The 72089-nt window shown below is 37.6% G+C and overlaps 2 protein-coding genes and 1 pseudogene across 4 annotated transcripts in view; 1 reads left to right on the top strand and 2 right to left on the bottom strand.

The window, feature by feature from the left end:
* MEPE (matrix extracellular phosphoglycoprotein) overlaps nt 1–13818 on the bottom strand; it is a 13857-nt gene extending 39 nt beyond the window's left edge. The window contains exons 1-5 of one of the 3 annotated variants that reach the window (XM_054484438.1): nt 13769–13818; nt 12006–12071; nt 8096–8149; nt 7002–7094; nt 1–1794 (exon numbers count right to left, since the gene is read on the bottom strand). The exon at nt 1–1794 is cut by the window's left edge and continues 39 nt beyond it. In XM_054484438.1, coding sequence (XP_054340413.1) covers nt 325–1794; nt 7002–7094; nt 8096–8149; nt 12006–12059 — 1671 coding nt within the window. In that variant the 5' untranslated portion in view covers nt 12060–12071; nt 13769–13818 and the 3' untranslated portion in view covers nt 1–324. Of the gene's footprint in view, nt 1795–6746; nt 6849–7001; nt 7095–8095; nt 8150–12005; nt 12072–13768 lie in introns of those variants that run through there. The other 2 variants (XM_054484439.1, XM_054484440.2) reach the window with 2 other exon arrangements.
* Nucleotides 13819–33851: 20033 nt separating this feature from the next.
* On the bottom strand, nt 33852–47125 carry IBSP (integrin binding sialoprotein). Its single transcript, XM_054485727.2, has 7 exons — nt 47046–47125; nt 44268–44335; nt 44125–44175; nt 43952–44029; nt 40498–40560; nt 35920–36078; nt 33852–35317 (listed from the first exon to the last, which is right to left on the bottom strand). The coding sequence occupies exons 2-7, from the start codon at nt 44319–44321 to the stop codon at nt 34769–34771; spliced, it is 954 nt and encodes a 317-aa protein (XP_054341702.1). The 5' UTR covers nt 44322–44335; nt 47046–47125; the 3' UTR covers nt 33852–34768.
* A 6749-nt stretch (nt 47126–53874) lies between these two features.
* Nucleotides 53875–57336, top strand: LOC129034569 (coiled-coil-helix-coiled-coil-helix domain-containing protein 2-like; annotated as a pseudogene).
* The last annotated feature ends 14753 nt before the right edge of the window (nt 57337–72089 follow it).

Here is a 72089-nt window from a genome sequence, read left to right as displayed (position 1 = left end):
TTATTTTCATGTCTACAGAGCAAACAACATAGAAGGCATTTGTGACATTCACCAACTATTTTTAAATGACACCTACTCAAATGTTACCTATTTCATAAATCTGTAATGATTTTTTTTGCTTAAAAACATTATAGCTTTAATAGAATTTTATACTGTGACTATTAAGATAGCAAAAATTCCCCCAAGGAGACCAGGATTCTTGGCTCACTCAGTTCTTCACTCTATCCTCTCTTCACCTGGTCAGCTGTCAGGTGGCTCTCCTCTATATCAACTCACAGGTGATGAGGTCTTCAGACCGTCACCCCGCTGGGAGCTCCTGGTGGACTAGTCACCATCGCTCTCACTTGAACTGCCACTGTCAGATGACTCACTACTGTCATCCCTTCTACGGGAACTAAACCTCCTGTTGGAATGGGATTGTCTACCCCAGGAGCCTTTCCCGTGTGGCATACCCTTATTCCTTGTAGAATTATTTTGTCTATGGGGTACATAATGATATTTTCTGCTGTGTGTTATTATATTCTCATGACTGGGGCCATTAAAGGAATCCATTTCCGTTTTGATTTCATTATCAAGACCACGAGAAGGAATGGGCAGGCCCTGACTTTTGCCCTTACTAGGAAACCTTTGTTTTTCATTTAAGGTTGCTTGGTTCCTATTAGAATGATCTACAACCTTTCTGGTACTGCCTTTGCCATTTCTAGGAATTTCATTATAGTTGGTACTTTCAGTTGCATCACTACTGCCTTCTTTTCTTTTCTCTTTTGAGGGTGCAGGAGGGTAATGAAACTCAACCTTCCCTTGGTGAGCATTTTGGCTGCCAGCATCCACTCTGTTTCCTTCTCTTCCAGGCAGCTCCTTAAAATTGGTACTACCCATGATATCGTTGCTGCCCTCTACAAGGCTGACATCAACAGCATCTGCCTCTTTCACAGTTTCATCCCTAGTTCCAATGGTATTTCCACCATTTTCTTCTCTCTTTGGGATCTCATTATAACCTGGCTTTTTTGTGTCAAGATGAGTGCTCTCAGCTTCACTTGGGCCTGCAAACCCTGTTTGAATATCTTTGCCTTCTAGGTCAGGACCAGTAGCTTCTCCTTTACCAGGAATGTCCTTAAAAGGTTGGCCATCCCCACTGAAAGGAGATATATCATTGTCCCCTCTCTCTTGAAGATCTGTATAACCACTGCCTTCAAAATCACTGGGGATTTTTTTGACTTTTGAGAGATGTTTTAGGTAGTCAATGTTGTGTTGAATACGATGGGTGCTTTTGCTTTTTACTGGACTTTTCTGGGCTTGGGAATCTCTTTGAGGCTTCTTTTTATCCTTCGAGTGTGCTTTAGCATAATTCATACTTGCTGGAATTTTGTTTAGAACATTCCTAGGTGTGTTCTCTTTGTTTTCTTCCTCCAGGAGTTTAATCGCAGTCACTGGCCCCATTATATGTTGCATGTTATTTCTGATGAGAGCTGCGCCATATTCTTCTTGGTCATGTAGTTTGCTGATAGCATCATCTCCATCCTCAAACCCTTTATTCCCAGTTGACTTAGTATAAATTGACATCCTCAGGCCATTGTGAGTATTCTCTTTGTTACTGATACTATATTCTTTATTCAGTCTCTGTCTATTTGTGAAATAATTTTGAGATTTACTACTTCCCTTATTCTCACTGGCTTCAGAAAGGGACAAATCTTTCTTTCTTTCCTGGACAATATTTTCTTTAGGTGATAGCTCTTGATTTATTCTCTTTCCCAAATGGTGAAAACCAGTATTGTCTTTGTTTTTTTCTTCCTGCTAAAATACAATTTTCAATACGAAGTGATTATTTTATGTAAAATTTTTAAAATATAATAATTCTTAGGCAATATAAAAACCATCCACCAGATATTTAATAAAAAGGATCTATTAACTCAATAGAGGTTTACTGGTAGAGGTCATTCTAGAATGGTCAAATCAGGTTTCATGGAGAAAGAAGAATGAACTAGGCTTGAAAAATGGGTACTATTCAAATATGCAGAAGGGAAATTGTGAGAATATTTTAAGAATAAGTGGCATATTCAATTGTTTGGAAACAGGACACAACTGAGACATAATATGAATAAACCTACATAGTGGGAATAGTGAGTCATTGCAAGTAAAATGGATTTCATATATTAAAATTAGTTCTCTCTCTCTCTCTCTTTCTCTTTTCTCTCCTTCATTCTGATCATCAGAGGTATTCATCTGCCTAAAGGAGTATTTTCTTTTTCTTTCCTTTCTTTCTTGCTTCTTTTTTAAATGGAAAATCTGCAAATAGAAGAGTCTTCTGACATTTAAAAGAAAAGTCCCTGGGAGAATAATGGGATGAAAAAGAGAAAGCAGAGGAGGAGAGTAAAGTATTTATATCTATATTTCAATTCATTCTTTTTTTTTGGTGGGGGAAGGGGCAGGATCTGTAAAGATGCTGCTTCATATCCTGGGTTTTATCACTCTTGGGTGCAGCCAACTTTCAGTAAGTTTGGCAGAACAATGTGGTCAGGAAGAAAGAGCTGAGATTGACTATACCCTATGCCACTTGCTATTTCTCTGTAGCATAGGCTAAATATAGAAGTGTCTGAGCATCTGGTCTGGAAGTTTCCAGAGAGTGTTGCCATAGAGGAAGTGAAGTGGCTCTAAAAGGAGCAGTGTAGATGGAGTACATACTAGGGACAAATGTGAGTCATACTCAAACAGAGAGAAGTCTAAATTGCCCATGGGAGCTAAGAGAGGCTGAGTCACCATGGCCCCAGTCAAGACTATACTAAGTGAATCCTAAGCTATGGTAGCCAACAACTTCATTTTAGAATGAAGCAGGGCAAGAAGCATTCAAGTGGTTAGGCAACATTATTCCGTGCATGTCTGAAGATTCCAAGTCTTCCTCTTCACTATGGTGTAAGCCATGTTTGTCCATTTGGTGCATGGTATGTAGTGGATGGTGTAAGCCACAGCTGGATGCCGTCTTAGAGGGAGAAGGAGGGGGAGTGAGGATCTGAGCATTTTTAACTAAAAGAGACTGATTTATTTAAATAACTATTTTAGCTATTAGATAACCTTAAGTTTAAACAGATTGAATTTAATTTCTGCACATTCCCTTGCCCCTCCATGAGGAGCTCTTGAGCAAGAGAACAATTACAGACAGACTAAATGTCATTTTTTCTTTTCATCCCCAAATTGCAGGATGAGCTGGAATATACAACATCCCTACATAGGCCTTTGAATTGATGAGTAATATGAAATCAACAGAAGAGATATTTATTGAGAGATTGGAACATGGAAGAAATTAGGGTGGGTGCTACATGTTCTAAGCAATATCTGGTGATATTTATTGGCAAAGGCAGTGATCCTGAGGGGTATGGAGGGTGGGGGTAGGTCTGTGAGGCAGAGACATCATATCCAATTAGGCCTGCACAGACAAACAGAGTGCCAGAGACTTGTAGAAAATGGAATGCCAGGGTGAAGAATTTGGTTTTATTTTGTGGAGTATGAAGAGCTAGTGAAAGTTCACAGGAGATTAACAAAATAAAAATTAAGGATTTAGGAGGAACAGTGGTAAGAAAGAACATGTAGGAGGCTTTTGCAGTATCCAGTAATGAGATGTAATCACTTGGATTAGGATTACGCCAAAGAAAAACATTACAAAGAAAAAAACCCCTTCTTCTGGTGCCCAAGCAGAAAAAGCCTTAATAACTAAAATGGACAGGAATGTTAACATGTAAAAATGAAGATAGGGTGAAAAAGACAAGGACTTTAATGTTAGACATATTGATGTTAAGGGAATATAGAACCTGAGCTCAAAAAGCAATATACAGTTAGAGATAGAGAATTGGGTATCACAGGCTCTTGGTGTGTCCCAATACAAGTCCTTCCCAGTTTTCATAGCTCATGGTCAACTCTTCTTTCCTTGAGCATCTTACACGCTAATTGTTTATTACTTTTCAGATCCTATTGTTTCACTTATACATAGTTGTAATTTTTTCAATAATTTTTAACCTGAAACTAGTATCCATTTTTGCTGATGCAACACCTAATAAGGTTATTTCCTCCTTCCTATGAAACCCTCCCAACATTTGAAAAAGTTTTGTTTTCCTTCGAACTCGCTGGCTGCTTTCTCTTCTCCAGGTTGACACTACAGTTCTCTTGTGTTAGGTGACTACGTTCAGACCCATCACCTGATTATGAATTCTCTTTTGTTTGTGGGGTCCCAAATCAGACCTTGACTCTGATGTGGCCTGATCAGCCCCAAGCACGGTGCATTCATCCACTTCCTTGCCTTGACCACAGCCCTATTTTTACTAATACAGCTCAATTTTGTGCTTTTTGACCACCACTTCAATTTGTTGGCCTTGTCAAGCATGTGGACGTCTTAGATGTGTTCATTAAAGATGTCAGAATACACGAGAGCTCCCTGATGGAGAGAAAAAGAGCATGCAGCCAGAAGCTCATAGTATTTGGTCAAGTGTGTAGGGAAGGTAGCAAAGAAAATAGAAAAACCAAACGCAGGGAAGCCAGGATCATAGGGAATATGTCGAGTGAAACAGTAGGCAGGAATTGCCAAATAGTCTTTCTTAATCCCTCAGTCCAGTGCTCACGAGAGTAGCTGTGCTATGGAAAGAGCACATGCGTTAGAATCAGTTGCCTCACTGCCGTTTATGGGCTGTGTGATCTTGGGAGCATTATTTTACTTCTCTGAGCCTTAGCTTTTTTAGCTGTAAAATAAAAATGATATCTACCTTTCAGTATTTTGGGGAGAATTAAATGATTTTTATTAAATAATGCATGTAAAGCATGCAGAACTGGGCATAGCCCTTTAATGAATGATAGTTTCTTTCCTAGGTAATGTTAATGATAGTCATGTAATTACTGGATGCACAACTCTTTTCCCAGTCTCTGTACTTCTCTAATATTGGTTGTAGAGGCAGATGAAGATGGACAAACTCTGGACCCCCCTGCTCTTGTATTGCCCAAGTGTCACCCTTGGGCTAGCTGTGTGTTCTGTAAGCTTGTAGCCATCGATGGGATGTTATCTGAAATAGATTTTGATTGGACTCTCTCTCTTTTTTCACTCCCAAACAGAAGTACTGTTCTGCTTAGAGGACTGTCTGCTTTTATACATGTATCTTATTAACTGTTGGAAGTAGTGGGGAAATTGTTGAATCAGCTCACATTTGAATCTCAAAATAAAAATGGCTTTTAGAAGTGCCCTCTACTTTTAAGAAGCTGGCTAATATATGGTCTGCAAAAGTGCCAATGTGTAATATTTGTAAAATATAATTTGAAATTACTTATTTGTAAAAGTTATGGCATTATTGTTCATTAATTTTTTAATATTGGTGGGTATATTCTGAAATAAGATTTTGCCATAAGAAAAAAATAGAAATAAACTTTGTAGTATATCACTAAATAAAAAGTATTTTAAATATTTGACTTGAGTAATTGAGTCTTGGAAAGTTTTACTTGGACATTTGTTTTCGTTTGCAATCAAGTTCATTGTTGTTTGTTTACTCATTACTAAGATAACCTTTTGAGTTAAACACTAAATCTAAACTCAGTAGATTATAATAATCTCTTCCTAATTTTTTCTCTCCCTTGTCTGAAGTGGGAAGTTATGTTTTATTTTTGGTGCTTCTCTGCTTTTAAAAAAGTAACATGTACACTAATGCATTGTGTGCATTTTATTAGAAGACTGAGTAGAATAATTTTATAAATGAAAACATGAAACAACTTTTAACCTGTGGTATATGATGGCTATTTTTGCATTGAAGAAAATATCAAAAAATAGAAAAAAACTTTTCTTACATTTGCTTGTGTTAAATGATTTCTGACTGTTCGATGGTCTATGTACAAGTTGGCTGGCTGCTTTCCTATGCTCTGCTTTTCTGTCTCCATGCTTTGGTTCCTATGAGTTTTTTCATGGAGAACGGCCTCACCCACTCACTTCTGTTTGCTCAAATCCTACTCATCCTCCATGGTCCAGCGCAGTTATTTCCATTATGAACACCAGAGGCCAGGAACTAATTTCTTTCTACTCCAAGCCCTTAAAGCATGATCTTTTTTTTCTTCTGGGTACTACTCACATAGTACCTCCCACATTCTGTCTTGTTTTACAATAATTTTTGTAAGTGCCTTTTGTTTCTTTTCTAACTCTAAGATCCTGGAGAGAAAGACTTTGTTTTCTCCATCATTTTATCTCGTATAGTGTCTTACACACCAGTTAAGAACTCCACATATATTTGTCAAATGGATATGTTTAACTTATTTACAGTTAGGTGTAATCTTAGAGATGTCATCTAAAGGATATCGATGACAGAAGAAAATAACATTCTGAAGGGAAACTGTTACTTCCACGGGAAATAAAACCAGATTTGGAAAAAGTAAATAGCCCTTTTGCTGATGGCATTTCAAGCTATTTCCAGCCCTTTGGCCGATGAATCTACAAGAAGGGACTGAGTGAAAAGAATTATTGTCATTGTAGTGACAAGGGCCTCATTCTTTTACTTCTGAGCAACCCAACACAGATGGAGTTATCCATGGAATGAATTTAAGAGACGGTAAAATGTGTCACTCATTAGGCCAAAATGGTTTCTCCTCTTAGCCGTCCCCTGCTGAGATCCCCACCATCAGAGCATATGGTAGAATATGTCAAGAAAACTTCCTTTAAAAACACCAAATGTTACTCAGAAGCAGTAACACAGCAGTCCATGGGCACCTGGGGTCCATGAGTATCACACCTGCAGCCACAGGTCCTGAAGCAGAGCGAGATGTGGGCCAAGGCATGGAACGGGGATCAGGAAGATTCTGGGACCCAGAGTTTTGTAGTAGAGAGGCTTGAGGAGCCTGGGGAGTGAGGGAAGGGACAAAAGTGCCAGCCATAAGACAGAAACCCCAGAGCAAGCAAAAGTAAACTTCGCCTCCCCTACATTTTCCTCTAGGGCTAGTCCAGGGTTTAGTCATGCTAAGAATGGTTATTCAGAGATTCAGCTTACCTTTACATCAGTTTGATTTTTCTTCCCAGGTGACATGTAAACACACTTAAAAACGTAATGCCCATGTTTCTCATGGTGACCCTTGTATGTTATCTACAAAAACACAACATTATATTGAGGCACGTTTTATCTCTTACAAAGAAGTTTTTGGGCTCTTTGTAATAATATAAGAAACTTTAAAACTTGGGTGAAGTTGAATTCCACCTCTGACAAATGGTAGTACTTCTTATAACCACAGGAGGGTGTGTGTTAGCCAGCTCCCGAAGACAGCAACTTGTTCCTTCTCTCTTTTCTACGTAACTCTCAATCTGTTTTCCCTAAGGGCCTGTCAACTGCTTTCTGTCCTAGGGTGGATCGATTTTATTACCAAATGTCTATGGAAATGGAGCATGTGGAAATATTTTCAGGTGGGAGGGGGTGAGAGGACCAGGAGAAAGGCAGGATTTACAATATTCATGTCTGATGTCTAATTGGCAAAACTCACAGCATGAACATTCAGGCTTTTAAGCTGGCAATGTTGGCCTTTGTAATTTTCAGCTGAGATGAAGTACAGAAGATTGTTAGTTCTTAGAACGTAATTTTCTGTGATAGGCAGAAGCAAGCTGCAATTTGGTGGCATGCAAAGCAGGGAGGATTCGTTTAACTGGATGCATATGGAAAGCTGACTCCATGGACATGGAATTCCCCATTCAGATCTGATAGCCACCTTCCCCTTTACTCCCTTATTTATCATTCTGAGAGCAAAGTGTTTGTCAGGTACATGTGTGGGAAAATATTGTTTGCTAGTAGCAATGTTCCCAAATTCTTACTCACTTAGCCCCATGAAGGTTGCCTGGCAAAGCATTGTTTCATTTGAAGGAAGAAATCATATTGGAGAGAAATAAATCTCTATTCACAATGGTTTCCTCTTTTCTGTCACACATGGTGTGTGAGTTACAATACCTGATTGACTAGAAAGTGCCAACATTATGTTGTATAATTTTTCACTTCCATTCAAAGTGCCCAAGACTATTTTGACAGTTACACTTTTCTCTTACTGACTTTTTCTTTACAGAGCTGAAATAGAGTTATTTGAAAAGACGAATTCTGTTTACCCTCTGCTCTTCCACACAGCTTTGCTTAGTTTTCTCAGTCTGTGGTTGAAATGTCTGAAAGGAAACAAGAAACAAAACTTCACCCACTAGAACATTCTATTTCATTAACTTCTTCAAATAAACGTTTCATTTATTTTTCCCTCACTGGGTTGTATTATTCAATGTGGAAAATCATTCTAACCAAAAGAAGATTGACACACTCATCGCGTTAATATTTGTTTCAATATTACAAAAGACAGTGCCGGCTTTCTGCCCCCAGAGGGAGACAGTGCCGTCTCCACTACAGAACTGGATTCAAGCTCAGACAACCGATAAGTGGGTGTGGTGGGGGAGTAGGGAGGGATGGCGCCCCAGATGAAGGGGCTTGGCTGCCATCAGAATCCACTGAAAAAGAAGTTTTCACTGGCAAACTGGGAGTTGTTAAATATAAGTGAACTAAAATCAGAGTTTGACGATTTAAATTACATGTGTGCATTAATTGTCTAAGTCGAGTAATTGTAATATTGAATTAAGATATGATGCTGCTGATGGCCCAGGGAGAGTCAAACCGTAGCCGTTCATGTGAACGGTAGGATCACAATTAAGGATAAAACCTTATTGCTGCCAGATGTTACATTCTGAGAAGGAAAAATGGAGGTGGCCAGCAGATTAGGATAAATTCTGTTTCTTGGTTTGACACAAAGTGTCAAAATTTCTTGAGGGTAGCGTAGCATGAGGGGTAGCTATTGAAGCGCAAAAAGGGCAGAAATGAAGAAAGAACAGACCCCGGCAGTTTGTCCCAGTCCTTTGGGCTGAAGTTTGCATACCACAGGAAAGCACATAGAACAGAGACCCTAAAATCTGAGAGCAACTGTTCTATTAAAGGAATAGATGTAACAGTTCTTTAATTCTCAGTATTTTTCATTTACCTCTTTCTTTCAGAAACTCCTAGCCTATCTCAGATGTGGCACTGGGAACCAATGGGCGGACTGGGCCGTGTTTGAATGAGCGTGCTACAGTGGAAGCAGGCATCATGGTGGATCAATCATATAAAAGAGAGAACCCCTTAAGGGAAAGATTGAATAAAGAGGTAAACAGAAAGAGGGCCACCTAGGCCAGCTGTCCTATTTACCTGGAAAGTGTTCTTCCTGAAGAAGCATTAAGCTTCTATATTTTGTTTAACACAGACAGGTTGTTGCTTGCGCTAAGATATTGGGAATGCCCCTGCTTGCTCTCAGCTCCTTTGTATCTCCAGCTCAGTCTGAACTGATTCCTTCATTTCCCAAGCTCATTTGCCCTCTGTATTCAGACTGGATTTGGGTGAAGGAGGCCTGGCATGAGACTGGAAGGTGGAAGGAGAGAGAAGCCAGGGTATGTCCTTCTCTGCTCTCTCTGTTTGGGGCTGCACCTCTAGAGTTAGGTACATCTCCTTTGTGGTCCTAGTTGCCCCACCCAGGGGCCTAGGAGCAGCATCTTTGTTTTTCCTTCCAGCCCTAAGGCTGGTAGTAGCTTCGATCCTTGGGTGGTCTCACCACCCCTGGTTGGCTTTTCTTTTCTTCCTTATACTTTATAGCTAGTTTCCCTTAGAAAGTCCCTCTACTGAGCTTCCTGTAGTGGATTTTGTTTTCTGGACTGGACTCTGGCAGATAAAATCATCTTCAAAATATAAAACTCAGAAGTTTAGAAAGCACCTCCATGGCTGGACTCCAAGGCATAGCTGCCTGATAATCCATTCCATTCTAGAAAATAACAATAGTTTATCAATAACACCTTCTATTTATAGGACACTTTATAGTTTGTAAACTGCTTTTGTACTTATAATCTCATATGAGTCCCAAAGTAACCCTTATAAGATGAGCAGTAGAAGAAACAGAAGTGCCTACACTCATAGTTGGTAGTTGCAGTAGAAGTAGAGAAGATATTTTAATTTAAATCTTCTGCCTCAAAGTCCCAGGGTTAAAATAATAAATTTTTAAATGATTAAATATGAAAAAGCATTTAGTAATAAGAGGAAATGTTCCTAAACTTTATATTAATTATCTTCAAGGCATATTTTATAGTTTTATCCTTTATTGTATTTCTTATGTTGATTCTTATATGATCGTGTGAATATAAATTTGGACCATTATATCACTCTTCAAAAATATAAAAACAGGGCAAACAGTTCTAGAAATTGGACTATAGGAAAAAGAAAGCATAAAAATGAGATGGGGAGATAGTAAGCAAAAGAAAGAAATGATAGTATGGGGTGTCAGGGATCTTCTTACAGAACACACACACACATATGGATTAGAAACATACTTAACAATATAGAGTACCTCGGTACAGTTTTGATTTATTGTGACTTATAACGGAGTCTTTCTAGTCTAACTGCATCTTGATGAATATTAACTGAATTGCATAGCCTAATAAACATTCATTTTCTTCCTTTTAAAAATCATTTAGAATTTGGCTTATAATTCTAAGACGTACGCAAGTGGCTGAGTATATACTAATTTCTTAAGCCACCAATCTATCATTTAAAAATTTAGGTAATTACTAAAATGGCATCTATATACCTGGAAAAAAAATCATATTTAATGATTCACAGTTACAAATGTTGCCTCTGCATCCTTGCTGAGCTGCTTTCATTTGAAATATGCATCCCTCCCTTCTCCCCCCTACACCCCCAGGCAGATGTCTTGGGCTTGAATGTGGCCCTGTAATGGAGATGGCATTGTCTGCCTCCGGGGAGGAAAGCTGGCATCCTCTTCTGATCAGTGGTCACTGAATCGATGTTGACATAGCACATTTACTGGAAAATGATGAGAAAGCCCCACTCCAGCTGTTTCTTGGAATACGTTGCTCAAAATAAAACCTTCAGCTGGCTGACTTGAGCCGGGTCAGCAAGACTCATTCTTCCACCGTGAGAGGTGGGAGAGGCACCTGAGCCTCCAGGCCTTCCTTGATTGAGTGAGGTCTGTGCATGGGGTCTCGCAAATGTGTGTTGTGAGCAGTACAGCCCCCACAGGACTGTACTGCACACCCTTGTTGCACAGAGTGTGTGCGGAGAAGGGAACACATTTCCCCAACTTCCACTGCCCTCCATGAAGCCCTCTGCTTCCCTGATCATCCTCATCAGCCTGGTTAACCTACCAGTCACCCACTCACTCAGGACCTATATATAAGTATGATTGGCAATGGGATGACTGTTTGTTTCCATGGTTCTCCAACCAAAAACGTTATTCTGATAAGTTAGGATGCTGCTCAGACATTATCTAATTAGCACTGTGTCTGCATTGCAGAAAATAACTAACACTCAGCATCTTCATGAGATAATTTGGTCACATCCTGAATATTCAACTGGGTGAGTCAGAGGGAAGAAAAGACACACAAGGAAGTAGGAGTTTGATTTGGGTTAAGCTTGGGGGTACTACGTTCCCCCTCTAGCCTCACTGATGAAGAGAAAATCACAAGTAGGATCCCACAGTATTGGGGTGTTGCAAGAAATACAGAAGAGTTCTTGTCTCTTTGCATTTTTATCTATGTACTAAATCTAGCTGGTTAGCTTTAAAACATTCATGTCAAATTCTTTAAGTTTTCAGGAAAATATTAAAAGATTATTTTGCCATGTTATAATTTGAGTCTTTGAGTATCACTCATTAGTATCAGCTGATCTGAAATGCTGTGGCTGCCTCTTGGTTTTCTCAAAAAAACTGTTTTTGGTGTTCCTTAGAAGGCAACATTGTGAGATCTCATAATTCAGCACATGTTTATTGAGAACCTCCTTGGTTAAGGGTGTTAAGTGCTGGATGCTTTCTGTTTGCTTGGTTCTTTTTAAAATAACTGAATTAGGTAGATGCTACTAATTTAAATAGACGTTGCTTGAAAGAAAAACAATTGAAGAGTGCAAGAGGTTATCTGAAATATAATTGAATTTGTAAATACTTACTGGTGCTGCCCAGGTCACACTGAAAAGGAGTAGTCCCACACAAAAAACTCGCATCTTTGAGAATCTCTGTGAAAAGACAGCAATATCTTACTGCAAAGCATTGCCAGTTATAAACTGCAGCCATAAGAAGAGATAAAACACATAGGAATATATAAACACCCTTCCCCTTGGCAGTTCATATCCCTTTGTTTATGTGTGTGTATAGACTATGTATAATTTACTTATACCTGAGTGTGGACATTTTAATCTAAGAGCTTTCATATGTCTAGTTATTCCAATGTGAAAATGAAAATTATTCAATATCATTAAAACAGTACATTCAGTCGGTAGAAATATATTTTATAGACACATGTATTTGCTCTATCATCAGCTCTTCTTCCTCTTGTCTTTAGAAAGAGATTGTTTAATTACTTGTGTAGTTCAAAATGACATTAAGTTGATGTAGCGGCTCGTAACACACTCTAAGTCTGTCAGGGTAGCAGACTGCACTGTGAGGAAAGATTATCTGCCTCCGGGCTGGTGCCCTAATCTGTGTCTCATGTTCATTAGCAATGTGTCTGAATTAGTAGCCATCCATGGGCTGGAGAGTGAACTAATTTTTGCAACACTGACATTAATAGCTAACATTTATTGAATACTAAAATGAGCCAAGCACTGGGCCGAAGAATTTTGCATGCATTCAATTATTTGAGCCTCACAACAACCCTACAAGTTAGGTGGCATTACTATGCCTGTTGTATAGATTAGGAAATAGACACAAAAAGATCAAATAACTTGTCTTAGAATTCACAAATATTAAGGGGCAGAACTGGGATTAGTATCCAGGCAATGTGGCTCTAGACCCAGTTTTCTTAATCAAGACTCTCTGCCACCTTAAATAACTTTCTATTCTTTTATCTTATTACAGAAAAATCCATGTGCAGTTGACTTCAAGGCAGATCATATTTTATATTGGGCTCAACAAAATGATGTTCAAAATACTAACATTTAGTTACAAATAAAGGTATTTGTTTATATTTTGGTAAATATACCAACAGGAATTAACTAGTGAGCTCACTTAAGTAGCCATTACATTGGAAAAAAAGTCAACATGTCTTTGGACTATTGATCTTATTATTATATTGTGAAAACAATATATTTATACCACTCTGAGATTTCTTGAAGAAAAACGTGTTTTTATGGGAAAAAATAATCGAAATATTCTTGCAATCTTTAAACATCTCAAGGAAAAGCCGGTATTTGGAGAAATAAATATAACTATTAAATATATTCTAAAATCCTAGGCTGTGTTTTTCTAAATTAATGCAATTAGAAGGATCTGAATTCTAACTATAGTTTACCCTTCCAAGCATTTTATAGATCAAGACAACGTAAGTAATTTATGAAATGATTTAATGCTCATCAGTAGAAATATCAACACAGATGAGGTTTCAAAGTATGAATAAGATCAGATTTTCCTGATTGTAGTTTGTTAAGTGAAGGGATAGAGGATAATTAAAGTCTGAGTTACTGTGGATCTTGATAGTGCTAATAACAAAAAAAAGAGAAAGTTGCTATCAAATCATCAATTTTAGTTGATGATTTCTAGAGCATGGTAACACATTTTCTATTTTATAAAACAAAGCACCAAATATTACACAGTTTTGCTCAGTAGAGAAGATTTTCAAAAGTAATAAAACCATACTTGGGTGGCAAGCATCTTAAAAACGTAAACAACTATGATATAAAGCTATTTGCTATCAAGAACATGAAAGCCAAATTACCTGGTATCTTTCACCTTCAGAGTACCTGGCTTCTTGTTGCAGGATTAGAAGTCTCTGGGCATTTTGCTGCAATTTAAAGTTTGTTAGAGTTCCCAATGGCCAATCAGCACTGGCTCACTCAGCGCTAGCAAACAATTTGTTACAAGTGCCCACAGATAACCATAGGGGGTGAAGTAATTTTAATCTAAAAATGTGTTTGTGGTAGAAAGCTGCTATCAAATGTTCCAGAAAGTGGGATAAACAGAAAATATAAATACCTCAGTTTGGACATCATGTTGTCAGATAATCAAAATTGATTTCAGAACTGCTAATTAGGACTGACTGAATACCTAACAAGTTTAGAAATGGAAAACATTTTTGCTATCCTTTTATGTAGAAAGTTTATGATGTCAATTTTATCTAAGTGGAATTCAGCAACATTTAACAAAAATGTTTTAGGTGCCTACTGTGTGACAGGCATTGGCAAAACTGCAGTGAACAAAACAAGACAGAAAAAAATCCCTGTCTTCCTGGAGCTTAGAATCCAATAAGGGAGACAGATAATAAGATAAATGAGTTAAATAGATTAGATAGTGACATAGACTAAGTCTAAGGAGAAAAAGTATTGTTGGGGAGTAACAAGCATTGGGGGTGGGGAAACTGGGTTGAAATTTTAGATAGGAAGTCCTGGGAAGGCCTCAATGAGAAGGCAGCTTTTGAGTAAAGACCTTATTATGGTTTCAATGTACGTGTCCCTCCAAAATTCCTATGTTAGAACTTAAACCCCAAGGTGACGTTATTGAGAGATGGGCGGGCTCTTTAGAAGGTGATTAAGTCATGAAGGCAGACCCTGGTATGAATGGGATTAGTGACCTTATAAAAGGGCAAAAAGAAACTAGCTAGTCCCTTTTTGCCCTTCCACTTGTCTGCAGTGTGAAGACACAGCATTTGTCCCCTCTGGAGATGCAGTAGCAAGGTGCCATCTTGGAAGAAGAGATAGACAGCCCTCGCCAGGCAATGAACATGCTGGCCTCTTGATTGTGGAATTCCCAGCCTCCAGAACTGTGTGAAATAAATTTCTGTTTTTTATAAATTACCCAGTCTGTGGTATTCTGTAGTAGCAGCATGAACAGACCCAGATAAACCTGCAGCCATATGACTGTCTATGGGAAGACTGTTCCGGGAAGAAGAAATAAGAAAAATAGTGCCCCAGAAATAAAAGCCTTGTGACTTGTTCCAGGAACACAGAAGAGGCCACTTTGGTTAGAGGGACTGAGCAAGGGGAATAGCAACAAATGAAGTCAGAAGGGTATTAGATGGAAGATGGTATAGGACCTGTAGGTCATTGCAATGCTTTTGGCATTGCTATGAGTAAGAAGAAAAGTCCTTGGAGGTTTTAAGCACAGGCATGATTGAGGAGTGACTGAAGTAGGAAAAAGGCAGAGAGAATGGCTAGGAAGCTCCTGCAATAATCCCAGCCAGAGATGATGGAGGCTTGAACCTGAGTGCGGCAGAAGGGATGATGAGACGTGGTCATATTCTGAAGAAGTTTGGGGAAAAAAGGCAATAGGATTCGCTGAGGTACCAGATGTGGCCTGTGAGAAAACAATCAAGAATCAGGATGACACCAAGGTTTTTGTCCTGAGCAACTGGAAGAGTAAAGTTGATTTTTTCTTCATATTGGAAAAAATGCAGAAGAAAATGGTTTTGAGGAAAATATTGTGAGTTTGGATTTAGACATGAATTTTATAAGATGGACAATTTAAGACACTCAATTTCTTTATTTTATTTTATTATTATTATACCTTAAGTTTTAGGGTACATGTGCACAATGTGCAGGTTAGTTACATATGTATACATGTGCCATGCTGGTGTGCTGCACCCATTAACTCGTCATTTAGCATTAGGTATATCTCCTAAGATACTCAATTTCTTAATGAAACAAGTAACAAACCTATATTAGAATAAGCCTTACCAGTGTGATTGCCTGCTCTCTTGTTTTGCCCAAACTGGCTACCAAAATAATTGTTGTAATAATTTGAGAGGTTCCACTTAATATAAAAATATTATAATACCTGTAAAGGTCATTGATATTACAACTACATATTAAAGCATCAATAAGAAATTATGTAAGAGTTATTTAACCTATACTTTGTGATAAGAACTACCTACAGTGAAACACACTTTTAACAGTTGTATATTATATATACAAATGATATATAATAAGATTTAAGTGTAAACTGTCAATTTCTCTCAACCCTCCAAATAGACAAAAACCAAAACATAAAACACAAACAAAACAGTCTTTCATCAGTTCTACCTGAGAAAATGGTGTCTTTTCTAGGTCAAGCTAACTCTCTCTCTCTTTTTTTTTTTGTCATATCTAAATTCTGCAGTTTCTCTTTTGAGTGTCCAGAGCTGCTTTTCCTCCTCTCCCTCACCTCATGTCTTCTTGTTAAAAAAATTTTTATTTAGGTTTGGAGGTACATGTGAAGGTTCATTACGTAGATAAACACATGTCACTGGGGTTTGTTGTACATATTACTACATCACCCAGGTATTAAGCTCAGTACCCAATAGTTATCTTTTCTGTTCCTCTCCTTCTTCCCACCCTCCACCCTCAAGTAGACCTCAATGTCTGTTGTTTCCTTCTTTGTGTTCATAAGTTCTTATCATTTAGCTCCCACTTATAAGTGAGAACATGTGGTATTTGGATTTCTGTTCCTGCGTTAGTTTGCTGAATATAATGGCCTCCAGCTCCAGCCATGTTCCCACAAAGGACAAGATCTCTTTCATTTTTATAGCTGCATAATATTCCAGGGTGTATATGTACCACATTTTCTTTATCCAGTCTGTCACTGATAGGCATTTAAGTTGATTCCATGTCTTTCCCATTGTGAACAGTGCTGCAATGAACATCCATGTGCATGTGTCTTTATGGAAGAATGTGTTATATTCCTCTGGGTATATACCCAGTAATGGGATTACTGGATCAAACGGTAGTTCTGCTTTTACAGAACTGCTTTTAAGAACATTTTCCAGGACTAGGTTTGAGCTATTGGGTGGGGCCACTGTTGACTTACAACCATTCAAGCATAGATTTTAGAATATTTGAATATTGTCATTGACAGTGGAAATATTGAATTCTAGAACTCTAGTAGCTTTGGGGACAAACAGACTTGAGTTCAAATCCTGACTCTACCACCTGTTTACTGTGGCAAGTTTCTGTACTTTTCTGTGCCTCAGTTTCTCCAACTGAACTTTTCTGTGCCTCAGTTTCTCCAACTTTTCTGTGCCTCAGTTTCTCCAACTGAAAATAAGGAGCACAGTATCCATGACCAGAATTTCAGTGAAGTCCAAAAAAAAAACAAAAAAAGGATTTGGGTGATATAGAAAGGAGCTAACAAGGGAATGGAAGTCAAGGAAGGAAAGAAGGCAACAAAGAGTGTTCAGCCAACTATGAGACCGAATGGAAATATAGAGCTTTCTAAATGGAAGACAAGTGAAATCCACAAAAATGCTCATTTTCAACTTTGGATATGCTATTGAAGCAATAAATAATTCAGGAATTTCTATAATAATGTGTATATAATGCAGTGTTTTAAGCTGTTACATGGTTTCATAACATTAACTTTATATTTTGAATGATCCAGTTAAAGAGCAAGCACTTGATATGTGCCTTAGGAAATATTCATTTTTTTATTGCTATAATTTTATAAATAATTTCAGATATTCCTCAAATGCATTTTTCTTAGTTTCAAATGAATTTCAGTGTACATGAAAAAGATTTCCCTTTCATTTGAGTGATGGAAAATTAATTATGATCTAGAAAAACCTGTGTTCTAGGATAAGAAAATTTAAAGAGTTTTAAGAGAAAACTGGCTGGTTTAGCTACTAGTCCTACCAAGGGGTGAACTGGCAGTAGCTAAATATACTGCTCTCAAAGCTAAAATGAATTCAAAGCTATATAAAAAAATTCAACTTGAGTTTTAAATTTAGAACCTACAATTGACAAAAGCAAAAAAAAAAAAAAAAATGAGAGCCTATTCTGGCTAGAAGCTTGCAGAGAAGAAATTCTGGGGAAAAAATTAGAAGAATGATCCTTTGCCTAAGTTCCGTGCAGTAGAGATTTTTACTTCTACCCTCTTAAAACTTGCCCTCTGTGTTGAAATTGAACTTCAAAAACTCAATATAAGTTTCCTAAAGGTTATTGTATAATAAAGAGTTTTGCCATGGCATTTCTAAGGAACCAATAACTAAAGTTAAAACCAGGAGTCTGTAAAAAAAGTATGTATCTTCACACCATCTCTATTTAACTGGAAAACAACACAAAACAAAAAAAATGGGAAACAACTGAGAAGGGAAAGAAGTGGACACTTGAACTTTTTTCTGGTTCCTGGTTCCTGGTTCAAAAATGGACACCTCCACCAATGATGCACCTAGCCTGACTTTGCTGGGTCAGACTGACACACAGAGTTGCTCCTCAAAGAGAATCTGGATGGAAGTACTCCATGGAACATGCTTCATCCTGTCATGGGTTTTTCATTTCTTATCGATCACTTGAGTGTGAACAATCATATAAAATGTTAGCTAACTAGGAACCTATACTATCAGTTCCAGCTATTAGACTCTCACCCAGGAATAAGGCTTTTTTGTTTGTTTGTTTTATTTTCTCATCTATTTCTAGGACCCATCTTCTCTGTATTTGTGCTCTGGGATTAATTGCTTTGGTATACATTTTTTTTTAAACTTAGTATTCTAGGAAGTCCTTTTTCCCCTGCTATCATGGTCCCCAATTTATTCTTGACTCTATTAAGGTAACACATTTCTCTGTCATCATTTGAGACAGACTTACACAATATACTTTTCCATATGTTCTAACCAAAATAAGTCTCTGTTTTACATATACAATATACTTTTCTGTATGTTCTAACTTGCCAAAATAACTCTCTATCTTCTAATTTACATACATTACAAATAAACAGTATTTCCCCTCCTGTATCAGTGGGGAAGTCTTTGAAGTGTTTTGAATAGAACAGAGGGGTCCATGTTGAGTAATCTCTTCTTTACCATACAGATGTTTAGATTGGTCAAGGCTTTAAGCATTTCATGGAAGTATTTACTTCCCACTGATATCCAAAATAGAGTCCAGAATGAGTGTGCTGGGAGTCTTGCCCTGTTTTTAGCAGAAGGAATGTTTTCATTTTAAACATGTTCATTCATGACTATCAATAATCATCCTAAGCTCAAAAAGGTCACCTTTTCTAAAGCATCACTTACAACCAACTTTCTCCTTTACCCTCAAATTAATTTTATTTTTAGTTATTATTTTTTCTGTCAGCATTTGGGAATTTCAACAGAAGCCATAAAAATTTCAGCCAGATGCAGAATCATGGAGGGTCACAGCAGAGCATGAAGTTAGCTGTGTTCATTCCTCTAGGCTTTTTGTTTACCCATTCCTCTATTACAAGCAAAGAGAAGACATGTCAATATAATTTGCTTTTATTTTTATATTAGAGAGATGTCTTATTCCACCTTAAAATGTAACTCAGAGGATGTAGTTAAAATATAATTATAATGATGCTAGCCCTTTCCTTCAGGACATGGTGACATTGCTGGAAGTGGCTGCAAAACTTTGTTGTGTGACCTCAAGAGGAAAATATCTCTTACCCTCATAATAGTCTTTTTCAGAGGTTGCTGTTTTGTTTTTCAAGACCAAGAATCTTCTTCTCAGGATACAGAACATGAAGACTTTTACGAGCTAGCTATTCATTGTATTGAACATGTATTAATATTTTCTTACCAAATTAGGGTGTATATCGTCTTTTCAGCTTATTTTTAACTTCATGTTTATCTGCATTGTGTTATCATTTTATTTTATCTCTTTTTTCATGAATTCCTTAATTCTCACCAACCCAGATTTTCTCTATGCTTGTCAGTTCCTGTTCCAGTTATCTGTTGCTGTAAACATACCACCTTAAAACTTTTAGCAGTTTGAAATACAAATTCACTGTTTTCTCTCAAGGTTCTGTGTGTTGACTTGGCTCAGCTGCGTGATTCTCACTTGGGATTTCTCAAATGGCACAGTCAGAGATGGGGTGCAAAAGTCATCCCAAAACTTGACTGAGCCGCACATCCGATATGCCACAGTGCTTCTCCACACAATCACTCTCTCCTGCAGAATAGGCTGGACTTCCTATATGGTAGCTCAGGATTTAAAATACTCAGTCAGAAATGGGATCTAATTAAACTAAAGAGCTTCTTCACAGCAAAAGAATCTATCATCTGAGTGAATAGATGACCCACGGAATGGGAAAAAATTTTTGCAATCTATCCATCTGACAAAGGTCAAGTATCCAGAGTCTACAAGAAACTTAAACAAATTTACAAGAAAAAAACAAAAACCAAAAGCCCCATTAAAAGTGGGGAAAGAACATGATTAGACACTTCAGAAAAGAAGACATACATGTGGTCAGCAAATATATGAAAAAAAGCTCAACATCCCCACTGATCATTACAGAAATGCAAATCAAAACCACAATGAGTTACCATCTCACACGTCACAATGACTGTTATTAAAAAGTCAAAAAAACAACAGATGTTGGCGAGGCTGCAGATAAAAAGGAATGCTTTTATACTGTTGGTGGGAGTATAAATTAGTTAACCATTGTGGAAGACAGTGTGGCAATTCCTCAAAGACCCAGAGGCAGAAATACCACTTGACCCCGCAATCCCATTACTGGGTATATACCCAAAGGAATGTAGCAGAGCATGAGGTCAAGAGATTGAGACCATCCTGGCCAACATGTTGAAACCCCATCTCTAGCAAAAAAAAAAAAAAAAAATGCTGGGTGTGGTGGTGCACACCTATAGTCCCAGCTACTTGGGAGGCTGAGGCAGGAGAATCCCTTGAACCCGGGAGGCGGACGTTGTAGTGAGTGGAGATCGTGGCACTGCACCCCAGCCTGATGACAGAGTAAGACTCTGTCTCAAAAAAAAAAGAATATAAAGAATATAAAGCATTCTATTATAAAGTAACACGCACATGTATGTTTATTGCAGCACTATTCACAACAGCAAAGACATGAAATGAATGCCCATCAATGATACACTGGATAAAGAAAATGATAAAAATGCCCATCAATGATATACTGGATAAAGAAAATGTGGCACGTATACACCGTGGAATACTATGCAGCCATAAAAAAGAACGAGATCATGTCCTTTGGAGGGACATCGATGGAGCCAGAAGCCATGATCCCCAGCAAACCAGTGCAGGAACAGAAAACCAAATACTGCATGTTCTCACTTATAAGTGGGAGTTGAATAATGGGAACACATGGACACAGGGAGGGGAAAAACACACACTGGGGCCTGTTGGAGGTGGGGGCTGGGGGAGGGAGAGTATCAGGAATAATAGCTAATGCATGCTGGGCTTGATAGCTAGGTGATAGGATGATCTGTGCAGTAAATCACCATGGCACACATTTACCTACGTTAACAAACCCGCACATCCTGCACATGTACAGACCTTAAAAGTTGAAGAAAAAAAGATAGTCGGTTAAAAATTAATTAACTGGATTTGTTGGTCTAAGAATAAAAGTTTCCATGTAAATTGAAAGCAGAGATTGACAGGCTAGTTTTGTGGCCTAAGCCTGGGACTGTTGCACAGTTACTCTCCACTTGTTAGTCAAAGCTGTCAGATTGAAGCAGGTACAGAAATAGGCCTCACACCTTGATGGAGAAGTGGCAGCCTCACATTGCAGAATAGCTTGAGGAATGGGAGATAATGTTTCAGTCATTTTTGGAGAACACAGTGTGCCTAAGACATGCCCTGGGTGCAATTCAGGTATTGGGCATTCACTGACAGTTATTCTCAGAATGTTTGGTGTACTGGGTTTGATCATGGCCCATTTTATGTAGCAGGAGTAATGGTTGCACTGTTGATTTTACAGAACTAACCTACAGCTAGAACAAAGATCAAGCTTCCCCTCAGCTGGCTAAGTGGTGAGACATACCTGATCATTCTTGTTATAGAATTTTGAAAGACCGTATAGTGAAAAAGTTACCTTTAGATATTATTTATCAAAGATAATACTTCTTGCTGTGCCTAGGTCCTGGAACTGTCAGAAACATCTTATCAAATAGCTGCAGAGGATGGATTGCTTGAGCCAGAGATGGAGACTAGCTTCAGCAGCATCGCAAAACCTCGTCTACTAAAAAATACAAAAATTACCCTGGTGTGGTGGCACATACCTGTAGTCCCAGCTCTTGGGGCCGCTGAGGCAGGAGGATCACCTGAGCCTGGGAGGTCGAGCCTGCAGTGAGCTGTGATTGCAACACTGCACTCCAGCCTGGGTGACAGAGCAAGACCCTGTCTCAAAAAATAAAAATAATACATAAATATGTAGCTGCAGAAAGGAGAAAATCCACAGGTTGCTCTATCAAACATCAGAAATGTTCCTGAGTTTTTAAACAGAGTTTGAAGCAAAGGACAAAGCTTCAAATTGAAAACAAACAAACAAACAAAACAAAACACAAAGAAAAGAGAAAAAGATACAGTTTATCTCTTAAGTGATTAATGACAACAACATTTTTAAAATGATCATAGTTTATACAATTATCTAAAAGGGGATCAGTGAACTATGGCCTGTGGGCCAAATCTGACTCATCACCTGTTTTGGCAGATAAAGTTTTATTGAAACACGGTCATGTTCATTTGTTTACGAATTGTCTATGGCTGCTTTCACTACAGTGTCAGAGTTGAGTAATTGTGACAGAAACCATATAGCTTGCAAAGCCAAGAATACTTTCTATCTGGTCTTTTAAAAAAGAAGTTTGCTGACTTTTGCTTTTTAGTGAAAGCTTGCTGACCCCTTACTAAAATATTGAGGGCGGAATTTGTATTTTAAAAAGAGATAAGATGAATTCTGGACATATTAATGGTGGTCTTATCTTCCTGGACCCTGGGAACCATGAGTTACAAGGGAGAAGCCTCCTGAGAAAGACCAGGATATAACAGAATGTAATTTGCATGAGAACCTTTATTCTTCAACCAACAAATCAAGTTAATGAGTTTCTAACCCACTAAGTATTTTAAAGAGCTAGGGCAGAAAATATGTCCTACACTGTACGTGGTTAAACAAAATGTCCAAGTAGTTGCTTCATGGTTTACTTTCAATTCATGTTGATTCTTTTTTTTTAACCCGAGACTCATGTTTCTTTACTTTAGATTTTCCTTTTCAAAAGAAAAGGAAAAAAGTGTGTATGCTTTTCTGCCTTTCTCACACTTCCACTATTTGTTCTCCTCATCATTCAAAGAGATTCACTTTGCCTGGAGAAGGATTGGAGTTTTTGACAGAAAGGATCCAAATGAAAAGAAAGTCAACATTTGTTTTCTTACTGCTGAAATAGACTCTTGAAGCCCACATCAGAAACAATCATTTTGAAAGCTAAAGCTTTAGTTTTGCAAAAGTATTGTTTGTTTTACCTTTTTGGTTAAAGAAAGCGTGGTAGAAAATCAACATGGCCAACTATGAAGGATGCAGGGTATAGAATTTATGACACAATAATAAACTGAAAAGGAGAGGGATATTTAGTGACCCTCACAGATTAAAGATGGGTCCCCTCTGCTATCCTGTCTGCCACCAGCTGCAGAGGATATTGATTGAGTCATCGTGTTGAAGGAGGTAAGAAGGACTTGAAATGAGAGGACAAGATATAGGGTGATCCTGGGAAAAGGGCAGAGTCATCTTTGAGAAGCAGTTACACTGTGGCCACACTGATACCTACAGACCATCCACCCACACAGTGGGTGAGCAGCCATTGAGCACACCACTGCCTGGTGAGGGCCTGCATGTCTACCATGAATTATCTTGTAAGAGTCACCCTCTTCGATGCATTAAAAGCTTTTTTTAGCCAGTCTGCACTCCTGTGTGGCCAGCCTTCTTCTGAACCATCCAGGACACTCAATGCTTCCCAAACTTTGAGATCTGGAAGAGGTATTCAGAGGAGCTGCTCTGCTGCAACTTCCTGACAACCTTGCACAACTCCATACCGACCATGTCTTTATGGATTACATATGGGACCCGAATTGACTGCAGTACAACCTGAGTCTTGGCAAAGTACCCTGCAATTTCTCCTGGAACAGGAGAGGATAAGCAAGCTGGTGAAGAGATGCCATGGGCAGTTCCCACCCACCTCCCTATCTTGTGGAAGATGACCACAAGGCCATTTCTCATTCGTCTCTTTAGTTTCAGTTGAGCACAGGACTTTTGACCTTGCTCCCTTAGGGTTCAACTGCAGACTTCTTTGTGAGTACATCTATTTGGCTAAGGGTTAGAGCTGACTCCTCAGCAGCAGAACGACCTACCACCTGTGCCATCTGTCATCTGGCCTCTCTATTCAGTGTCATTCTATGGAATTAGGGATGCAGGGAGCTGACACCATACAGGTGGTCCTTATGTTTTTTGTGTACATAATAAAATGTCTGACTGTATTTGACTTCATGGTCCCCCTACTGGCTGAATCTATGGAAGTGTGGTGTGTGAACCTAGCAGCTGCATTCAGGAGCTTCGTAACCCTGTTACCAACCACACTGCTGCTCGGGGACCACTTAATTGCTTGACGGGTTGTGAGTGGGAAAGTCCTGGGAGTCTGCACTTGGGTAGAAGTGGAGATTATGAAACCCACCCCAATTATCCAAGTTACTCAAAACTAGATGGGTTATCCTGGAAAGCATGATGAGTCACGTGATTGGGCTTCTCACTGGCTTAAAAATGTGAAATAATATGCCAACCAAAAGACTCTGAGACTAAGCACTGAGTGATGAGTGGAAGTTCTACTGCCAAGAAGGAAATCCATTTCAACCAAGAGAGGATAGACTTTGGGAGGTAAGACTTGGCGGGAAAGTTGAGTGAGACATTTTTTTAAAGCCAAGACTCACAGTCTTTGTCCTGCATTGGAGAAAGACAGTGCTGGGTGTTGGTTTGGCAGGCACTGTGTGGGCTAGTTGGTTAGGAATTGGGTAAGGGCTGTGTTGGCCATTTGTGGTTGCTTTCGTAAGTGGTTTTGTGCTGCATATATGAGGTGTGCACGCTGGGGTTATGGTGCCCAGCTGCTGTCTGTATGAATGAGGGCTCCCCTGCAGCTTTATGGTGCTCAGGGGTCTTTTACTTCCTTCTTGGGCCATCCTTACAGGACTATGAAATCTGGTTGCCCCTGCTTCTATTTGTATGGAGCACCCTTGCAGGCTTACGGGGCCTCAGGGTCCCTTTCACTAGGAGCCAGATGGTACTGTCATCAAGAGGCTAGGTGGCCACATTAGGATAAATAACAAGTATCATTCAGGATTTTCATTTCATTTCCACAAAGCAGCAACAATGACTAAAAACAGCACACATACATGTTTTGCCCACCTGCATGTCTTAATCTGATTTCAAAACTCTCTTGAAAGGCATTCAAAAGACATAAATTCAAACTATATGCACCTCAGGTCTTACTTTGCTATTGGTTTTGAAATGACTTGAAAGCCTGAGTCTTACCAGCCTACCTTTTCCTCTTTCTGGTATGGAGAGCTGCCAGCGGGCCAGGGGAGCACTGCGTATGTTTGTGCAAATGGGTATGGTCAGAAGGAGCAAAGTGTTGAAGTTCCTACCTTGAGTATGTAAACATGTTGTGATGAAAATGGCATCTTCTCTTGGGAAAAAAAAAAGAAAAAATTCTTGGATTTCAGCTTTAAAACTGGATAATTATGAAATAGCACCTAAGGTTAGGCTTTCTCAAAAGCAGACACTGAGACATGGGTCTGGGTGCCTCTAGTTAACTTGGTAAGTGATCTCAGCAAGCCTGCGCTAGAGAGTGGGGCAGGGAGGCAGGAGAGGAGGAAAGCTAACAATGAGCAGATGGCCATGTGGGCAATGGGGGCTCAGTCTAATAGGTATGTATATATGTAAAGAGGCACACAGAAATAAGAACATAAATATGGCACTGGGCACAGTGGCTCATGCCTGTAATCCCAGCACTTTGTGAGGCTGAGGGGGGCAGATCATGAGGTCAGGAGTTCAAGACCAGCCTGGCCAACATGGTGAAACCCCATCTCTACTAAAAATACAAAAATTAGCAGGGCATGGTGGCATGTGCCTGTAATCCTAGCTACTTGGGAGGCTGAGGCAGGAGAATTGCTTGAACCCAGGAGGCAGAGCTGGTAGTGAGCCAAGACCACGCCACTGCACTCCAGCCTGGCAACAGAGTGAGACTCCATCTCAAAAAAACCCCCAAAAAACATAAATATGGCAAAATATTAACAATGAGTGAATCTAGGTGAAAGGTCTAATAGGTGCTCTAGTCTTCCCTTTCTGAAGGCCTGACATTTTTCAAAATAAAAAGTTAGGAAAAATTGGGCCAGGCATGGTAGCTCACACCTGTAATCCTAGCACTTTGGGAGGCTGAGGCTGGTGGATCACCTGAAGTTAGGAATTTGAGAACGGCCTGGCCAACATGGCAAAACTTGCCTCTACTAAAAATACAAAAATCAGCCAGGTGTAGTGGTGGGTGCCTATAATTCCAGCTACTCAGGAGGCTGAGGCAGAAGAATCGCCTGAACTCAGGAGATGGTGGTTGCCGTGAGCCAAGATTGCACTACTGCACTCCAGCCTAGGTGACAGAGCGAGACTCTGTCTCAAAAACAAAACAAAACAAAACATAACAAAAACGGAGGATCATGGCGGACGGGTTGAGAGGAAGGACTACATTGTAGCTCTGGACAGAGAAGCATGTGGAGGCTTGCATTGTGAATTTTAGCTCTAGATTGACTGCAAGAACAAACCAACAATCCCAACAGGAGCCACAGACCCACTGAAGGACGTGGACTGCTCCTGCAGGACCTGGGAGGCACCTCAAATACTGTGAGTGCCCCAAATGTGGAAGTGGGAAAGAGAAACCCTCCTCTCCCGAACACACACCTCCACGGGAGAAGCTGAAGTTCTGTTTGTGGGAGAGGTTTCCGATTTTACCAGGAGCTGAGTCAAGTTAGAGAGCCAGTGAAATACAGGGATAGAGGAAGCAGCAAAAAGGCCCTAGGAGTTCACTGAGTCCCCAAGCAGCCCATTGTTGCCTGGCACCACAGAGATCCATCAGAAGAGTGGCCAGAAGAGCAGGGGGTAAAACTTCACAGGAAGAAGGAATTCTCTAGCTGAACTTCATAACAATTTGAATGGAGCAGGAAGCCTCCTGGCCAGAACTCCGGGCAGGGCATGAATCTGGAGTGCAAACTTCACAGGCTGGGGAAGAACTAAAGCCCTTTTCTTTCACATCTGGGAGGCGGATAGCCTTGGGGAGGTTTTCAAGCCCATCTAACTCTCTGTCTGGAAACAGACTTGGGGATGTTGGTGGGGACACAGTGGGAGTGAGGTTGGCCCTTCGGTCTGCATGGGAGCTGGGTGAGGCCTGTGACTGTCGGCTTTCCCCCACTTCCCTGACAACCTGCATGACTCAGCAGAGGCAGCCGTAATCCACCATCCCCCACAACAGCGGCAGCATGACTAGCCCAAGGAGAATCTGAGCTCAGACATGCCTAGCCCCACCCCCACCTGATAGTCCTTCCCTATCCACCCTGGTAGTGGAAGACAAAGGGCATATAACCTTGGGAGTTCTAGGGCCCTGCCCACCACCAGTCCCTCTCCACACTACTACAGCTGATGCTTTCTGGAAAGTTCCACCTCTTGGCCGGAGGCTAACCAGCACAAAAATAGAGCATTAAACCACCAAAGCTAAGGACCCCCACAGAGTCCATTGCACTCTCTGCCACCTCCACTGGAACAGGCACTGGTATCCATGGCTGAGAGACCCATAGATGGTTCACATCACAGGACTCAGTGCAGACACCCCACAGTACCAGCTTGGAGCTGGGTAGACAGCTAGACCCAGAAGAGAGACAACAATCACTGCAGTTCGGTTCACAGGTAGCCACATCCATAGGAAAAGGGGGAGAGTACTACATAGAGGGAACACTTTGTGAGACAAAAGAATCTGAACAACAGTCTTCAGCCCTAGACTTTCCCTCTGACAGAGCCTACCCAAATGAGAAGGAACCAGAAAACCAACACTGGTAATATGACAAAACAAAGCTCTTCAACACCCCCCCAAAAATCATACTAGTTCACCAGCAATGGATCCAAACCGAGAAGAAATACCTGATTTACCTGAAAACAAATTCAGGAGGTTAGTTAAGCTAATTGTGTGGGGGCGGGGGTTAGAGGGGAGGGGAGGACCAGAGAATGGTGAAGCCCAATGCAAGGAAATCCAAAAAATGATACAAGAAGTGAAGGGAGAAATATTCAAGGAAATAGATAGTTTAAAGAAAAAACAATAAAAAAATTCAGGAAACTTTGGACACACTTTTAGAAATGTGAAATGCACGGGAAAGTCTCAGCAATAGAATTATTGAACAAATAGAAGAAAGAAATTCAGAGCTCAAAGACAAGGTCTTCGAATTAACCCAATCCAACAAAGACAAAGAAAAAAGCATAAGAAAATATAAAAAAAGGCTCCAAGAAGTCTGGGATTATGTAAACCACCAAACCTAAGAATAATCGGCGTTCCTGAGGAAGAAGAGAATTCTAAAAGCTTGGAAGACATAACTGGGAGAATAATACAGGAAAACTTCCTCACTCTTGCTAGATACCTAGGCTGCAAATGCAAGATGCACAAAGAACACCTGGGAAATTCATTGCAAAAAGCTCTTCACCTAAGCACATTGTCATCAGGTTATCCAAAGTTAAGATGAAGGAAAGAATGTTAAGAGCTGTGAGTCAGAAGCACCAGGTAACCTATAAAGGAAAACCTATCAGATTAACAGCAGAATTATCAGCAGAAACCCTACAAGCTAGAAGGGATTGGAGCCCTGTCTTCAGCCTCCTCAAACAAAACAATTATGAGCCAAGAATTTTGTATACAACAAAACTAAGCATCATATATGGAGGAAAGATACAATTGTTTTCAGACAAACAAATGCTGGGAGAATTCACCACTACCAAGCTACCACTACAAGAACTGCTAAAAGGAGCTCTAAATCTTGAAACAAATCCTGGAAACACATCAAAACAGAACCTCTTTAAAGCATAAATCACACAGAATCTATAAAACAAAAATACAAGTTAAAAAACAAATGCAAAAAGCAAAACAAAACAAAAACGAAAGTACACAGGAAACAAAGAGCAGGATGAATGCAATGGTACCTCACATTTCAATATTAACATTGAATGTAAATGGCCTAAATGCTCCACTTAAAAGACACAGAACTGCGGAATGGATAAGAACTCACCAACCAACTATCTGCTACCTTCAGGAGACTCACTTAACACATAAGGACTCACATAAACTTAAAGTAAAGGGGTGGAAAAAGACATTTCAAGCAAATGGACACCGAAAGTGAGCAGGGGTAGCTATTCTTATATTAGACAAAACAAACTTTAATGTAACAGTGGTTAAAAGAGACAAAGAGGGACACTATGTAATGGTAAAAGGCTTTGTCTAACAGAAAAATACCACAATCCTAAACATATATGAACCTAACACTGGAGCTCCCAAATTTATAAAATAATTCCTAATAGACCTAAGAAATGAGATAGACAGCAAAACAATAATAGTGGGGGACTTCAATACTCCACTGACAGCACTAGACAGGTCATGAAGACAGAAAGTCAACAAAGAAACAATGGATTTAAACTATAACATGGAACAAATGGACTTAACAGATACATACAGAACATTTCATCCAACAATCACAGAATGCACATTCTATTCAACAGTGCATGGAAATTTCTCCAAGATAGACCATATGATAGGCCATAAAATGAGCCTCAATAAATTTAAGAAAATTGAAATTACATCAAGCACTCTCTCAGACCACAGTGGAATAAAACTGGAAAGCAACTCCAAAAGGAACCTTCAAAACCATGCAAATACACGGAAATTAAGTAACCTGATCCTGAATGAGCATTGGGTCAAAAATGAAATCAAGATGGAAGTTAAAAAATTATTTGAAAGCATTCCCTCTGAGAACTGGAACAAGACAAGGATGACACAACCTATCAACAGGATAATAATGACACAACCTATCAAAACCTTTGGGACACAGCAAAGGCAGTGCTAAGAGGAAAGTTCATAGCCCTATATGTCTACATCAAAAAGTCTGAAAGAGCACAAATAGACAATCCAAGGTCACACCTCAAGGAAATAGAAAAACAAGAACAAACCAAACCCAAGCCCAGCAGAACAAAGGAAATAACAAAGATCAGAGCAGTACTAAATGAAATTGAAACAAACAAACAAAAAATACAAAAGATAAATGAAACAAAAAGCTGGTTCTTTGAAAAGATAAATAAAATTGATAGACTGTTAGTAAGATTAATCAAGAAAAGAAGAGAGAAAATCCAAATAACCTCACCAAGAAACAAAACAGAAATTACAACTGACACCACTGAAATACAAAGGATCATTCAAGACTGCTATCAACACCTTTACACACATAAACTAGAAAACCTAGAAGAGACGGATAAATTCTTGGAAAAATACAACCCTCCTAGCTTAAATCAGGAAGAATTAGATACCCTGAACAAACCAATAACCATCAGCGAGATTGACGTTGTAATTAAGAAATTACCAACAAAAAAAACAGTCCAGGACCAGATGGATTCACAGCAGAATTCTACCAGACATTCAGATAATTGGTACCAATCTTTTGACACTATTCCACAAGATAGAGAAAAAAGGAGCCCTTCTTAATTTATTCCATGAAGCCAGCACCACCCTAATACCAAAACCAGGAAAGGACACAACCAAAAAAGAAAACTACAGACTGATATCCTTAATGAACATAGATGCTAAAATCCTTAACAAAATATTAGCTAACTGAATCCAACAACATATCCAAAAGATAATCTACCATGATCAAGTGGGTTTTATACCAGGGATGCAGGGGTGGTTTAACATACACAAGTCAATAAATGTGATACACCACATAAACAGAATTAAAAACAAAAACCACATGATTATTTCAATAGATGCAGAAAAAACATTTGACAAAATCCAGCATCGCTTTATGATTAAATCTCTCAGCAAAATTGGCATACAAGGGACATACCTTAATGTAATAAAAGCCATCTACGACAAACCCACAGCCAACATAGTACTGAATAGGGAAAAGTTGAAAGCATTCCCTCTGAGAACTGGAACAAGACAAGGATGAGCTCTCTCACCACTCCTCTTCAACATAGTACTGGAAGTCCTAGCCAGAGCTAGGAGAAACAAATAAAGGGCATCCAAATTGGTAAAGCGAAAGTCTAACTGTCACTGTTTGCTGAGGATATGATTGTTTACTCTGAAAACCCTAAGGATCCCTCCAGAAAGCTCCTAGAACTCATAAAAGAATTCAGCAAAGTTTCTGCATACAAGATTAATGTACACAAATCAGTAGCTCTTCTATACACCAACAGTGATCAAGCAGAGAATCAAATCAAGAACTCAACCCCTTTCACGATAGCTAAAAAGAAAACAAAAAAAAAAACCTTAGGAATATACCTAACAAAGGAGTGGAAAGACCTCTATAAGGAAAACTACAGAACACTGCTGAAAGAAATCATAGACGACACAAATAAATGGGACACATCCCATGCTCATGGATGGGTAGAATCAATATTGTGAAAATGACCATATTGCCAAAAGCAATCTACAAATTCAATGCAATCCCCATCAAAAAACCACCATCATTCTTCACAGAATTAGAAAAAACAATTCTAATATTCATATGGAGCCAAAAAAGAGCTCACATAGCCAAAGCAAGACTAAGCAAAAAGATCAAATCTGGAAGCATCACACTACTTGATTTCAAACTATGCTATAAGGCCATAATCATCAAAACAGCATGGTACTGGTATAAAAATAGGCACATAGACCAATAGAACAGAATAGAGAACCCAGAAATAAACCAAATACTTACAGCCAATTGATCTTTGACAAAGAAAAAAAAAACATAAAGTGGGGAAAGGACACCCTTTTCAACAAATGGTCCTGGGATAATTGGCAAGCCACATGTAGGAGAATGACACTAGATCCTCATCTCTCACCTTATACAAAAATCAACTCAAGATGGATTAAGGACTTAAACCTAAGACCTGAAACTATAAAAATTCTAGAAGATAACATTGGAAAAACTTTTAGATATTTGCTTAAGCAAGGATTTCATGATCAAGAACCCAAAAGCAAATGCAATAAAAACAAAGATAAATAGCTGGGACCTAATTAAACTAAAGAGCTTTTGCACGACAAAAAGAACAGTCAGCAGAATAAACAGATAAGCCATGAAGTAGGAGAAAATCTTCACAATCTATACATCTGACAAAGGACTAATATCCAGAATCTACAACGAATTGAAACAAATCAGTAAGAAAAAAATAATCCCATCAAAAAGTGAGCTAAGGATATGAATAGACAATTCTCAAAAGAAGATGTACAAATGGCTAAAAAACATGAAAAAATGCTTAACATCATTAATGATCAGGGAAATGCAAATCACAACCACAATGCCATACTACCTTACTCCTGCAAGAATGCCCAAGTCAAAAAATCAAAAAAACAGTAGATGTTGGCATGTATGTGGTGAACATGGAATGCTTCTACACTGCTGGTGGGAATGTAAACTACTACAGCCACTATGGAAAAGGGTGTAGAGATTCCTTGAAGAACTAAAAGTAGAGCTACCGTTTGATCCAGCAATCCCACCACTGGATATCTACCCAGAGGAAAAGAAGTCATTATTTGAACACACGTATATTCATTGCATATTTGAACACATGTATATTTATAGCAGCACAATTCACAATTGCAAAATCGTGGAACCAACCCAAATGTCCATCAATCAATGAGTGGATAAAGAAACCATGCTATATATATATGATGGAATACTACGCAGCCATAAAAAGGAATGAATTAACAGCATTTGCAGTGACCTGGATGAGATTGGAGACTATTATTCTAAGTGGAATAACTCAGGATTGGAAAACCAAATATCATATGTTCTCACTGATATGTGGGAGCTAAGCCATGAGGATGCAAAGGCATAAGAATGATACAATGGACTTGGGGACTTGGGGGAGAGAGTGAGAGGGGGCGAGGGAAAGACTACAAACATGGTGCAGTGTATACTGCTTGGGTGATGGGTACACCAAAATCTCACAAATCACCACTAAAGAACTTACTCATGTAACCAAATACCACCTGTACCCTAATAACTTATGGGAAAAAATATATATTTATTTAAAACCAAATTTTTTAAATTCGTGGTTTGAATATTTGAGAAACAAATTTTGGAATAAAGATATAATAAGAAAAAAGTTAGAAAAAATGAATGTTATGATGCATGGAAAGTCTCATAACTGGTAGCTAACAGACTAAAATTACCCCAAAGACAGTATTCTTCATTTTCATATGCTCAATGTGTGAACATTGTCTGGCTCTGTAGATGTTCAGTACATCCTATCAATTAATAAATTAAAAGATGAATGCATTTTTTTTCTTTTTGTTCTTTCTATCTACTTTCCTTCTTTACTCCCATTTTAAATTGTTTTCAGGTTTATATCAAGGTGTGACTTGCTGTTAAGTCTTTGTATATCAGCCCTCCTTTGTGTGTATGTGTTGTGTAACAGTTTTTTTCTACCTCATTCCACTTCTTGTCCAGCTAAAATTAAGCCAAGTAGAAGTAGGATTGCCAGATAAACAAAGCACTCAGTTAAAGTTGAGTATCAGGGCCGGGCATGGTGGCTCACACCTGTAATCCCAGCACTTTGAGAGGCCAAGGTGGATGGATCACTTGAGGTCAGGAGTTCAAGACCAGCTGCCTGGCCAGCATCGTGAAACCCTGTCTCTACTCAAAATACAAAAATTTAGCCAGGTGTGGTGGTGTTTGCCTGTAATCCTAGGTACTCAGGAGGCTTAGGTAGGAGAATGGCTTGAAGCCAGGAGGCAGAGGTTGTAATGAGCCGAGATGGCGCCACTGCACTCCAGCCTGTGTGATAGAGTGAGACTCTGTCTCAAAAAATAAATACATAATAAAGTTGAGTATTAGATAGGTAGTGAATCATTTATTTAGCATAATTATGTCCAAAATATTTCACAAAGGCCAAATATTGCATGGGGTATACTTATACTAAAAATTATTCATTGTTTATCTGAAATTCAAATTTAATAGGCATCCTATATATTTGTTATATCTGGCAACTCTAATAAGATCCATTCATTCCCCTGATGTGTATGGCTAACCCTGCCCATAAGCATGGCAAAGTCTTAGTTATGTTGATTTAGCCAAAAGAAAATGTTTACAGTGCCTCTTAGTTTTACACCATAGTGGAAATAAGCTTTTCTTCTTTAGTGAAATTGTCTTCCATTTGTTTCACCTTTTTCCATTATGAATCTCTCGCTTCTCTTCTTAATTATAACACATTTGAAGGATTGCATTTTTATTTGTGATAAAACTCATAGATTAGAATATACGTACAGGTCACATAAAAATACATGAAGATGATAAACCTAATATACAGTGTTGCATAGGTAGTGCGATTAAGAAACTACACATTTATTGTATACAGTGTCATTAATGTCAATGAAATTCTTAGAAGCACTTCTTGTACAAAGAGTATGTTTTCGCAGTTAGCAATAGTACAGGCATGTTAAAAACTACTATTTATAGAGCTACAACCTCAAACCATTCAATGAAATTTGATCTTATGAGTTGGTGTACTGCTTGATAAATGGCCCTGATTTACAATGATCATTCCATAACATGCCAGAAAAAAAAGGGACAAGAAGCCTATTACTTTGCAGAAGCAATTACAGAAAATTTGGAACAGTAGTACCATTCCTCATTATAATATGCACATTTGTTATATTGCACCTTCCTGAGTTGAACTTCGAAAATGGTAGCCGGATGCAAAGCCAGAACGGATGAATTCATCCCAGGCTGGAGCTTCACTGGTGGTGGTAGTAATTCTGACCATCATAGCCGTCGTAGCCTTGTCCTTTAAAGTAGCTGTACTCATCTTCGTAGGCTCGGTAATTGTCCCCACGAGGTTCCCCGTTCTCACTTTCATAGATTTCATATCCATTGTCGTATTCATTGGCGCCCGTGTATTCGTACTCCCCCTCATATTCAACAGTGGTGGTTTTCCCAAAAGGTGGGGAAGTGGTTCTATAGACTTGTGGTGGGGTTGTAGGTTCAAACCCACCGTTTGGAGAGGTTGTTGTCTTAGAGCTGCCCTTGCCCTGCCCTCCGGTCGCTGTGGTGCCTTCTGCATTGGCTCCAGTGACACTTTCTTCTTCCCCTTCTTCTCCATTGTCTCCTCCGCTGCTACCGTTGCCGTTTTCTGCCTCTGTGCTGTTGGTACTGGTGCCGTTTATGCCTTGTTCGTTTTCATCCACTTCTGCTTCGCTTTCTTCGTTTTCATTTTCTTCCTCTTCCTCCTCTTCTTCTTCATCACTTTCCTCCTCTTTTGTAGCTTTGCTTGTTATATCCCCAGCCTGTAAGGAAACGTTTGAAAGAAGAACCCAAATCTAGCTGTGAAAAATGTAAAATTTAAGGCCATCACTTCATGCAACACAATACTGATAGCCTTATTCTAGGCGTCTTATTTGAATTAAGACCAATTTAATTTACAAAATGATTGGGGGCTTTAAAACTTCAGGATAAACCCCTTTGTCATGGGTTTTGATGGGGAAAGTGTACCATTATTTAAAGATAATGCCTTTCCTGGGGGAGAGTCTTCCTATCGTTTTGCTACTCACTTTCTCTGTCTTGGAATTCTCTTCCTTGGAATGTCATGGTATCTCTCAGGACCTTTTATCCATGCCTAGATGTGTGTTCTTAGTCTTCTGTTATAATGTAAAAGTCAGTGTAATAACATGGTAGGAGAACTTGCCTGGGAGAAGATATTTTCTTGTTTGTAAATAGGAAAATTATATCTGCTCTCACTTTTTCAATAAGTTAATGAAGATAGTATAAAATACTATGTGTGTAGTGTTAGGATACCCTTAGACTCCAGTAAAAAAGTTTAAAAAAGATTGAACATTACATTATTATTAATGGTAATAATTTCATTTTGGAGGAATAATTCCATTGTTACCTTCTTGGGAAGCTGGATTGCAGCTAACCCTGGATACCCTGTGGCAAGCGTGGCGTCCTCTCCATAGCCCAGTGTTGTAGCAGAAAGTGTGGTATTCTCAGCCTCAGAGTCTTCATCTTCATTCGATTCTTCATTGTTTTCTCCTTCATTTGAAGTCTCCTGTTAAAAAATTCATGGTAAGAAAAATTATTTTACCTGGAAGATAGTTCAAGATTTACTGGAGCTGTGAATCATTTGTTGAAGGTTTGTTATTTGGAAAAATTTTGCATCCCTCAGCTGGCTGATCACTCAAAGCCTGCCTTCCCTTATGCCATTTGCACTTCTCACTTCTAAGATCTCAACTCCAAGTTATTTAATCCTCCTTACTCCACACTATATGTTTTAGATATTTCTGCTTTGTATTTTATCAACTAAAAAATACTTGTGTTTCAGGCATTTGACACATCATTTTTTCTGCACAAAGAAGAAACTAAACACTCTAAGAAATTCTTAGTGATATATTATTGCATGAAGGTTTTTAGTTTTTGTTTTGTTTTGTTTTTACACAGAGTCATGCTCTGTTGCTAGGCTGGAGTGCAGTGGTGTGATCTTGGCTCACTGCAACATCTGCCTCCTGGGTTCAAGCGATTCTCCTGTCTCAGCCTCCTGCGCAGCTGAGACTACAGGCACATGCCACCACACCCAGCTAATTTTTGTATTTTTAGTAGAAACGAGGTTTCACCGTGTTGGTCAGGATGATCTCGATCTCTTGACCTCGTGATCTGCCCGCCTCAACCTCCCAAAGTGCTGGGATGACAGGCATGAGCCACTGCGCCCAGTCTGCATGAAGGTGTTTTAAAAAATTAATACTCTTCAAATGAATGTCTATTATAATCTTTAATATTTCATCTTTTAGCCTTTATATCATGTTGTGAGGCAATTGTTTTTTAATTGAGTTGATCTCAGTGTAATTTGTAGCTAATATTAAAACTCAAGGTTTCCTATATATACAATTTATTTACTTTAAACAAATACTGGAAAATTGAATTCATTTCAATACATTTTAAGAGATTGTGATAACTTTTAAAGTTTAAAACAAACAAACAAATATTTAGCCTGTCTATTATTAAAACAAAGTGACTAAAGCACCACGTTTGTTTCATCAAATTCGTAAATTTCACTATTTCAGTGGGTTGCAGTACTACCAGAGTATACCCCAAACAGTCTCCAAGCTAATTGTGTCAAATATCCCCAAAACACCATGCTGTTTGTTTATTGTTTTATGTTTATGCTTTATTCCAACAGATGTTTCAGAGGTAGAAGGAGAAATTTATGCTACTATCCTTAGAAAGATCCCCAGAGTAGAAGAATATACTATTTGCAGTTGAAAAATCTGATTGGGTTATATGACTCATATGAGGTCAAATAGATAGCAGTTTATTGGTGGTAGGGTCACAACTAAAGGCCCAATATCCCAACTTTTATATTTTATCTTACACCTTTTCTTTTCCCAGATACTTTATTTAGGGGTGTTCCACTGCACATGAGTTAAATAGGAAAATAGGTCACTGTTGATGGGTATGAGGCTTCACAAATTTTATTGGATAGAAAAATAGCACTAATTTGGGCTTACAAAGATATTTTCAACTCACTAGATTGGCTAACAAGACTGAAAGAAGCAAGTGTTGGTGAGAATGTGGAGCAACCAGAACCCTCATACACTGATGGTGAGAGTTTACCTGAGTATGTCTGTTTTGGAAAGCTAGTTGCCATCTACTAAGGTTGAATATATGCCTCAGTAGATTTTGACTCCGAAATTTCACTTTTAGGTGAAATGGCCTCGAGAAATGAATATGTATGTGTTCACCAGAATAAGTTCTAGAAAGTTCATAGCAGCACTTAGTAATCACCCAAACTTGGAAACTACTTAAGTGCCCATCAACAGAAGAATAACACATTTTGGTACATTCACATAATGAAATACTGACAATGAGAATAAATGATCCACAACTACAGAACAACATGGATGAATCTCTAAATTTGAGAGTGAAGAAGTGACACACAAAGAGTAAATGATGTATGATCCTACATTTATAATATACAAACACAGGCCAAAGTCAATCTATTAAGAGTCAAAATACTGCTTGCCTTTGGTAGGGGTTTGTTAATGGGTGGAATGGAACACAAGGCATGCACTGCTTTTTGATATGAGTGCTAGTTTCACTTATGTGTTCAATTTCTGAAATTTCAATGAGATGTATAATTAAGATAATTTTATTATGTATATTTCAGTAAAAGTTTCTTTTATGGCCTGGCATGGTGGCTCACTCCTGTAATCCCAGCACTTTGGGACGCCGAGGTGGGCAGATCACGAGGTCAGGAGATCAAGACCATCCTGGCTAACACGGTGAAACCCCATCTCTACTAAAAATACAAAACATTAGCCAGGCGTAGTGGCGGGCGCCTGTAGTCCCAGCTACTCGGGAAGCTGAGGCAGGAGAATGGCGTGAAACTGGGAGGTGCAGCTTGTAGTGAGCCGAGATCAAGCCACTGAACTCCAGCCTGGGCAACAGAGCGAGACTCCGTCTCAAAATAAAAAAAGTTTATTTTATGAGGCTAAATAGTTTAGGAGTGGGAAAAGGAAATGTGTGATCACCAAATGGAAAATATGCCTAAGTATTCTCCTCATACAAATACAATCCCTGGAGACTCTATATTTAACCTAAATTGCTAATAACATTTTAGAGAATGAGGAAAAAAGATGTTTCAGAATCTCTTCAGGATGAAAGACTTCTGGTTTTATTTACCTGCTTTTCCATTACTACTTTTAATGAATGAAGTTTGTTGCATTTATTCCTCTGAAGTTTCAAAACCAAACCACCAGATATGTACTGGGCACCATATATGTATAAGAAATTATGCTAGGCAGCATGAAGAGATATAAAACTGAGTAGCATGGCTCCTCCCCAAAGCAGGGATTTTAACCTATGGTCATGATGTGTCTGCAGATACGTTCTGGGAAGACCTTAAAAGTTCAGAGATCCTTGGCAAAATTTTGTGTGTACTTGATTTCATCAGAGTCCCCAAAGAAGTCCTAGTCTTCCTCAGTCCTCAACCACCACAACAATAAATGAAGAGCCACTCCCAAAAGTTATGCAATCTAGTTGGGAAATGTAGTTGACAAGGCAATTTTACAATCACTGTACAGCAAATAGCTATAACTAAATGGATAACCCTAGCCTAGTTCTTGTGTAAGATTGCTATGTGGAACTCCAGCAGAAATGTTGTGGGATTTAGTGGGTGGCATTTTTCCTGGTACTGGCTTAACATTCTTGTAAGGCCTTCCTTCAAGATGTTAGTATAAATTATGATACGGGAAATGTTACTTTTATAGTTAAAAATATACCAAACTAATGATTCGTCACCTTTCAAGTTCCCACACCATTTTGTTTTCAAGATAGCTGTTAATACATGATCCATTTTTGAATATCATTGTCCATTCATAAATAGCACCTGAGAAAACCTTAATTTAAAAGGTTCCTAAACCAGTGGTAACTATAATTGACTGTGTGGGAAAGATGCATCCTAATTGGTATGTTTCCTTAGGCAAGAGTGTCAGTTATAAACATGGTAGCACAATTTCCAAGACATGTAGATGATTCTTAGCCCGGGACTACACTAATCTGTAAAACTATATGGGAAGATATTTATATACCTATGAATTTTATTACTACCCAAAGAGACGTAAGTTTTTTTGTTGTTGTTTTAGTTTTTTTTCTGTGACAGAGTCTTGCTCTGTTGCACAGACTGGAGTGCAGTGACAGGATCTCGGCTCACTGCAACCTCCACCTTCCGGGTTCAAATGATTCTCGTGTCTCAGCTTCCCGAGTGACAGGAATTACAGGTGCATGCCACCATACCTGGCTAATTTTTGTATGTTTAGTAGAGACAGGGTTTCACCATGTTGGCCAGGCTGGTCTCAAACTCCTGACCTCAAGTGTTCTGCCCGCCTTGGCCTCTCAGAGTGTTGGGATTACAGGCATGAGCCACCACACCAAGCCTGAAATTTTTTTAAAAAGAATAACCCTATTTTGTGGGTTATGAAAGGCTGATGAATTACAATAATATTGTAGAGGAGATATGCTGGTTTTTACATATTACCCTCTTGGTAAATTAAATTTTAAAGTTCAGTCCTTAAAACAAGTCTTGCACTGAGTTTAGGATTACTATTCACTTGTCTTCTAACATCATGTTCTATCCACCTAAATAGAAGTAATGCTATCTGTTGCTTTTTATCAGATTTTATACTACTTCTGTTGCTTTTTATCAGATTTTATACTACTTCTACTTAAAAGGGAGACATTTTTGGTTTTGAGCACCATTTGTAAGTAACTTCAACCCCAAACTGCAACAGTGTTTTAAACAGGTCATGTTAGTGGATCCTAATTTAAATAAAATTCTACTTATCCAAAATAGGATATTATGGGCAGTTAGTAAAGTGACAATGGCTATTTGCTGAGTCCAGACTGCAATAGACTAGTTTCCTATTTGTTTTTTGTGCTGTCTGCTTTATTATGAAAAGATTGCAAAATTCCTTACCTCTTCTTCCTCCTCCTCTTCTGAACTATCATCTCCATTTTCTTCAGATGAGTCACTACTGCCCTAAAAATATATATACATGTATATATACTCTTATCTGTGTACAAATATATTCAACAGCAATTTAAATTTCCTGCTAATTGAATCACAATAAAATACACACAAATATTTACTCAATCTAATTAGTATTACCATCTTGACTGACTTGTTTACTAAGAACAGATTGCATACTGATGTGAGAAAGATAGGAGATTAGACATGCAAAATGAAGTTAGAGAAAAATAGGCATTTTATTATGATCAAGATATGAATTGGATGTCCCATTTGTCAACTTCCAAAGCATTGACAATATGTTGAAACATTTTGCATGTAAAAACTAGGGCAATGAATCACAGAACTGTTTAACTTTGAGAGAACAAGTGAGTTATCTGGTCCAATTTTTAAATTTTATGGAGAATGAATTAGCAGACTAAAAAAGTTGTGACTTCTCCAGCAGGTTCAAGGCAGACCTTGGGCTAAGATATAGTTCACATTTTAAAATTTTATTTAGAAAACATAAAAGAAATCATTCAGCTTACTATAAAAGTTGTTATAGATCATTCTCTTACACAGTGAGCTCTCCTGTTGAATTTAAATTAGCACTTCATTTAATGGCATTTGATTTGCATATAATTTTTAGTATCTTTAAATTTGATTAAAGCCATTTCCTAAAATGAGGTTAATTTATACATGTGAAGTAAAAGTCTTATGACAGAAAAATTTATTCATTTAATTATTTGGGAGGTTGTGTAGAGTAATATCCCTCTAACAAGTTCAGTGTTGAATGAGAATAAATTAAGATTTTGTATATAAAAATATAAGCTAAAGAGTTTTGCTACTTTTTGAAAGGAAATGTAAATTCCAATCTAAGATTCTGTCATTTCCTTCCCTGTAATATTTAGCTTTGATTCTGATGACCCAGTTAATGTCTTGCATTTAGAAAATACAGCTGCAGAAGGATCTCTAACTTCTGGGTTAGAAATCAGATGTGAGACAACATTCATGTCAAGGTCCTGTGGGACTGTCCCTGCTGGCTCATTCTTCAGACGGCCACATCATCCACCCAAGGAAAGGGAATGCTTGTCACCTCGAGCCAGGAATAACCTCAGGTGGAAAAGAGAATAATTAAACCTGTTCTTCTACAGCCATGACCTTAACGGTTGTGCCTTCCCTAGCCCAGAGGGTGAATAGAGTATTATATTTGAATGATTTCTAGTTGTTAGTTAACTTAATTATAGAGGACAGTATATTTATGCAATCAGAACTGTTTCTCTCATTGGGGTATTTCAATCACTTTACATGCACCTTCACCTCTGGCTTTCTCCCTAGCTCAACCACATCACTCTTTGATTAGTGTCTGCAGTGAGAACACTTTAAAAGCTGTATGAAATGCCTTGAAGCTTTGGCATTTTCCTATCTTTCATTTGTGCATTATTACCAATTTGTTATTAAGTCCAATTGATTCTCCAAGAAGTCTTTCATTTGTCTACACAGATAGATGAAAGAGTTCTGAAATTGAAGACAATTCTGAAAACCCACAACTCTTGTATCATAGCTGAGATAAGTCCGATAAAAGAAATATAAGATTAAATTCTTACTTTCTATGAGTTCACACACTAATAAAATATCATTTGAATCACAAAAAGACAATTTTCTCAATTAAGAAGCCTAGGATGTTAAGTTTACTTAAACTTTCATTTCTGTAGTCTAGCAGATATATAAGCCATAATAGCTTGCTGATCACTTTGCAATCCAAATAACATATGTCATTGTAACTTGGTAATTTAGAAATGATTGTATATAAATGCAGATTTGTTTGATGAAGACATGAATTTCAAAGCCAATACAGCTTAATGTATTTTGGGGTGACAACTTGGGCGCTAAACACCTAACAATACACTTAAAGAAAATCAAATTTTGTAAAGTAGAAGAATGGGTCATGAATACTAGGTCAGACAGTTGGATTGGGAGATATATTGTATATAATTTCATTTAAAAACAATTATCTTACAAATCCTACATTAGTTGAGATGGGCCTATCTGCATATAATTTGTGAAAAAACTTGTATATTAAAGATCTCCTTGATCTACAAACCTCAGGTCTATCAATACTGAGAAACGTAACACCTCCTAATATTGCTTCACTATGGACATTTTAATGGGCCCATACATACATATCTATAAAAACATCCAGATGGGAATGAATATCTCTATGTACCTAATATTTCAGAAAAGTTTAGGAGCTAGTCAGAGACTTGAATTTATTATCATTTCCATTTAGTTTAAAAAAGAGAACAAAGCAAACTTTCAAATGAGCACTGTTTATTTATGGGTCTGAGGTGAACCAAAGAAGGGAATACAATTCTGAAAACCCACAACTCTTGTTTCATTCATGCTCATATTTTTGTGGCCACACAAATTCCCCATAATTATGCTGGTGCTAGAAATACTTTAAAATGATCATTTCCTATCATTGTAGGGGTTAGAGATGGATTAGCCCAACATATGGTAAGATGCAATGCCAAGCCACTGTGCTGAGGCATCGTTTTCAGCATCCTGACTGCTTTTAGTGTCTCAAAAGTCCTGGGTCAAGTGGTGCATAATTGGTGTCCTGAACCCAAACTGTATAGTACTAGAAATAGTGCAATCCTGGTTTGTTGCATATTTAAAATCAACACCACACCCTCTGGTTTTCAAAGGCACTCTTCACAGGTAACCCAGCAAAATTGGAAACCTTATTTTTAGTTTTAGTTATTTTCCTTTTTGTTTACAAATTTAAGGGATGGTTTGTTTTTCTCACAAGCTTTTTTGGTGCATGTCATGAATTTCTCTTTTTCCTCTGCAGTTTTACCATTATAATTATGCTCCAGTGTATGACATATTACTCTAGTGACCCATACAGGTTAAGGTGCAGAAAATCTTCAGAAATTACCAATGATTATCAAGGTTTTTTAAAAACAATAGCCTCTGATGTTTATGAAGTCAAATTTTCCCCTACCAATTAAAGGACTCTGCAGTGCCACATGTAAACAGCTATCTGACAGTATTGAATCAGCTGTAATAGGACAGCCAGTGACCTTATCACGATGGAATTGGTCAACAACTGATAAAACTGTCCACTTTTGTCTGTGAGTTAGCAAAAACACCAGAGCTCAATGTGCTACAGTGTTTGTTTTTATTATATCATTCTAGACTGTACCCAAATGATCCAAATGATTTTACTCTGTGTGTGTGTCTGCTTTAAAAGAGAACTTAGAAATAAACCTTATTTCCCTAAAAACAAACTTCTTATAGTAAGCAGTCTTTTTGACTGAATTTCAGTGAGAGTTGAATTTAGGTGTTTTATAGTTAAAATTTGAACTCCTTTAAATTATAATAGAAATTAAACTGAAGAAAAATGAATTTCTATATTTACCTGAACTGGAAATCGTTTTAAATGAGGATAAAAGTAGGCATGCTTATAAAGATAATATCGTGGCCTGTACTTAAAGACCTGCAAAAACAAAATAAATGATATATTCATGTTTAATATGCAATAAATATACAGCAAATATAATCAGGCCAAGGATATATGCTAAAATTAATTACCCCATTTTCTTCAGAATCCTCTATTTTGACTCTTCGATGCAAATTTTTCATCTGTTTTAAAGAACATTTAATTATTACATAATTTTTCTTTTACATAAAAAGACAAAACTGAAAATAACTGTGGGTTTTGATAAAGAACTTACTGAGAAAGCACAGGCCATTCCCAAAATGCTGAGCAAAATTAAAGCAGTCTTCATTTTGGTGATTGCTTCTGGAATTAATGAAGTGGTAAGGTTAATAAAATATTAAAACTAGGAGCATAACTTTTTTACTCATATTCAAAGATGAAGTATTTAATTTCTGTGTAATTATCACTTTGACCAATTAAAACTAAATTATTCCTTTTATTTTCAAATTATTCCTTCCATTTAAGTAATATAAGACTGACTTAACCCATCCATTTAAATAATCTTGAGTTCCATACTTGGTTTTAACCTATTTTCTGTGATTTGTCAATGGAAGACCCTTTCATTACTGCAAGAGATTTTTGAATACTTAGGGTACTTCACATTGGTGTAACGGCCCTCTTAATATTGACATGGGAGTGTCAGCTAAGTGAATGGAATTGTTAGTGTAGTTGTGTGCCCTGTTTGTTTGTTTACAATTAAAAACTCAACCAGGTGTGGTGGCTCATGCCTCTAAAACCAGTACTTTGGGAGGCCAAGGTGGGCAGATCGCTTGAGTCCAAGAGTTTGAGACGCACCTAGGCAACATGGTGAAACTTGTTCTCTACAAAAAGTGCAGAAATTAGCTTGGCATGGTGGTGCACACCAGTAGGCCTAGCTACTCGAGAGGCTGAGCCTGGGAGGCCAAGATTGCAGTGAGCCGTGTTCATACCACTGTACTCCACCCTGGGGAACAGAGTGAGATCCTGTCTCAAAAATAAAACAAAAAAGCAAAAATCACCGATACCCTATAGGCGGTTTCTAGCTTCTGTATAGGTTTTGGGTTAAAAAATTATTTGTAAAATGGAAAGTAGGAGCAATTTTCCTCTGAATGTCTTGGAATAATTGGTGTGCGTGTGTGTGTGTGTGTGTGTGTGTGTGTGTATATGGGTGGGTGGATGAGAGACAGAGAGAGAGAGACAGAGAGGATCCATAATATATGAAATACCACACTGATAGCATGTAGCACCCAATAGCAACTCCACTAAGGATGCTTCCATGAGAAGAGTTCTTCAGAGTTTCGCCTTGGGATATCGGGGGCAGATTTCCTCAAATTAGTTTGCTCTCCAGCTCCATTTAAGCTTTCCATCTGCTAGTGTGTGAGACTGTACTGGGATGGATTGGGGCACTTCAGGGTTAGGGTGACAGACATGGATGAAAATTTCAATTCTATGGAACAATTGAAGATGCAGCTCTCAAAGTGGGAATAGGGCCTGAATAATCTTGGGGCTTGCAGCCATAAAAAGAGCCTCAGTTCCACATAAATTCCTCATGAGTAAAAGGAGATAGTGAAATGCTATCCTATCTTAATTTTATTCTATTTAATAAAATTGTATTTAAAATTATATCATAATAGAAGTTGGGCAAGCTTAGCTGAAAACCTACTAACACTCAGCCATTTACATTTACATACACATTTAACTGTTAGCACCTTCTCATACACAGTCACAGCTTTGGCAATATTTTGGAAGCAAAATGTAGTGGTGATGGCAATTTCCCATGAATACATTTTGAAAATAATATTTAAAATGTGCAAACCAATGTCATATATTGAAACCTGCTGGTAAATTGTGTATTGTGTCATCATCAGCCAAGATTTATTGCATCCTTATTGAGTATCTGACACTAAGTCCTGGAGATACTGTCTTGGGTCCTAAGTCACACTCTTTTTGTGTGTCAGAATGAGTCTTTGGGTTTGGTGCCCAGACAGTTTCTCACAGTCCTATCTTAGTAAAAGTTCTCGATGGCCACTTGGGAATAAACAGGCTTTGCTCCTGAAGGAGCCCATCTTTTTAGGCAGCGCTGATTGCTATTGGAGTGGTCTAAATAATGCTTTGAACTTTGCCAGCCGTGACCAAGCCCATCAGCAAAACAGAAAGATTATTGCTTTGCCACTTTGTGAAAAGGGTCGGAATATTTATAATATTTTAAAGAGCTAAAAACTTAGATACATAGAATTATATAAATAGTTTTGATTACATACATTTCTCATAACTATAAAAATGACCAGATGAAAAGATGGCATAAATAATAATAATAATAATAATAATATAATAATAATAATACTACAAAGAACCAAGTAGTTCGTGTAGGCAGAATTGGCTGCCTATATAAATCTAATTTTATTTACTTTGTGAGTCAACAAAAAGCAAAGACCTCTATAGTGACCACTACTAACCCAGACAACAATTCAAACGTTCTTAAAGGAGAGGTTTGAGGATTTAATTTCAAGTTTTATTGGGAAGGGTATGATAAACTACCAACAGTATTTATTTCTCTAGTTAGTACAATATATTTTCTGTTCTGACTTTAGAGCTATAGGACACATCAAAACCTAATGTTTAATATGTTCAAAAGACAACATATATACTTGAAGTACAGACTAGGTATAATTTGTAGAGAAATATGCATATATCTAGGCAGATTTGCAAATGCAAAATAGTATTTCAATCAGGTTATCTTGAATGCATCAGAATGAGAAAACAAACAGTTAAGCTATGATGTGCAGAGAACGAAAGTAAGAAGAATAATGTAGTTTATGTGCATAGTATTAAGAACTTATTTACATGCTTAGGTTAACAAGTTTAGCCTTTTGGAACAAATTTAAAATCTGAAGTGCCAGTTTAATGATAAATAATTATTAAACCATGTACAATGCAATAACATCATTTAAATGAAAAATTCAAAGCCAAGTCAGAGATGTAAACTATGGAGTGTCTAATTTTATGATAATGAAGTTGTTCTATTAAATCTTACCCTCTGGCAGTCCTGGAGTGAGGAAGCAGGCTCAAGGCAGTGAGTGGCACAGATTGAGTATTTCCTCTGCCCTCTCACTCACTCATTCACTTGCTCTTGCTGGCTATAAACTCTTCTTTGCCTTCCAACAGCCAATCACTGTCACGACCAAGGTGATGTCAGAACGTGGATTCTCACCAGAAAACCCCCAAACTTCAACACTGTTTCAAGACACAGCCTCAGTTGAATAAACAAGAAACGTGATTCTAGAGCCAAGAGGTTTGCATTGTGGAATTTAATTGAAGGTTTAGATGAAGATGAATAGCTTGGGCTCCGAATATGTATAATAATATACTGGATTTGAATTAAAATAAATAGCGAAGGATTTAACCTTTTAAAAATTTCACAATTATACAAGTTTTCACTATGTCGAAAGAAAGGAAAGCTTGCTGTCATTAGATATAATTTTACATTAGTTTAGCTAAAAAAAGAAAGAAAAACTAAATAATAAGGGAAAAGAGCAGATGAACAACCAATATTTTAATATCAATTATTTTATATTTCCTCCTGAAATAAACTTCAGTGACTCATAAATTAAAGTTGATATGATTAAGTCAGTCAGACTTTGTAAGATATAGTTGCTAAAACATGATGCTGAGTATAAAAGTTAGAACTTTTGAGAATCATACCACTGAGAGGCAGACTTTATATTTTGTTTTGTAAATTAAATCTCTGTATATTGTCCATTTATGTGGCCCTTCCTGTCGTGCATGTGAGGTCAGCTCATTTTTTTTTCTTGGGCTTCTATATACATCTTTTCTATTCATTTTCATATTTAATTTTTTTCCTATGAGTATAACAAAATGACTAGAGCTGGCAGGAGTGATCCATTGTTTTTGAAATGATTCATGAAAACAACCCCACAAGGAATGGATTGATAAACTAAAGTACTAATTTTTTAATTTACAAAGGGAAATCTAGCTTAATAGTTTGCATATTCTCCTAGTCTAGTCATTTTGTTCTTCCTCTAGTTGCTAAGTCTGCTTGGAAATCAAAAATTAATGAATATCATTTTTAAGTTGTGTGCCAATCACCCAATTAGATTCTTTGGATAAGTCATCTTTTCTTTCATAGACGTTACTTGGAAAATACAGACTCATAAAAAGAGAAGTTGGATACATTCTTTCAATTTAATTCAACCCCATAGATTTAGTTTAATTTACCAAACCTTGAATTATACAGCTTTTCACTGAGCCATACTATGATATAGGACATGAGAAGAAAAACAAAAAAAAAATGATTTCTATCTAAAAATTTCACAATTGTGCAAGGCAGATAGACATATAGCCATGGGATACAGTAACCTTAAATTATAGAGCTTTTCACTGAGCCATACCATGATATAGAATATGAGAAGAAAAACAAAAAAATATGGTTTCTATCTAAAAATTTAACAGTTGTGCAAGGCAGATAGACACATAGCCATGGGATACAGTAACAAATATCTACAAGGTTCCGAGGCGCTGTGGAATGAGAGAGATTTACTACTAATTGGCAAAAAAGCAGTGGAGCTGGGCCCTTACACAAGAGTAGGAGTTTGCTAGCTTGTCAAGAAGGAGAGGTTGTCAAGAAGGAGGAGAGAAACATTATTAGGAATGTGTTCAAAGGTTATAAAGACATATGAAACCACATAACAACATCATCCTGTATTTACTGAGCAAGGGCTCACATGCAAATTCTTCACCTGCACTATTTCTCTCATTCTTCATACACATAGAAAACAATTCTTCAAGATTATTCCCATTACAGAGGTGAGGTATATGAGACACAGTGCTGGTAAGTATGCCTTGTATTGCACAACTAGTAAATGAGGAAATTCAAGGATCAAAGTCAAGTACGTCTAATTTTAGAGCCCACACTTCTAATCACTACATATTCTTGCTGGTAGACCCAGAAAACTTCAATAATTCAATAGACTGGAATATTGTAAGTGAAAGTAGTGACACATGAGGTTGGTCAGATAGGCAAAGCCAGGTGATGGAGGGACCTGTCTGTCACACTAAGGAGTATGAACTCCATCATGAAAACTGAGAAAAATAACATATTCAGATTTTCGGTTGGAAAAATCTTTTGTTAACAAGGCAGCAGTGACCGAAGAAGGCAAGATTGTTATGGAGAAGGGCAGCTTACAAAGGCTAATCGTAGTGGTCCAATAAATCAACAATAAAGTCTGAAATAATGCAGTGACAGTGAGAGTGGTGAGGAGGGAACAAATGAGAGCGATGTTAAATAGATACAGTCAGTAGGACTTAGTAGAAGTAAGAGAGGTGGAGAAGCCTAGGATGACTTCTGGATTTCTGGTTTGGATAATTTTGTGAATGGTGCAACCATGTCTTATGCAATGCTGAATAGACCACTGGCTATGTTCTAGTCACTTAGCAAGCTTTTTTTGATAGTAACATGATATGATGAAAGAGGTAGAGACTGAGACTCAAAAGTCTGAGGTTTCAATCTTGACTCTTCCACTAACTTGACTCTACCTCTTAACCATTCTGAGACTTCAGTTTAAACCATCTTTAAAAAATAAGGGAGTTTTCACCAAAAAGAAGAAACCAGCCATTACGTGTACCTTCACACTCATGGAGCATTCTGACCAAATAAATGAACTTGAATCTGATCAGGTCTCTATATCTACCAGGTTAGAGGAAATACAAGGATAGACAAACATGTAAAATAAGACCATTGAGATGCATTCAGGGAAATCCAGAACATGGGAAACTTTATTAGATGCATTACTTCATTTCTTCAATAAAATGGAAGGAAAAATAAAAAAGAAGGAAAGGGAAACTCAAATTATAAAGACTTTAGAGACATTTCTAAAGTAATTATGAAAGAATTGGAGAAATGTTGAATGCTGATCAGCATTTTATAGTATTAAGGAATGATTTGTTATTATTAAGGAATTATATTGGTATTAAGTAATTAAATAAGTATATAATTATGTATAGATTAGTATTAAGGAATAGTATCATCACACCTAAAACTGATGTGATTATATTATTATTATTGTTATTTGGTTTTAAAAAGAATTCTTGTTTTTCAGAGATAAAATAGTTATCTGAGGGTGGAGAAATGATTAAACAAGATTGGCCATAAAATCATAATTGTCAAATTGTTGATGAATTAATGGTAAGTCATGATATTTATCTCCACTTTTGTATATGTTTGAAATGATCTATAAATAGTTTTTTAAGGAAATGATAGAACTATTATAGGTGACCTCTAAGACTGTTTCAATTTATAATATACTGTGATACCTTATTTTCAATACATCATTAACCCTAGCAAACCTTTTCTAACAGTCGTCTAGCTACTAAATTGATTAGATTTATTCATATATGCTCATTAAAGCATTTTTTTCTAAGGAATAGTAGTATCACAGTAAGAATCACAGATCCTTACTAACTTTGCTATTTCTATAATCAGGACTGTCCCAACAACACTTTTTACTGCAGTTCTCATGATCATATCATTCTTCTTCGTTTAAACAGGTTATAAATCGATTCTCTTAGATGGTATGTGAACATAGATTCATTTCATTGGACCACCATGACCAGCTGCTCTGTAAGATGAATCCATTCTGGCAAAACCCCACACTCACTGTAAAGTACCTGCCACATATACTCAGTTGTCAAATCCTATTAATACCACTTTCATGTTTCCTTTAGAATCAAACCTTCTCCCTTCTTTCTTGTCAGTTCTGTCTTTGTTCAAGTTCTCATTACTACTTTCCAGGCTACAGTAGTAATATTCTAATCCCAGGCACTTGTCTATTTCCCCTTACAATCAATTCTTTGGCTATAGGATTTGGAATCAAATATTAAAATCTTAGTGCTGTCTTTTGCTAGCTTTTATTTTTTAAATTTTCAAACTTTATCAAATTTTATTTTATCTTGGAAAGAACACTTAACATGAGATCTACTGTCTCAAATTTTTAAGTGTACAATACAATACTGTTCGGTATAGGCACGATATTATACAGCAGATCTCAAGAACTTCAGCACTTCACATAAGTGAGAGTTTACGCCTATTGATTAGCAACTTCTCATTTTCCTTTTCCACTAGCTCTGGACAACCACCATGTCACTCTTTGATTCCATGAGTTTGACTATGTTAAATATCTCATACAAATGGAATTATGCCATGTTTGTTCTTCTGTGATTGGCTTATTTCACTTAGCATAATGTCCCCAAAGTTCATCCATGTTGCCTCATATTTCAGACTTTCCCTCTTTTTTAAGGTTGAATAATATTCCATTGTATGCATATACCACATTTTCTTTATCCATTTATTCATTGACGGACATTTAGGTTGTTTCCATATCGAGCTATTGTGAATAGTGCTGCAACAAACATGGGGTGCTAGTGTCTCTTTGAGACTGGATTCAGATTCATTTGGGTAAGTACCCAGAAGTAGGGTTGCTGTATCATATACAGACAATCCCCAACTTACAATGGTTTATGACTTTTTTGACGTTACAATAGAGTGAAAGTGATACATATTCAATAGAAATCATACTTTGAGCACCCATACAGCCCTTCTGTTTTTCACTTTCAGTACAGTATTCAATAAATTACATGAGATATTCAACACTTTATTATAAAATAGTCTGTATGTTAGATGATTTTGCCCAACTATAGGTTAATGTAAGTGTCCTGAGCACATTTAAGGTAGGCTAGGCCAAGCTGTGATGTTCAGTATTAAATGCATTTTTGACTGAATGATATTTTCTACTTACAATGGGTTTATCAGGATATAACCCCATCATAAGGTGAGGAACATCTGTAGTTCTATTTTTAATTTTTTGAGGAAACTTTATTCTATTTTCTGCAGCAGCTGCAACATTTTGCATTCCCACCAACAATGTACAAGGATTGCAGTTTCTCCACATCCTTGCCAACACTCGTACTTTTTGTTTTTATAATGGCCATTCTAACTGGTATGAGGTGCTATCTCACTGTGGTTTTTATTTGCAATTTCCTGATGATAAGAGACATTGAGTATCTTTTTATACATGTGGACTTATTTGTCCACATGTATAAAATGTATGTCTTATTTGCTGAAATGTCTATTTAAGTCTTCACCCAATTTTAATTGAATCATTAGGTTTTTAAAATTGATTTGTAGGAGTTTAAACATATATTTTGGAAATTAACCACTTATTAGATACACGGTTTGCAAATAGTTTCTCCCATTTCATAGTCTGCCTTCTTGCTAGCTTTTGACTTTGGGCAAAGCTCCCTCAATCTAAAAATATCTAGACCGTAGCTCCCTTTCCAAACTCATTTAGTCTTCCTTGCTTGCTAGAATACATTTCAAGATGCCTTATATAAGACTCATGAATAGCCAAGACTGAAAAAGGAGATAAATACTTTTCAAACATAATTTCATGTAAAGTCTCTTTGCAGCTCTTATTTGAAAGCTTAAGAAGCTAGAATTTTTTGGATTCTAGCTTAGAATGACATAATTTTTATGTCCAAATTTTATATGATGAAATTTTTCTATCAGAAAATTTTAAAATATTGGCTATGCCAACATTATATTTATCTCTAAACTCTCTGCTATTTCTTTCATATCCTCTACATCCAGCTTGCTCTCTGAAACCAAAAGGTAGTATCTAGTTTGGGCACCAACCCTCACCTTTACAGTATTCTGCTGAGCTGTCTGGACATTACCATAATTACTGTTTAATCCTCCATCACTAGACCCTTTGACAGGCAATCTAAGAAAATTTCATGCCCCTTTAACCTCCTAATTTCCAGTATGTATTCTGCCTTCCATCCAGCCTTATCTACTCAAACTTTGCCTAGTTTCCATCACTAAGTATCTAGATCTATGACTTTATACAATCAGTCAACTACTGTTATTTATTGAGGGCTTGTAAGTCTGAGTGGTGAGGGATAAAAGAGACAGGTTTCATCCTGGGAACTTAAAGGAATCACAGCTCTACCTCTTCTCTTTTGTCCCAGGCCTCCCCTGTTTATGTGAAGGTCAAGTAGTGCTCTTCCTAACTCCACCCAATTTCCCAGCAAAACCTTCATGTATTCCGTAAGCCAGAAATAACAAATACCAAACTTGTACCTACTATAGATGCTTATTTAAGACCATCATGTTCTCTTACTATAATATTGTGTCCTTATGCGGTGGTAGTGGTGGTGGATATGTGTGTCCATGTCATCTGTTTTTTATTGTGATTTACTGAAGGGCAAGGATTGCATCTGTTTAAATTGCTTTATATGGAGTCAGGGAAACCACATCTATGGTTATTTACATGAGACTAGAAGTTCTCATAGAATTTGACATCAGGTGAATTAGTAAGATGTCTCAATTGTGTCCTTGCCCTTTCTAAAAGAGAGGTCGAAGTTTAACACACAACACTGTTTGCAGATGATAGATCTGAGGGCAGAGTACTTGTAGACTCTTCTCTTGATGTGATTCCTGTAGCCAAAGGAAAGCTCTTGAATTCATTTTTCTCCTTCCCAATCTTCATTATTCAAGATTTAGGAATCTTGAATAAGCGAATGAAGGTAAAATCTTGCTGGATCTATCTGTAGCCTTCCCAGGCAACTTTCTCTCCCAACTGTATTACCAATTTCTCCCTATTGGCTCTTTTTCATTGGCATTTAATTTTCAAGTCTCTTCCATAAAACAAAGAAACAAAAACACTATCTTGCTCATACACATTTACACCTAGTTTCTCATAGAGCTCTTGCTTTCTTTTCACAGCCAAGCTTCTAGAAACTTGCCAACATTTGATGACTTAATTTCTTCATCATCTACTCACTCCTCAACCTACTGCAATATCACCTTTGCCTCCACAACTCTGGAAACAGGTACCAATGACTTCTTTCTTGTTAATCTATGAGTTCTTGCTTGTTAACTGGAATGGACACTTTTCAGTCACTTTCCTACATGGTTTCTATGGCAGTTCACACCGCCAACTGTTTCATCCTCTTTCAAAAGCTCTACCTTTCCACCATACCCATGATACTGCACGGTCTGATTTTCCTCCTCCCTCACTTCGTGCTACTTCTCAGGTGCTCCTATGTGCTGTTCTTTCTTTGTGTTCTGATGTTCACATTTTCAGGGCTCTGTTCTTGTCCATTTCCTCTTCTTATTCTGCAGTCTCTTTGGATGACTCCTCTCATTCTCGTGGCTTCAGTTACACATCTGTTACTTTAATACAGATTTTCCTCTTTTGCTTCAGGGTCACATATCAAACTTATAATGGATATCACCACTTGCAAGTTCCAAAATTATCTCAAATTCCCAACTATCTTTTTTCCTGTATTCTTTGTCCATTTGGTCTAGCTAGAAGTATGGTTTTCATCCTAATCACCTACCTGTTCCTTAACCCTACCTGCTCAATGTAGGCCTGTCCATTCCTGTCAACTCTACACCCCTCGAATCTTACTACTATCTATATTACTACTGCTGTTATCTTATTTGAGGCCACTATTGCCTCATCTGACTTAATACAAGAGCCTCTTTATTGTCTTCCCTTCAATCCATTTTTCGCACTGTGGCCAAAGCAAACTTTCTAAAATACCACTAATATATTTTAAATTTCTGTTTAAAGTCTTCCATGACTGGGATACACTCAGGATACAATATCAGCTTCTCAGAGTTTCCTAGAAAGCCCTTCATAATCTGACTCTTACATATAATTCCAGGCCCACCCCTTTTACATCTGTCCTTCACAGTAATCTCAGTCATTTAAAAATATTTCACTTCTTTCTTTGCACCTCGCATCTTTTTCTCAGGGTCTCTGCACATCCTACCTTTGTCTGTCTAACTCTGGTCTGTCCTTCAGGACTCAGTTCTGAAGCCACATCCTGCAGGAAGCCTGCCCCTATTCCCATCTCAACCATGGCTGGATCTACCTCTCCATACGTTTCCATAGCACCCCTGTGGTGGTGCCGAACCTTCTCTACTGTGGCTGGTCGCCTCTCTCTCATACCCTCTAGATTATGAGTTGCTGAGAATAGGAACAATCTTTTAACTGTCATTATATCTCCAGCCACAGTGCCTGAAGTATCTCCACACAGTGCCTAAAGTAGGGCATGTATTCAATAAATATTCTTGAAATAATGCCTAATAAATAATGAATAGAAGACCATCTATTCCAGTGTTTCTGAACCATTTTTTTCATTATTGTTATGCTAAAGAGCAAAATTTAATTTAATTTAAAGTCTCCTTATGGAGAGAAATTAAATACCAAGAGGTGGACAACTCCTTTGCAGATAAGTTGGTAGAGCTCAGCAGAGCCCAGAGCACCAGGGTACATTATTTTTCTTGAAGACCTCAAAAGTCTTGCCAAGAACTAGTAGAACAGACAGAGGCACTGAAAGCCTTAACTTTATGGCAGGCTTTGGCCAGTAAACAAAAACTACTCTGAAGGTAGACACATGTGCTTTGAAATGGTTATCTTCCTAATATCATGAGAAAAAAATAGAAAATTTCAGTTATTTTTGTTGTGCTCTGATTTGCTATTCATTTGGTTTTTCTGTGCAAATTCATTATTGTTTCTAGATTTTTGTATGACATGATGATAAACAATGAAATTGGCTTATAGTCTCAAAAAAAAGGAATAAGATTTTGTTGGATAGGGGTGAACTTTGGAGGGCTATAAACAATTGTAATATCTAAGATTTTTTTGTACTCCTAAGAACCATTCCCCAATGGGACAATATTATTTTCTTTGAGAATGCAGGTCTATCTGTATTGCTTTTTGCTCTGAGAGATTGAATAAGAAGCTCGTAGCTCATCTGTAGGAACAATATTGATAGCCATTATAGAATGTGTTTTCTGAATAGGTTTGTGGCCAACGAAATTAAAGACATATTTTAAAATGTGTAAAATTTTTTAAACCTCTCTTTCCTGCCACATTTATACTCAAGGTATCTTAGTCAGTTTAGGCTGTGATAGCAGAATTCCATAGACCGGGTGGTTTAAACAACACACATTTATTTCTCAGAGTTCTGGAAGCTGGGAAATCTAAGAGTAAGGAGATGGCAGATCTGTGTCTGGTGAGGGCCCTCCTCCTGGTTTGCAAGTGTCTGCCTTCTTCCTGTATCCTCACATAGTGAGAAACGGATCTCTTCTCTCTTCCTACTTTTATGAAGGCATTAATCCCACCATGAGGCCCCATCCCATGACCTAACCTAATTCTAATTAACTCCCAAAGACTCCACCTCCAAATATCATTACATTGGAGATTAGGGTTTCAACATATGGATTTTGGTGGGGACACAGCATTCAGTCCAGAGCAAGGGGCTCACTCTCATTTGACTCAAACTGAACCGCTTAACAAAATAGGATGAATGACTCTAAATCAATTGAAAAGAGAAATGTTATTTTAATCATACACAATATTCATCTAAACAAGCTACAAGGTTTCTACCTAAAATTAGCCTTCAGGGAGGAGGAATTTGCCTTGCAAATTGTCTCACGTATTATGGGATAGTCGTTGACTTCCTTTATATTGAACAATTAGTTTAGGCCAAACTCTAGATTCTGATCTATTGCTTTATCTCTTTCAACCACTATACAAGCATAAGCGGTAGTATCTCTGGTTTTTCACTCTCTAGTAAATGCTGTACCTAAAATTGCCAAAACAAAAGGCTAATCAAATACATCTGTGATTTCACCAATGATAAATGTGGCATTAAAAAATTTTTTTTCGACTTTTCGTCTTCAGCTCTCCTTCTTCTCAGAAACCCCTGGGTTCTTCACAGATTTTCGCACATCCGGACGCTGAGCCACCCCGCACCTAGGATGCTACGTGGAAGCCGAAGCTGCGCCTCCCGCATGGCCCCTCTTGCCAGCCAGGCACCTCAGATGAGAACTGCACACAGGCCCACAGCAGCAGCTCCACCGCCAGCAGCAGCACCCTCTCTGCAGTTGGCTCTCCTGCTGCTGTTCCCCGGCAGCCAGGTCCGATGCCCAGATGGCAACCATGGCAGTTGGCATGGCTGTGGGCTCTGCTGTGGGGCACACATTAGGTCATGCCATCACTGGAGGCTTCCATGGAGGAAGTAATGCTGAGCCTGCAAGGCCCGACATCACTTATCAGGAGCCTCAGGCAACCCAGCCGGCACAGGGGCAGGCTTACTTATATGAGATAAAGCCGTTTTTGGAATATGCCCAGAACCTGAGTGACATAAATCTCTGTAAGAGTTTCGATGAGGTGCTGAAACAGCGCAGACTTGCAAAAGAATTGGCCAAAGAAATGGAAAATTGGCTGTTATGACCAAGTTAGTTTAGTATAAAAATATAATAGTGAAGAGATAAAGGGTAAAACCATCAGTTAAACCCTTTCTGTGTCATTCATAGCTTCCTTGCTTCATAATTGAAATGGAAGAGAGTGTTCTTACTTTGTAGAATTTTATTAAGATGGGGTATACTTTGGGGCTGGGCAAATGTTTGTGTGGCCTCCTTCTACCAGCTACTATGATTTTATTCTTTGTGAGTTAATTAGAATAAAGTGATTTTCTTCCAAAATTTTTGTTCCTGGAAACATCTTGTCATAATAATCTGAGCGTGTGCATTCTCAAAGTTTTTAATATTTTCATCAATCTCATTCACACTATTGTTGTAGTTGCTGTTGTTTGAGATGAAGTCTCACCCTGTCACCCAGGCTGAAATGAAATGGCATGACATCGGCTCACTGCAACCTCCGCCTCCCGGGTTCAAGCAATTCTCCCACCTTAGCCTCCTGAGTAGCTGGGACTACAGGCGCATGCTACCATGTCTGGCTAATTTTTTGTAATCTTTTAGTAGAGACGGGGTTTCACCATGTTGGCGAGGCTGGTCTGGAACTCCTGACCTCAAGTGATTCACCCACCTCGGCCTTCCAAAGTGCTGAGATTACAGGCATGAGCCACCACGCCCGGCCTCACTAACTATGAAGTTAAAGAAGCAGTGCTTCACAGTTAGATGATTTCCAGGCTTAATTCTTATTCACTTATTCACTCAATATATTTATCAAGTCTACCAGGTGTCATTACATACTTTGTTCTGGGCTCTGAGAATATAATAGTGACAAAATCCCTCCATATATTTTAGTAGGGAGACAGATGATATATACAATAAATAAGCAATTATATAATGCTTAGAGTGTGATAGAGTAATAAGTGAAAAGTTAAAAAAAGGTCAAAAAAAATAATGCAGGAGGGGTTCAAAATCATCTACATTTGCCTTCAAATGAATCTAAACTGGGGTAAACTCATTTGATTTCTTAAGCTTCTGTTTGAATCCCCTCCCTCCTAATAGAGAATTATTCTCTTTCTAGTGGAATATTTTAGTTATTTTTAAATATGATTAATCTTAAGCATTGAACAAAAAAAAATTAAATATATGTATTCTTGAAAATTTCTAGACACAAGTTGACCAAGAAACTTTTGGAGTAATCTTCTTACTGAGAAAATGGACATTGCTATTTATTCAAGGACATAGAGCAAGTGAAAAAAGTAAGTGTATTGGCATGCTTAGACATACCGGCCTTCCAGTAAACATGGTGGATTTCTTCCCCATTCTATACCAGCCACAGTTAAGGAACAATCAAACAAACAAACAAAAACCTTTTTCTACAAATGGACAGACTAGCGGATAATTTTGAACTTGCTCTTTATGTAACAATATTCTTTGACTCTCCGTATTTTCACCCAGAAACAAATTTTTACTTACTAGAGAGGTTTCATGGTATTATTCGATTATTCAGTAACTTTTAGAATAACCTGAATGTTTCATGAGTGTTCATTTTATGGTGTTAAAATGCCAATTTTTTAAAATCAAATCAGCACATTCTTTGGTAAAGAACTGAGAAATCTGTTCTCAGAAGTCATCATTTCAGAGATTCCACAATTGACAAATATAGTCTTTTAGTTACTAGGTAGGTTATATTTTTGGTGTTCCCTAGGTTTTCCACTGCCTCGGAACTTCTGCAATGATGACAATAATAATAGTTTGTGATTCCACAAAAAAAAATCACTGCCAGTCTTCGGTTGTGGTCGTGTAATTTTGTACGATATGGCTCATTCTGTTGCATCAACCATAAAGGTTACAACACTCACTGGACCTCTGAGACCAGCTGGTCACTTAGTGGACATTTATTGAGAATTATAGTGATATTTTCAGCTTGAATGTGTCCAATGTGGGTTCTTAAGGATACCTCTGGCCTAGTGCATTCCAAGCAAGTTTCTCCCCCTTGAAAGAATAATCTCCTTAAGTATGTCTCATTTTCTTGTAGCTGATTTTTTTTTTCTTGACTAGGCTTTCTCTGTCCTAAAAATGTCTAGTTTTAGGTTTTTTTTTTCTTTTTTTATGTTGACATTCTCTAGTTACTTAATTGCTTTTTTTCTATTCCCAGATAACTCTGCATTGCTGTCATGGTATTGCACATATAAAAAGAACTTACTAAGTAAGAGACTGATGAAATGGCTGCTTTCGTGTATGTGTCCCTTTTTGCAGAGGGTGAGGTCTTCCTACTATACCATATCTTGACTAGGGATATAATTTCTGTCCTCCTCCTAATTCCTATCCACCATTCTAAATATTAAATATCAGTTACTTAGATTCAAAATTTTAAATACCTACGAAATGCATCTGTTCGAGGGATTTTGAAAGTCAAGATGATTATCTATGCCTTTTGTACTCTCCAGGCATGGCCATGTTCAGAGGCAAAGGATGTGACAAACGTCTCTCTTTGGTTTTTAAAACCAAAACTTTTTAAACAATTTATAATAAAATCAAATAGAATAAAGTAATGATGAGTTAAAGGATAGGCCAACATCAGAAATAAAATAAATTAGATTAAGCGAGAAATGTAACAACTCTGGAAAACATGAACTTTTCTCACTGTCATCACCACCACCACCAAAAATGTTAAAATGCCTATTTTCACCTGACACCTGGCAGTCTTCCTTCTGGAAGAAAAATAATCTCTATATTTAAAAAAATATGTTTCAATTTTATATAGAATTACCTAAAAATCTAGAAGTAGTCATTCCTTGATAGAAATATTGGCTCAAATGTAATAGTCAAAATAGGCCAGATTTAGTCTTCCATCGTATAAGGAAAATCTTAAGTACAATTATGGGATGATGGACTGCAGAGTTCATTAAAATTTCAAGTTTTGTGAGAAACACATGGAACTCATTTTTCTTTAAATGTGATGAGCTGGCATCAGGAGATGATGTCCTTTCTCGGTCATGTGGTTTTACATCGAGGGTGGGGGTCAAAGGATTTGCCTACAATTTCAGACTGATCCAAAACCAGAGCCAAGTCCTCCTTGTAATTATGTTTTCCTGTAATAGCTCAAAAGCTCTGTTCCTCATTCAGATTCATACTGTATTAAGGTAAATTGGAAGAGTCTTTGCATCTGTTGGTGCTACTGTATCAAACAGTGAGAAGCTGCCACCCAAGAGAAGCCAGAATTGGTCTTTGTGGTGGAACAAGTGTTGGCCACCATGAGAAACAGAAGTTTTCCATGAATTTGGGTGTTTTAAAATTGGTAGTAGACACTGTTCAAGGCTAGAGAGGAAAGTCACAAAAGAGTAGGTTATTTGACAACAACCAAATCTAAAAGACTTCAATGAAGGCAGCAGAGTGGATCAAATGAGGCATTGGCTTGCATGGGGGCCACTATCCAGCTCAGGGGACCATGGAGAAGTTATAAGCACAGTATCAGTGATAGCTAGGGTAACAGGTGTGAGCAAAGAAGGTGGCAGAAAAAGATGGACCTAATGGAGAAAGTAAATGCCTTACTGTGCCTAATCATAAGAAAGAAACTAAACACCTTACTCTGCCTAATCATAAGAAAGGCACAAGAAAATTCAGAACTTGACAAAGCTCTTCCATGGCACTAGTGGGAGGAAAAAAATGCTTCATTCATTTCCTAAAATAAAATTTATATCTGAAGAAAGAGGGCGTTTGGTTAGCACAATATAGCCATTTCTTTCAAAATTTAAAGAAAGAATGATTGCAATTTTCTGAAACACATTCTTGCTAAGCTATAATATTCCATTGCTGCCTCTTCATTACTCCACTTTCCATTTAAGTTACACTTGATATTACTATGTAATTTATAGCTAGATTTAATGTTGGCTGATTTGTCCATTGTCATTCACTTTATAATAAATGCCAAAGACATTTTAAACACTTGTGAGGTAATCATTACATGTCAGTTACTGTCATTTACTCTTTATAAAAACCATATCATAAATAGTAGGTTTTAATAAATACCTTGATTATAATGTAAAGACTTTCCATTGCATTGTTCAAACTTTGTTCTATAGATATACCCAGACAGTGAAGGAGTCAACTCCAAGTTAATAAGGTAGTTCATTACTCACTCACAAGACTATTACTCGCTCTAAGCAGAATAATGAACAAAATTGAAATTGATGTAAATCATATGTGTAAGTTTCAGAGCAATGCAGTTATTCACAACATGCTTGGGAAAAATGAGAGATGCCATTTCCTGGAGCGCAGTGTGTTGTGGCCTTCTTTGATTATGGCAGAACAATGAATTACATTTTCTGATTAACATTATACTCTTTACATTGTCTTTTCTTTTCCATTAATTTTGAAGATAGGTCTAATTATGGTGACTGATATAAAAACTCTGAGTGGAAAAAGTTATGGGATAGAAATTGTTACTCTTAAACCTAAAACGTTTGAAGAGTTATGCTAAATGGTATTTATGCTTTTCAATGCTTCTTCGGAATAGAAGTTAATAAATGTGACTTCTTATTAATGTTAAGAAGGAATGAGTAGAAGTTTGCAGTAAAAATATCTAAATTCTTCAACTTATATGAAATTACCAAGTTGACAAATTAGTCTTAGACAATAGCATTTTAACCTTAGAGCAGTAACAAGAAGGTTTACTTCTTTGACCATTGCAGTAATCAATTCACAGGAAACTTGGGAATGAAGTCAAATATTGGAAAATAAATTTTAAATGGTGTGGTGATTTTATTATTTTAGAACATTTTAAAAATCGATAGAACACAGCTTCTGCAATTAAAACTGAATAAGGAAGATTGAAATGAGAAGAGAAATGAGAGGGATTAGCTTTCTTGGAGAATTACATGGTCAACTTTTTCACCCAGAAATAGCTGCTACCCACATTGGACATTATTCAAAACTTTTATCCCTTCACCAAAGGACTATTTTTCTCTTCAATTCACATAACACCAGCAAGCTAGAGACTTACTTCTGTACCTAATGGCTGTGAAGTAGGAGATTTGTAGCCTCTTAATTTCAGCTTTTTCATAAGCTCCAAATTTATATTTCCACAAGCCAGTAGTAATAGAAGCCAGTTCTTCTCTTTGTTAGTCTTTGATATTACAGGCAACAGATGCTTCAAAGTTTCTTTCTCTCATCCATCCATCCATCCATCCATCCATCCATCCATCCATCCATCCATCCATCATTTCACCACTTACTATGGACCAGGCACAGTGAAAAATGAATGCTGAAGATACAAAGATAATTAAAGCAAGAGCTTTGTTCATAATTTTTTGTGAGGAGGCTCACCAGTAACACTTTAATATCCATATTCTGAGATGGCTAAACAAACCAACTGCAATGCCTTTTATAACATTTCTTCACTTGACATTTTTTCTTTCTCAACAGACAGCAAGATTATCAAAACTAAATCAAAGAAACACATTCTAGGAAACTTTAAAAAGATTCCAGTGTGGGTGTTTAGTGTGAATTTAGTTGAAATGAGATATTTTTTTTTTATTGTTTTAGACGTATGAAGACTGCTTTCACCAACTCCTACATGAATTTATTTCATTTCCAGAGTACTGGAAATCAATTTTCCTGCCCTTTACTACAAGGTTTCTTCTATTACCTTACAATAGTGTCCACATTCACATTACTTTTTGAATCATACCAAAGTTCTAGGCACTACAAATGGAATTTCATTTTTCCACATTCACAGCAAGGTAAAGCCTTGTGGTCCCACATGAAACTTCTAGGTACTCCTATATACATGGAGGGCAGTGGCCCAACAGCTTCCAACCACCAGACAATGCTGAGGGGAAAACTATGGGCTATTTTAAATTTAACTCTATAGATTATCTAACTCTAAAGAGTATGTTTTCTTTCTGTTTTCCCTCAAAATTGTGTCATGTTTTGGCCCGTGGATCTATGTTTGTATCCATGTAAGTAAGGCAGGGTTGATGGAGTAATCCAAACATATTCCATGCTGACAGATGCACTTAGCAGGGTTTCAAAGCTGATAGGGCTTAAGGACGCACTAGAATATAGATTAGCCCTTAAGCCTTTAACAAACTTAGTTTTTAAACCAAGGTATAAATACATATAATAAAATGCATGGATGTTAATTATATAGTTCAACCAGTTTTAATAAATATTTATATCCCGATAAACACATAAAGCGTTTCCATTACACTGGAAAGTTGCCTCACATCTTTTTCTGGTTTCTGTTTGCGAGAGACAACCACTATTCTGATTTTTATTCCATAGATTAGTTTGCCTTTTCTTGAACTTTATAGAAATAGAATTGTATAGTAAGTTTCATTTTGAGTCTAACTTCTTTTTCCGAGCATAATACTTTTCGTATCTATTCATTTGCAAGCATGTATCAGTAGCTCATTGTTTTTATTGACAAATAGTATTCCATTACATAAAGATACCACAACATGGTTATTCATACTCCTGTTGATGGACATTTGGTTTCTTTCCATTTTTTCTCTCATAAAAAAGCTGCAGTGAACACACATGTACCCATCTTTTTATGTCCAACATGTTTAATTTTAAATTTAAGCTATAATGAAAACAGAGCATTGACAAACTTTAGTCAGGTGGGTGCCTTGAGTAGATTCAGAGTATAAACAAGATGGACAAGGATGAACGCATGCACTCAGTAGGCTCTCTCAGCAGGGGGAATCATCAGGACTCACCAACAGCTCTACACAGTAGCGCTCTCACATCAGCTCCCAGCACTTCCACCAGACTGCTTTGCAAGCTGTCATGGAAGTAAATAGACATCAGGTAGAGACGTACTGTGGAAAGGCATACTTGGAGCCAGACATACCTGGTAAAATCCTGACACAGTTCCCTAAGACAAATTAGCTGAGCTGAGCCCCAACCCTCAGTCTTCTCATCTATGAAATCATTTCCACCTTGATAGGTATAAAAATTAAATGGGATGTGCTAGTTAATGTCATGCCAAATTTAAGTTCTACAGAATGTCATCAGAGATATGGTAATTTATATATATAAACATATATATATACACAAACATATATACACAAAATAAATATACACATGTATATATGTGTGTGTGAGTGTGTGTGTATATTAGACAAAATACATTCAGACTGCAATTAGAGCACTAGTTCATACTGTATAGATAGTGCGATGATTTAAATTTTAAAAACTTTTTTGTCTGTTTTATGTAGGTGATTCTGTGGTTGAGCCCACATAAAGAAAGTTGATGCACTAAATTAAACATGCTCTAATGGATAACCTCCCTAATGTCAGTGGCTTAAAAAATAAACGTCCAATCCGCGTTTTTCTGGCTGGTGGTAGGATTAGTAGCTGTTCTCCATACCGTGCTATAGGCCAGCCAGGCAGGCTGTCCTATTGTCAGGCAGATGGAGTTCTGACATCTTCAACCTGTGGGCTTCCAAGTCACACTGGCCATAAACATGCAAATAGCAGATGGAGGATAAGAGATAGGATCATGTTTTGGGAGATTTTATTTTGGGAAGGACCAAAACAGTACACATCATTTCCATTTCTTTTCCACCAGCTGTAATTCAGTCACTTGGCAGCAGCTGACTGACTGCAAGGGACGCTGGGAAATATGGTGCCACTGTAAGTATAGGAAGCAGAGGGAACAGCTGGTGGTCACTTAGCAGCACCTGGCATATAGCAAGCATTCCACGAATGTTAGTTTCCTTCTCCTTTCCTCAATAACTACTCATGGGAGGACTCCCATGGCCTTTTTTCTCAAGAACTATCTTCTTATTCCAAGTAGAGCCCATTAGTCTAGCATCTGAATTGCTCCCTAATCACACAGAAAAACCCCAGGATACATGTTGAAAAAGAAACAGTCATATTTTAGACATGGTACAGGAAAGTACAAACATAAATTGATATCTCTCACTAAGATTAAAGGAAGCTTTTGAAGCTAATTCTGTGCTTCATGACAACCAAAGCAAAGAAGGAAATATGAGCAAAGAGTTTGTAGTAGAACCCCTGAAAAGATTAAGATACCCTCCCATGTGATATTTAAATTTTTTTAAACTATAAGATACTTCAACAAACATTTTTCTGTGATGTTTAATTTGATGCATTTTAAACAAAATTTGAAATAGCAAACCCCTTAAAAAATGATTTTGGTTAGCAAAGGCATGGAATCAACCCAAATGCCCATCAATAATATACTGGATAAAGAAAATGTGGTACAGATACACAATGGAATACTATGCAGCCATGAAAAGGAATAACATCATGTCCTTTGCAGGGACATGGATGGAGCTGGAAGCCATTATCCTCAGCAAACTAACACAGGAACAGAAAACCAGACACTACATGTTCTCACTTATAAGTGGGAGCTGGAAAATGAGAACACATGCACACAGGGAGGGGAACTACACACACTGGGGCCTGGAGGGCATCAGGATAAATAGCTAATGCATGTGGAGCTTAATACCTAGGTGATGATTTGATAGGTGCAGGAAACCACCATGGTACACTTTTACCTAGAAAACAAACATGCACATCCTGCACATGTATCCCAGAACTTAAAATTAAAATTAAACTAAATTAAATTTGAAAAAATGATTTTGGTGTCTTCACTCTGTTGGCATTGTTAAGTATATGCTTAGCATAGCTGTTGGGTAAATCCAGCATTGATTATAGCTCCTGGGGAACCAACAACAGTGTTAGCAATGACAAAAGCCAAACATTTTGGAAGGGTAGAGAAACTTCAATCTAAACTCTTAGAGGAATTTGTCCTGTAGATGTATATAAGGTACAGTAAAAGTAATAATAATTTACATACTTGTTGGTGTTTAACCCGAAAACGAAGAGATGTTGAATACTTCTTAATATGAATATGTAACGACCGGATGAAAAATACTTCAGAAAACTCTCTTCTCTCCTGTTGACATATTCCTAGCTATCTCAATCCAGAAGTCGCAGAGAAGTAGTTAAACCTCTGAGTCACTTATTGTCAGGAGAAACTTTTACATATTCATGATGCCAAAATCTACATAGTTAGATTTGTTTAATGTGCCTAACATCAAGATAGATAGTATTAAACTCAAAGATTAAACTAAAATGGTCATTGGAGTTTTATTTTTGCATTTAACGGACACTTTATGACCCAGTTCTCCTGGAAATTAAGCATTCTCCAAGGAGATTCTTTTATGTTAAAGGTTGGCATTTGGTTAACTCTTAGACTCAGACATTGAAGACCATGGTCATCTCTCACATTCTGCGAATTTAAAAAAAATTCTGATCATCCAAACAAATCTAAGTTTCCTTATCATAAAAGCCTTGACTGTAATTGAGGGGCCCCGTAACCAACACTATGAGGAGGCAGAATTCCCTGGCCAGAGAAGTCAGACCCTTGGTATTTCATAGCAAAGCACTGTCTTCTGCATCATTGGCCCTGGTATCTAAAGCATCTGGTTTTTCTTCAAATAAAAACCATACATCATCTATTTTTAGGTGGAACCAGTGAGGCCAGGCATATCTTGTCTGCTGTGTAGATTATAGATCTACTCAAATGCCCAACTGAGACCATTAATATCAAAGGAACACATTTGAAACCAGGCTTAGTGGCTCACACTTGTAATCCCAGCACTTTAGGAGGCTGAGGCAGGAGGATGGCTTGAGCTCAGGAGTTCGAGATCAGCCTGGTCAACATGGTGAGACCTCCGTCTCTATTAAAATTTGTACAAATTAGCCAGGCATGGTGTCACGTGCCTGTTGTCCCAGCTATTTAGAAGGCTGAGGTGGGAGGATTGCTTGAGCCCATGTGGTTGAGCCTGCAGTGAATCGTGATATCATGCTACTCCACTGCAGCCTGGGAGACAAAGCAAGACCCTGTCACAAAAAAATAAAAATTTAAATTTAAATTAAAAAAAAATTGAAATGATAATTATTCACTCACTTGTAGGCAGCTCCAGATTTATCCATATTTCTAGTCGTATAACCGGAAACCCATTGCCTCCACAGACTTTTTATACAATTGAAACTTGCTATTATGCCCTCCTCAAACTTTAAAATAATATTATTTTCTGACAATTGATACTAGTAATTTTAGAGGGAAAAAGAGAAAATATAGTGAAGGGCAAGAAACAAAGTTAAAATTATTCTTAAACTTACCACTTAGCTAACTGATGTTAAGATTGGGTGCATGCCCCTCCATTCTTTTAGTTATAGATGTGTTAAAATACCCTCTGTACCTTTCTGATTCCTGTTTTCCTCCCACCCCTTACCCTCCCCTAATCATGTAACATTTGGCAGTACCTCTAGGGCTTCTCTAGATTATTAAAAATATTTTAAAACCTAATCTTTTATTGCTGCGTAATATTCTTCCACATCTATGTATCATAATTTCTTTATTCCTATTGTTGTATGTTTACATTAAAAAAATGTATATCTTTGACTAAATTTCTGACGATTTCCTTAGTAAAGATTCCTAGAAATGGAATTACTACATCAGAAATCACACATATTTTTAAGTTCTAAAATTGATTATCAAATTACTTTTCAGAAAATTTGAACAGATGTAAATCTTTGTAAAATAGCACATGGCCGTGCCTGTCACTGAACCCACAGTAGCATTAAGTAGTATCAGAGTTTGTTTCCTGATAAAGGGCCTCTCAGTTTAAGGTCCTCCGTTTCTTTTGAATTTTTTGTTTGTTTGTTTGTTTTTATTATACTTTCAGTTTTAGGGTACATGTGCACAACGTGCAGGTTTGTTACATATGTATATATGTGCCATGCTGGTGTGCTGCACCCATTAACTCGTCATTTGGCATTAGGTATATCTCCTAATGCTATCCCCCTCTGCCCCCACCCCACAACAGTCACGGGTGTGTGATGTTCCCCTTCCTGTGTCCATGTGCTCTCATTGTTCAATTATCACCTATGAGTGAGAACACGTGGTGTCTGGCTTTCTGTCCTTGTGATAGTTTGCTGAGAATGATGGTCTCCAGCTTCATCCATGTCCCTACAAAGGACATGAACTCATCATTTTTTATGGCTGCATAGTATTCCATGGTGTATATGTGCCACATTTTCTTAATCCAGTCTATCATTGTTGGACATTTGGGTTGGTTCCAAGTCTTTGCTATTGTGAATAGTGCCACAATAAACATACGTGTGCATGTGTCTTTATAGCAGCATGATTTATAATCCTTTGGGTATATACCCAGTAATGGGATTGCTGGGTCAAATGGTATTTCTAGTTCTAGAGCAGTGAGGAATCGTCACACCGACTTCCACAATGGTTGAACTAGTTTACAGTCCCACCAACAGTGTAAAAGTGTTCCTATTTCTCCACATCCTCTCCAGCACCTGTTGTTTCCTGACTTTTTAATGATCACCATTCTAACTGGTGTGAGATGGTATCTCATTGTGGTTTTGATTTGCATTTCTCTGATGGCCAGTGATGATGAGCATTTTTTCATGTGTTTTTTGGCTGCATAAATGTCTTCTTTTAAAAAGTGTCTGTTCATATCCTTTGCCCACTTTTTGATGGAGTTGTTTGTTTTTTTCTTGTAAATGTGTTTAAGTTCATTCTAGATTCTGGATATTAGCCCTTTGTCAGATGAGCAGGTTGCAAAAATTTTCTCCCACTCCGTAGGTTGCCTGTTCACTCTGATAGTGGTTTCTTTTGCTGTGCAGAAGCTCTTGAGTTTAATTAGATCCCATTCGTCAATTTTGGCTTTTGTTGCCATTGCTTTTGGTGTTTTAGACATGAAGTCCTTGCCCATGCCTATGTCCTGAGTGGTATTGCCTAGGTTTTCTTCTAGGGTTTTTATGGTTTTAGGTCTAACATGTAAGTCTTTAATCCATCTTGAATTAATTTTTGTATAAGGTGTAAGGAAGGGATCCAGTTTCAGCTTTCTACATATGGCTAGCCAGTTTTCCCAGCACCATTTATTAAATATGGAATCCTTTCCCCATTCTTGTTTTTGTCAGGTTTGTCAAAGATCAGATGGTTGTAGATGTGTGGTGTTATTTCTGAGGCCTCTGTTCTGTTCCATTGGTCTATATATCTGTTTTGGTACCAGTACCATGCTGTTTTGGTTACTGTAACCTTGTAGTATAGTTTGAAGTCAGGTAGCGTGATGCTTCCAGCTTTGTTCTTTTGGTTTAGGATTGACTTGGCAACGCGGGCTCTTTTTTGGTTCTATACGAACTTTAAAATAGTTTTTTCCTATTCTGTGAAGAAAGTCATTGGTAGCTTGATGGGGATGGCATTGAATCTATAAATTACCTTGGGCAGTATGACCATTTTCACGATATTGATTCTTCCTGTCCATGAGCATGGAATGTTCTTCCATTTGTTTGTATCCTCTTTTATTTCATTGAACAGTGGTTTGTATTTCTCCTTGAAGAGGTCCTTCACATCCCTTGTAAGTTGGATTCCTAGGTATTTTATTCTCTTTGAAGCAATTGTGAATGGGAGTTCACTCATGATTTGGCTCTCTGTTTGTCTGTTATTGGTGTATAAGAATGCTTGTGATTTTTGCACATTGATTTTGTATCCTGAGACTTTGCTGAAGTTGCTTATCAGCTTAAGGAGATTTTGGGCCGAGACGATGGGGTTTTCTAGATATACAATCATGTCATCTGCAAACAGGGACAATTTGACTTCCTCTTTTCCTAATTGAATGCCCTTCATTTCCTTCTCCTGTCTGATTGCCCTGGCCAGAACTTCCAACACTATGTTGAATAGGAGTGGGGAGAGAGGGCATCCCTGTCTTGTGCCAGTTTTCAAAGGGAATGCTTCCAGTTTTTGTCCATTCAGCATGATATTGGCTGTGGGTTTGTCATAGATAGTTCTTATTATTTTGAGATATGTCCCATCAATACCTAATTTATTGAGAGTTTTTAGCATGAAGGGTTTTGAATTTTGTCAAAGGCCTTTTCTGCATCTATTGAGATAATCATGTGGTTTTTGTCTTTGGTTCTGTTTATATGCTGGATTACATTTATTGATTTTCATATGTTGAACCCGCCTTGCAACCCAGGGATGAAGCCCACTTGATCATGGTGGATAAGCTTTTTGATGTGCTGCTGGATTTGGTTTGTCAGGATTTTATTGAGGATTTTTGCATCAATGTTCATCAAGGATATTTGTCTAAAATTCTCTTTTTTTTATTGTGTCTCTGCCAGGCTTTGGTATTAGGATGATGCTGGCCTCATAAAATGAGTTAGGGAGGATTCCCTCTTTTTCTATTTATTGGAATAGTTTCAGAAGGAATGGTACCAGCTCTCCTTGTACCTCTGGTAGAATTCGGCTGTGAATCCATCTGGTCCTGGAATTTTTTTTTGTTGGTAAGCTATTGATTATTGCCTCAATTTCAGATCCTGTTATTGGTCTATTCAGAGATTCAGCTTCTTTCTGGTTTAGTCTTAGGAGGGTGTATGTGTCGAGGAATTTATCCATTTCTTCTAGGTTTTCTAGTTTATTTTCATAGAGGTGTTTATAGTATTCTCTGATGGTAGTTTGTATTTCTGTGGGATCAGTGGTGATATCCCCTTTGTCATTTTTTATTGCATCTATTTGATTCTTCTCTCTTTTCTTCTTTATTAGTCTTGCTAGCAGTCTATCAATTTCATTGCTCTTTTCAAAAAACCAGCTCCTGGATTCATTGATTTTTTTGAAGGGTTTTTTGTGTCTCTATTTCCTTCAGTTCTGCTCTGATCTTAGTTATTTCTTACCTTCTGCTAGCTTTTGAATGTGTTTGCTCTTGCTTCTCTAGTTCTTTTAATTGTGATGTTAGGGTGTTGATTTTAGATCTTTCCTGCTTTCTCTTGTGGGCATTTAGTGCTATAAATTTCCCTCTACACACTGCTTTGAATGTGTCCCAGAGATTCTGGTATGTTGTGTCTTGGTTCTCGTTGGTTTCAAAGAACATCTTTATTTCTGCCTTCATTTCGTTATGTACCCAGTAGTCATTCAGGAGCAGGTTGTTCAGTTTCCTTGTAGTTGAGCGGTTTTGAGTGAGTTTCTTAATCCTGAGTTCTAGTTTGATTGCACTGTGGTCTGAGAGACAGTTTGTTATAATTTCTGTTCTTTTACATTTGCTGAGGAGTGCTTTACTTCCAACTATGTGGTCAATTTTGGAATAGGTGTGGTGTGGTGCTGAAAAGAATGTATATTCTGTTGATTTAGGGTGGAGAGTTCTGTAGATGTCTATTAGGTCTGCTTGGTGCAGAGCTGAGTTTAATTCCTGGTTATCCTTGTTAACTTTCTGTCTCACTTATCTGTCTAATGTTGACAGTGGAGTGTTAAAGTCTCCCATTATTATTGTGCGGGAGTCTAAGTCTCTTTGTAGGTCACTAAGGACTTGCTTTATGAATCTGGGTGCTCCTGTATTGGGTGCATATATATTTAGGATAGTTAGCTCTTCTTGTTGAATTGATCCCTTTACCATTATGTAATGGCCTTCTTTGTCTCTTTTGATCTTTGTTGGTTTAAAGTCTGTTTTATCCGAGACTAGGATTGCAACCCCTGCCTTTTACGTTTTCCATTTGCTTGGTAGATCTTCCTCCATCCCTTTATTTTGAGCCAATGTGTGTCTCTGCACGTGAGATGGGTTTCCTGAATACAGCACGCTGATGGGTCTTGACTCTTTATCCAATTTGCCAGTCTGTGCCTTCTAATTGAAGCATTTAGCCCATTTACATTTAAGGTTAGTATTGTCATGTGTGAATTTGATCCTGTCATTATGATGTTAGCTGGTTATTTTGCTTGTTAGTTGATGCAGTTTC

This window comes from Pongo pygmaeus, chromosome 3 (assembly GCF_028885625.2).
Source record: "Pongo pygmaeus isolate AG05252 chromosome 3, NHGRI_mPonPyg2-v2.0_pri, whole genome shotgun sequence".
Classification (NCBI taxonomy): domain Eukaryota; kingdom Metazoa; phylum Chordata; class Mammalia; order Primates; family Hominidae; genus Pongo; species Pongo pygmaeus.
This window is presented reverse-complemented; position numbering and strand designations above follow the sequence as displayed.

Bases quoted from the DNA above. Each gene is read 5' to 3' on its own strand.
- IBSP (XM_054485727.2), bottom strand. From the start codon at position 44,321: ATGAAGACTGCTTTAATTTTGCTCAGCATTTTGGGAATGGCCTGTGCT. The intron at 40,561-43,951 runs GTAAATATAGAA...ATATATTTTTAG, and splicing joins TAAAACGATTTCCAGTTCAG to GGCAGTAGTGACTCATCTGA. The intron at 35,318-35,919 runs GTAACAATGGAA...GTTTCCTTACAG, and splicing joins CAATCCAGCTTCCCAAGAAG to GCTGGGGATATAACAAGCAA.